The following is a 68,167-nucleotide window of genomic DNA, read 5'->3' on the forward strand; positions in this document are numbered from 1 at the left end:
CTGACTGTTTATTTATAGCATCTGAAAACCGCAGACCTTGATTTTGGTACCAACAAAAGTTGATAGAAACTACCTCCGCCTCCCAGGATCGAGCCTCCAAGGCCGTTGAACCTCTCGGCCTCCTCTACCGCCGTCATGGGCACCCGATTTGCATGCAGGGCATCGTCCGAAACTCTCGCTGGCAGCTCCAAGCCTTCTCCCCCGAGCTCCACTCCACCCGTCCTGTGTTGTGACTACTCGCGTTTGCCTTTGTGTCCGGCCCGCCCCACCTGCCCGCTGCTCTTCTATCCCAGCATCCTCCTCTCGGAGCGGCCACTCGATTCATAGCAGGGAGACGCCACGTTGATTCACATCACTTGAATTATATTGGCCATCGGATCTTCTATTTAACGGTTAAAATTTAATGAGAACGATATGTCGCTTGGGCTACGAACTGGTTATATACTAAAAACAATATGAGGGATACCGAGTGAGGCCCCACGTTGATCCATATCACCTCAATTATTCTGATAGTTGGATCTGAGAGTTATTGAAACACGACCGTGAGATCTACGTGACACATAAATTTTCTTTCAAATCGTGCGTTACATATACGTGACATGTATATTTGCTAATGTGAAGCAACCAGATGACGGACGGATCTTTTTAACCAAAACGAACTCTTACATGTCACATTTATTTTCCATAAAGTTCGCAACGCGTGTCTTCACTAGAGCCGCCACGCTCGCTACTGGAACATCCGCCGCATGCCTTTACCGGTGACGAGGTAGGCCAAGCTTTGGAAGGGAATCGTCGAGGCCACGTCCATGATGAAAAATGTCTACGGATACGCGTGAACAAGATTGTGTTGCAGCAATTATCGAGATCAAACAAATTAATACTACATCAAAGTCTTACGCATTTTTGGTGTCATGTCATTATTAACTGGATTTTTTACATTCGGTGGTAATTGACGATTTAACGAAGTGCCATCTAAGAGTTCGGTGGTAATTAGTGATCTAATCTTTATCTCTGCACGGACGGCCCATGCAAGTGTTGCAGCATCGCCGCACGGTGGCCTTGCATCTTGCACGCGCGCGCCTAGAGCACCGCGTGACCGCACCGCCGATGCTGTGATCAGCCGCCCCAGCGCCATCGGCCGCTGCTGTTATGATCCGTCATCATCGAGACGCCATCAGGTCCCTGCTACCGTGATCCACGGCCGCCACAACGCTCTATCAGCCACCGTCGGAAGCCACCTCTTGCTCGCTGCGTCGCGTGCCGCTTGCAAGGAATGCTTTGGTGCATCAACCGTCCAAAACAATAATTAAATATTAAAAATATATAAGTTTCTGGTCGATGTCTAAAAGAAAATTTTAAAATTATATAAAATAATATCGCGCAAAGTAAAATGTAGCAAACACATAAGTACCTTATTCAAGCTCAACAATTTTATATTGCAGATAATGTTAATAAAATACAAATATGTTGATAAAAATATATAATGACAACCTAATCTGCAATATAATATTCCATCTTATCATCTTAGAAGATTTGTCTTCACGAAAAACAAAAAAAAACCTATACATATTTTGGTTAAGTAAAATATATAAGAAATCAAATGTTTCGTTATACAAGTCTAGCCGTGCAATCTGCGCGGGTCACCCCAATTATTTCCAACTGTTAGGTATGAGATATATGAGTCCTACAGGCAATATGAGAGGTACCGGGGGAGCCTCCACGTTGATCCACATCACCCCAATTATTTCTATCTGTTAGTCATGAGATCTAGGAGTCCTACAAATTGTTCGTTTTATGTTACGTTTGGGTGAACCTCTAAAAAGAAACATTGAGCCCAATCTAACAACAGGAAGCAGTGGCGGGAGGCGCCAAGCAGAGCAACAATGGAGCGACATATAAGGGTGGGAGTGCTGTGGCAGGGCCTCCTAGGGGATTTAGGGAATGAGAGGCTCACGGGAGGAATTTCACAATTTAGGTACGGAACTATATCACTTAGAGCCTCCACCGTGGCGCGAGGCACAAGGGGAGGTAGTGCAGGGGTGCGCACGGAGGAGCGGAGGCGTTGTGGGGGCGAGCGCGGCGTAGGGGCACCAACGGAGGCGATGCAGGGTGTGCGCAGGAGGGGCGGAGGTGGTGCAGAGGGCGTACGGCGGAGGAGCGGAGGAGGTGTAGGGCCGCGAGCGGAGGTGATGCAGTAGGGCGATGGTGGAGGTGGGGTCCGAGGATTGATGAGAAAGTGAGGATGAGGAAGAAGAAGAGGTAAGAGAAATGAGTAATTAAGTCATTCTTTTGTGGGTCCCATCTATGTGCAAGTTTGGCATCATCTGCACTTAGGAAAACTAAAATTTAGCATCAATGTCAAATTGGACCTATGTGACAAATTTGGCTTTTGGCACGCCGTTGAAGCCCTTAGGTATACAAATCGCATGTCTTGGATTTCAGAATTAAAAATACGATGGCCAGATATGTATCGGAGAAAATCTAATATCAATGAATTATACTCCCTCCGTCCGGATTTATAAAACATGCATTGAATTTTGTGCCAAACTTTGATGAACAACTATAAAAAAAATGTAGGTATATAAACATTATATTATTGATTGAATTTTCCAATAGGAATACAACGATATCTCTTTTGTGTCGCAATATCGTCGTACTACCAAGTAATGTTTCGTCAAAGTCTCTTATAAAATCCCGTGCGGGCCTAATAAACCCGACAAGAAGGAGTATACCGGTATGACAGAAAATCAAAAGATATACAAAATGAAAAAGTTTTCAGCATACGTACAAAAATAATAATAAAAAACGATCATCATGGTGTAGCCCGCGCATTTCGCGCAGGCCACCATGCTAGTTTGTGTCAATAGTGAGAGATAACTTGGTGAAGAAGAGAAGCTACACAAAATTGCAGGGTTTTCAAGCCCTTTCAAGCCGGCAAGAATATATGAAACGAGTTTGCTAACTTTAAGTCGCTTGATTTTTAGTTAGGGATTAGTCGATTGCTTAACCGTGAGCTCTATCTTTTGCTTTAAAATTCAGAATGAACAGTGGGGAAGAGTGTACGGATGGTGTCCTCAGGTACTAATTCAACGGTTCTTATACTGTTGACTAAAATTTAAGCCCTTTGCTTGAACTACTGTATAAAAGGCGGCGTATTCGGTGAAAACGACCTCTATGGTGAAAGCTCCGTGAAAACCATCGTAAAAAGTTCAGAAAATTTTCAAAACATCACACATGTTAAAGAAGTGATGGTTTTTTTTATATGTGTAAAATTTCAAGTCCAAAGTACATTGTGTTTGGCAGCAGCGAAAAAAAAAACAAATTTATCATGAATAGTAGTTCATCACTGCTTAACACTTTTCATTTGCACATTTCTCATTTTTCTTCTTCCAAATGCAATTGAGTTCCAACTTGAAATTTTGCAGGTTTGTAGAACATCACAACTCCAACATAATGTAGCTTTGTACGAATTTTCTGAAACTTCTAAACATTGTTTATATGGAGTTTGTACAATTTGCGCAAAAAGTATGGTTTTATATATGTGCCTGCCTTTAACTGCTTCCTTGCTAAATAACTTTTGCCTATTTTATGTTTGGCAAAACTTTTGTTTTTCCTGCTTTCATGTGTAACCTTCCACAATAAAATACACAATAATTTTTTTTGAGAGTAAAGTACACAATAAATTAGCGCATCACAATCCGGCCACGACAGACTAAACGTTAGCCTCAAACAGGCCCATATAAAGGTTCAGACAAACCCTGCGAGGCTGCGATGGCCGACGCAGGGATTTCCGGACGTACTATTTTCTCATAAAATTCACTCACTACTTTGCCCAAACAAGCCCATACAGACAGAGGGTACAAAATTGACATTGCCAGGTATTCCCCGATGTAGAGAACATTCAGATTTCTTGTTTGCATACGCACAACCTTGGGAGCTTCAGATGAAACGAAAGAATAATGTACATAATTATCCTGACAGCATCCAACAATAAGGGTAATCTCCCACTGTACTGAGCCCTGACAGAACGCTCCCAAAAATGAGGGGGTAATCCGAAGATAAACCCCATAAAACATCCATAATCCAGGGTAATCCATAAACCCCTTGTGACATCTATATCAGTCAAACAGGGCATCATCCATGATGAGGAGACGAGGATCATTTCTCATAAGATAAAACTATACAGATAAAAGAAAATGGATCTGTAATTCTGGAATTTATTTCCTATTATTGGTATGTTTGCCCGCTTAATGCCCTTTAATGTGCTTTTAAGTGCAGCCATCATGTCTGTCCAAGACAAACAAAATCTTCCGACTCTGGAAAGGTGATCCGCTGTACATACATGATCCATCTATCACGAGATATCCCGCCCTTGATCAAATGGACTATCCCTTCTAATCACTTGGCCATAGCAAGCAGCCGTGCTCCGTCATCTTGTTCTTCACTGGAGCTGAAGAAATACTATAGTTAGTACCGAGTCTATAAAAAAGATTGTATTTGGGTAAAAAAACATAAGTTAGGCCATTGTGTGTGGTCGGGTGGGGTGGAGCCAACCTGATTTGCAGGTGGGAGGTGAAGTAGCCAGTCTGCCCAATCATTGCGTCTCCTGACATTATTTCCCTGTTAAAACACCAGGGCAGTAAAACATGCAAATGTGTCTTAATAGTCACAAGAGTGGAAAGATAAAATGTAAAGCCAGTGTTGCAGGTGGGTACTGCGAACCTGCACTTCCAACATCTCAGAGCCTCGGATAGAATCTAGTATATAGTTGGTATCTATCCCCAACACTGTGAACCTGGTCAACTACGAAATAAAACACAAGTTCAGGTGAATAGCGTTGTTACAAGAACACACCCAGATCCTTACATATAGTGATATTTATTGATCTAAATCATAATGGCAAAGTAAAATGAGATCAGAAATATAAGAATACAATAACAGTTGCAAGTCAAGGTAATCGTCCATTGTTTTATGAGTTTATTTTCAAAATAATGGAGGATTAAATACTAGTGCTGCATGGATCGCTGGATGTTTACATGCAACATGGCAACCTGGGAGAACACCTAAGTGCTGAATGCACTCTAAGTAATCCTATAATCTGCCAACATAACGCATCTTATAAAGGAAAACTGGAATTTGTACAAATGAATAAAAAATACAATACGATGTTTTGCAAAAATACTAAGAATAATTCAAGAGAACATTGCAAAGATAGTCTAGGGATATCACTATACTATCTGGTATTACCCCTCCACAGCTAAGTACTTACTATCAGGTATTACGCCCTTTTTAGCTTATAGTCTCAAAAATAATCTAAGCAGAGCTACTTAGGTTAACTTGTTATGCCCAGACTAATCTTAGACAAGAACAAGTTGGAAATCAAGAACAACACCACACCAACAGGAGATAATTTTTGAGGATTTTTGGCTTTTCTATTGTTTTTGGTATTTTGGGTTTTCTTTTAGCATCACTCGGTGGCGGCCAGGGTTTGCATACAGTGATGAAAAGTGAGGAGCATCCAGCTCTTACATGGCTTAAATAGCCAGGAGAAAGTAAAGCAACCCGCTAGGCGGTAAAAAAAAAGGTGATGGACACATAATTCCCTTTGCGGTAATTTGAATGACAGCCGTCCGATCGCAGATGGATGGTTAAGAAGCTCCGGTACCGGTTCGCTTGATGACTGAAGAATCAACAGCTGAACTGAAGAATGACAGAAGAACAGATGCAGGGCCTGACATAACTCTTAACCACAGAGGTCGCCACAGAAGTTTAACTGATTGCACTAATTTGCATCACCATGCCAATTTGGCTATTTGACCTCTTAACGACAGAGGTCGCCACTGCAGGACATACTGATTGTACTAATATGCATTACCATACCAATTTGGAGTATAAAGAAATCATTAGTCAAATGCAGCTGTAGCTGCTAACAATACTTCACAAAACTAGCTTAAATTAAAATCAAGAAAGAAGGTAACCACTAACGGCACACCAATCAACCTCACATTCTTAGTGTCTACATTTTTTCACAGATTCTCATGTCAAAGTTAAAAACTAGACATATTTAAATCCTACAATATTCCTTCCAGAAGCATTTAATTGACTTTAAGGCAATGCAGTAAACACATGCCACTCTACCAGAAAAGCAAAACAGACACAAAAGAGTATATTATTACACAAATTTCCTTGAAATTTCAAATGTTACAATACATGAAATTCCTACCATGCACCTTATACTAAGAATTATAACATACTAGCAATATTTGCAATTTGCAAGTACACATCTGCTAGTGCCTTGCCCCATAAAAATGTAACTATCCTCATTTAATAATTTTACCACACTTTTTGTGAACATTGAGAACCACCTCTCTAGTAGGTACGTCTTGAAATATTCAGAAATGCCGTCAGGTAACGGCAGTTTGAATGCAGCCATTTATGAAGCAAACTTCTGGTATACCAGAATATAGCAAAGCAAGTAAACTTTTCAAGTTCTGGTCATGCGACATAAGTTATCTATATCAAAATAAAGTCAGCAGAGATACCACACAAGCGTTCAGAGTTCCAAAGGAAACTAGAATAACAAAAACTCTACATCCTGGTTTTGAAATGAAAGAAGGAATAAAAAACGAACCATAGGGAATCCAGCGATTAGGTCAATAGGCACCCATCCTAGATCATCCATATGTCTCCTCAAGTATGTGTCGTGGCAAAGATTATTAGTGCTGACAACAGAAGATGTGAAACAAACAATTAGCAGAAAAAAAAATAGCTATAACACCCAAAGAAATATCAAGTAGATTCACTACCTAAAATAGTGCTCAATCTGATGGCGAATATCATTTTGGAGACTTAGCTGATCTTGCTGAAACCCTAAAGGTTGCATTGGCTGTCGGACAAGATGCATGTTCTGGAACTGCTGCTCAACTGGTGTGATATAGAAAGGATAGCCTTGCATATCTGCCGCACATTGCCACAATAACCACGTTATAATAAAGAGATGAGAGGTTATTCCAAAGAATGAGAGGATGAATTGGCTCACCAGGGTAAGCAAAAGGTGGAACATATGGCATAAAAGGTTGTGACACAATAAAATGTGCAGCAGATGGTGGCGGCGGTGGTCGGTGAAATGGACCAGGCTGGTAGCCTGGTTGCTGCTGTTGTGGCGGCACTGGCAGTGCTCGGGAATAATTCCTATGGGGAAAACTACCCCCTCTCTCGTGATCACGGCGATTCCGGCCACCACGACCGCCAAAGCCATTGCTAATGCCACTACCATTTCGGGCATTACTGTTCCAGGCGCTACTACCATTATTTCTGTTGCCTCCGTTACCAATGCCAGTGCCATTGTTGTTGCTGCTGCTGCCACCGCCGCCGCCACGACCATTCCCATTCCAGTTGTTATTGCCAACCATTCTTCTACTGCTGTCCATGCCACTGCCATTGATGCCGCCGCTACGGACACTAGAGTTCAGGTTGCTGCCACCACTAAGGACACTAGAGTTCAGGTTGCTGCCTCCACCAAGGCCTCCATCGTTCCAGTTACCATCACCACCACTACCACTGTTCAGATCACTGGTATTATTACCAGTCCTGAGGCCAGGACTGCTCCCATTTCCACCCCTACCAGCACCGTTGTTACCACCGTTGCCACCACCATGCCGAACTAGATTTGGCTGGTTTACACGGCCGCTCTGTCGTGAAGAGGCCATGGCAGTGGCATTGGGGGGAGGAGAGGTGGAGGCAGCGTTTGGGTTAGTTGAGATCGGATTAGAAACCGGCTGCGATGGCACTACTGGCACAATTAATTCCTCCTGATCACATCAACAGATTCATCACACACAAAAAAACGTCAGATGGTGCTGGAAAAACTAAACAACGGAGAATCACTTGTAGATGCATTAGCATAGCGATAAATGGACATGATCGCGAGATTTAGTACCGGTAGGGACGGGGCGGAGCCATCGGAGAGGGACTTGAGGGAGTCCGACGATGCCGACTTGGGCCACGCGCGCGCCGCCGAATCGGCTAGCGCCGGCCACGACTCGTCGCCGCCGATGATGCCGCCGGTGGCTGCGGGGGGCGGCGGCGGCGGCACGTTCCACGCCGTCTTCCTCACCGCCGCATTGCCTGGATCGGCGCCCTCTACCTGGGCGGCCGGATCCCGGAGATTCTCCTGCGTAGGCGGAGGCGCCGCGCGGTCGGCCTCCGGCACCGCGATCGCCGGTGGCGTCAGGGCGGCGGCGCTCGCCGCCGGTTGCGTGGGCGCGGCGCCTCCAGCAGCCGGCGACATGGAGAAGCGAGGGCGAGGCGAGACGAGCGGCGGGGCGCACGGCTCGTGTTCCAGGTGGGGTTTTGGATTGCGATTTAATCGGAAACGGAGGAGACGATGGGGCGAAATGAGGGGAGAGAGGACACGAGGGAGGAGGAGTAGGGATCGGCGGCGGTGGAGGTTAGGTGGGGAAATTACAGCAAGTCGCGGGGTATTTCCGGGAAATTTGTCCTGCCAAGAACGGTTTTGTTGTGTTTTGCTTGCTATAGTCTATAGCTAACACTATTAACACTCGTTGCTGCACTGCAAAGCAGGCGGCCTATTTATATATCTACAGACTATACAACACAGAAAAGAGGATTGGCGTACAGTGACAGTGCCTAGGCGTTTATCTATGCTTGAGGATATGCAGTCGATGTTTGATCGATCAACTATGTTTTCCAAAGAAATTTCGTTGACGGGCAGCCCGATGAACTCTGCCTCCGACCGACATGTCCATGCATTTTGCTAGTGTCACGCCTCGCGCGTCAGCGAGGTGTAGTCAAGTGGCAGGCGCCACCGTAAGTGAAACTGAAACCGGATTGCTAGGTTCCAAATCCGCGCGACCGCTAATTGACCCGACCCCTAGCTTGTTTCTTCAGGCATCGAGGCAATCGCTGCATGCAGTGCCCAGCAGCGCACGCGCAGCAGGTTCCTTGGTGGTGTTTCGTACATTTTCCGTCTCCTTCCAGTCCAGCCTGCCAGCCAATTCTTTTTTCTTTTCTTCGGGGATTTGGACGTCGAAAGGGCCAGGAATTGTAAATTTTAGAAATAGAGAACTGAGAACAAGGACTGGATTTGGGAACTGGGATGGGTTCGAATTCTGACTCGCTGGGTCGGTTCGTGCGTGCGTGCGTACGTGCTTGAGATCTGCTTTCGACGTGCGTGCCGAAAGAAATCAAGGAGAAACGGCCGGTCCTCGTGGAAGGAAAGTCGGGTCAAAAGTTGTTGGATTCGATCTGCTTCCGGCCGCTTTCGCTTAACGTGGACGCTCTTTAAGAAGGTGTCAATGGCGTGCCGGGTGCGCGCCATGGGGCCCTCTCGCGCCTTCTTCTTCTGTTCACGACAAAGTTGCTGAGTTTTCCTCTTCGCTTCTTCCTAGGCAACGGATGGGTATGGGTCACACGACTGGGAGCTGCTTGACCATGCTTTGCTAGGAACCAATTCACCTGGACGAATATCTGTGTTGCAGCCCACACTCCCGAAGTCTCGAATCCTAGGAGAGCCACATGATATTTGCTCAATTAGCCAAGAGCGGTGTACTGGTGTAGAGTCTCAGGTGTCGAGACTTGAGTCGCCGCCCTTGTATCGATGAGCTTCTCGCTTTAGATTGTAATTCTGAACTTTTTTTTATCAATAAAACACTCCTGATTCCTCGCAAAAAAAAAATCTTTCCATTTCGCAGGTTTTTTTTTTCGCTTTTACATTCGTTCAGCAACTCGGTTCTTCGCTGACCAGGCAAGGCAGTAGCGAAACAGAGTGAAGTGTAAACCGACTATTAGTAGTAGTAGTACTCCATAATTGCGTTTTCTTCTCCCTCTTCCAATTCCAATACTCCAACAAGCGCAACTCAATACGTTAGCTCTCACAATCATCATTCAAACAATCCAAGATCTTAATAAAAGTACGGTCTATTATACTGTAACAAATATTAGTCTATGTGACATAATGTATTGGGTGGCAGCACCTCATACATGATACTGAAACGACAAAAATAACCTTAAGACAAATTTTTTTAAATAATAATCTTTACGTGAAACTATTCCACAAATCTAACCATGTTTCATAACGTCTTCGAGTTTAGACCATGTACTAAGAGATGATGTATTGTGAATAACCTTTGTTCAGAGCGGATAAACCTGCCGGCACTCCGCCTGCACTAAAATATAAATACACAAATCTTTTTTATAAAGGAAATTTAAAAAGTCAAGATATTAACATCTATTATATCAAATCAGCACAACACGAAAATATTTTGTGATGAATTCAGGTCCTTGATTTGACAGTGTAGATGTCAGTTTTTTTTTCTATAAACTTGACCAAATTTCAAAAAGTTTGACTTATGATAAAATTATGCTACCTCTTAAAATTCAGAGACGGGTGGAGTATTATAATAATGCTTCATTGCGCGCGGTACAGCCATACTCGTACACATGCTCGTCCAAGTCAATGTCTCCCACCATCTCTGAGCTCCAACCAGATTTTCTGTCGATCAATGGTTCCCGCTGAGGCGCTGACTCGAAACTTTGTTAATGGTGCATACGTACTTGCCTCGAGAAGAAAAGGGTTGTTCGAGGAATCGATTCCGGTGCTTCTCCGTTTTGACCACGAAGACGGCTAGCAGCCGAGTGCGGGGGTGTTCCCACTTCCCAGTGGCCAGTGCCACGGCCGGAGAAGATTAAGTTTGCTGGGCCGTTTATCCAGAAAGGCAAGAATCTCTTCGGCCCGTTAGTCTTTTTTTTTTGGCCCTTTAGTCAGCGCGCCAGACAGAGGTCACGTTGGGCTAGGAAACACGGAGCCCGATCGCTCTAGACGAGGCCTCCTGTTACGCAGGCTGGGCTGAGAAAACTGACCCATGACTCATGCGGCGAAGCGCTGTCTCTAGAGTATAGAGTAGACTTCGCTAAAAAAAAAGAGTCTATCCACTAAAAAAAGAGAGTTTAGAGTAGACTCGTGCTCTCGGAAGGAACAGAGTTATTTGTGGCAAACTGGCAACCCGTCAAGAAAAAAAGTTATTTGTGGCAGTTCTGCGGTAACCGGTAAATACACGTATGATGAAAACGTGCTTCACCTGCGCAATCATGCCACACTGCGTGTAGAAGCCAGAAGACGAGTTTCATACTTCCATGCGAGAACCACCTCTCGTTGCTACATCATACGACCGGGTAAAATAATATCGGACGCCAAACAAATGGTCGCGCGCAACGCACAGAAAGAGGCCCGCTCTCGGCGTGAAAACGGCTGCCTTGGCGCTCGGTGCGTACATATTCCGTCACGAGATGCGGCGTATCTGAACCAGTCGCTGTGGTGTATTTGTACGCGTATACTAGCAGTGGGCGATAGCCGATAGCTATGCTCTCACGCGTGGCTCAGGTGGATAAGGATTCGATAGCACTGACATTTGTGGAGGGGAAAACAAAAGGAATCAACACAAACGAGTTACGAACGTACAGTAATGTGCAGAAACTGAATCTTGTTGCTCACTCCCTCCTAATTCTTGCCGTGATTTTAGTTCAAATTTGAAAACTAAATCTGCAAAGACGAATTACGAACTAAAACAATATCACAAATTATGTAACGGAAATAAACCTCGACTTCTCAATACCTAAAATCAGCACCCTATTCTTATTAATCCTATTCGGTCACAACCTTCGGGAATCAAATTATGTTTGGGAGAGCAGGATTGCCGGCAAAATAGACAAGTCTCAGGATTTTTAATTTTTTATCAAAAACCCATTGAACTAAACGATAATTTAGATTGTGGTAACTTTAGTAGAAAGATGTCAGAACAAAAACAAATCCCGCATGCATCGGCAAAATCCGCAAAATTGTAAAACCGATTTACAGGGCTTGGAGAAGTTACCTGAGGCTTACTAAGCTAAGCTAGTCTCGTCCGACCTTTAGCTCTATCTTAATTTAATCGATTGATGTCAAGATCGAACAATTGCTCCGACTACCATCACGAGATCGAGTCATTTTGTCGCATTTTCGAGTGCCCCATCCTCTTCTTATCACAAGATCAGGCGCCGGGGCCACTCGATTTTATTGATTGATTTTATTTAAAAGAAATAACGATCTAATGCAACAGCAACCTCCTATAAACCTCTCATCACTCGTCTATTTAAACCTCGCTTATCGCCTCGCTCTCTTCGCGCCAAGAACACACACCACTAGCCTTACCGGACGTCCTGAGCTAAGTTCTTCAGGTAACAGAAATGTCGAAGGAGGAGGTGGCCGCCGCTGACACCTCCGAGCAGCCCATCACGAAGGCGCCGTACTGGGACCCACCGCCGGCGCCGCTGCTGGACACGAGCGAGTTGTCCCGTTGGTCCCTGTACCGCGCCGCCATCGCCGAGTTCACTGCCACGTTCATCTTCCTCTATGTCAGCATCGCCACCGTCATCGGCTACAAGAGCCAGGCCGCCGCCGAAACGTGCACCGGCGTCGGCTACCTCGGCGTGGCCTGGTCCTTCGGCGCCACCATCTTCGTCCTCGTCTACTGCACCGGCGGCGTCTCAGGCACGTCGTCCAAGCATCTCTAAGTACAATAACATATTTTATACGGAGTACTAACGGAGATAGTTTTGCACATATTTACGTTACGATGTATGAACTCCGGTGCATGCATGGTACAGGCGGGCACATAAACCCGGCGGTGACGTTCGGGCTGCTGGTGGGGAGGAAGCTGTCGCTGGTGCGCGCCGTGCTGTACATCGTGGCGCAGTGCCTGGGGGCCATCTGCGGCGCGGGGCTCGTGAAGGGGATCACGGGCCGCAGCTACGAGACACTCGGCGGCGGCGCCAACTCCGTGTCCGACGGGTTCTCGGTGGGCGCAGCGTTCGGCGCAGAGATCGCCGGCACGTTCGTTCTCGTCTACACCGTGCTCTCCGCCACAGACCCCAAGCGCACCGCCCGCGACTCCTTCATCCCCGTACGCGTGTTGATTTCATCTTCTTGCATGCTTGCATGCCGTATACCCGTGGTTTCCGAGTGGTTGACTTGAGCGTGCTCTGTTTTCCTCTGCTCTGTGTGTGTGTTTGTTCAGGTGTTGGTGCCGCTACCGATTGGGTTCGCGGTGTTCGTGGTGCACCTGGCGACAATACCGATCTCGGGGACGGGGATCAACCCGGCCAGGAGCCTCGGCGCCGCCGTCATGTACAACCAGCACAAAGCCTGGAAAGACCACGTGAGCAAACCACTAAGATTGCATCCACGCACGTAATTAACCTTGGCAACAACCATGCATATATACCGATTTTTGATTGGTTGATTATTCTTGCAGTGGATATTCTGGGTGGGGCCGCTCCTCGGCGCGACCGTGGCGGCGTTCTACCACCGGTTCGTGCTGCGCGGCGAGGCCGCCAAGGCGCTGGGCTCGTTCAGGAGCACCGGCGCTGCGACCGCACGAACCTAACCAAGGAGCGAGCACACACGTACGCATGCATCCGTGTAATCGAAGCTGCTTAATTTGGTCGGCCCGGGCGTCCCTGTTTGATTCTTGGTTCTACTACTTTGCTTGGTTCATGCTGTCTTGTGTAACTTTGGACTGTTGCTTGCATGTGCATGCACGGGTGGTCCCTTCTGTTGTCTGTTGTCTCTTCGATTAATCTATGCAATTACACTTCGGTGATTACATCGCTACATATGTCTGTGTATGGACGAAAGTTCCTACATGTACTCTCCGTGGGATGCAACAAAAACAAATTTATGTCAGAATCGTTTGAACAACCATTTGGACTTGGCACGGTTGCAGTAGCTGACTGTGTTGTTTCAAATTTAGTTATCGGTTTTGCTATAAAAAAACTGTATGTTTTTAGTGTGACCAGTCCGCGTGTTTGCATTGGCCGCCGGATCTTAATCCAAGGATGTCACATGGTAGAGGTGTGAGTAATCGTGATTCTCAGATCTTAATTCAACGGTTCTGATACATTCATACCCGATCAAATATATGTTTTTTTTTGCTTCAAAAACAGGGGATTGAGAAATAGCCACACCCTTATTTTATACAATCCGTATCGGTTTACCAATTTTTCAACCGGAGAACGTTTTGTACCTCGCGGTCCAGCCGAACGAGCCGGATAGCGATGCAAAACAGAGAAAATTAAATAACACCTACCAACATCCGGCACTCAACCAAGAGGTGGAGCCGGAAAAAAGAGCACCCAAACGCTCCTCGGATTGGCGGAAGGACTGACGCAAAACACGAAGAAGAATTGTTGATGCGTGTTTAATACTTTTCCCCGAGCAAAAGAAATGCCTAACGAAAGTTTTCATAGTAAAATTTTATTTGGGAAAGCTTCGTGTACACCCGGGCGCACCACGCCAATATTCTAACACAAACGCATGCGCTTTGAGATTCGTGCGGGAGAGAGAGAGAGAGAGAGTGCTTCCCAAACCGACGCGTCACCCCGCTGCGGCGCTGCGAAGCTGGAGAGGCGCGATAATGCAGTACACCGGCAGGAGATGGAGTGCGAGTGCAGAACCGCCGGCAGGAGATAGATGGTGCAAGTGCTGAACCACCGATGCAGTGTGCTTTGGGCGTTGATCTCAAAGTTCTGCGGATGGCCCGGGATTGTGAGTGCAACACCTTTGGGTTCTAAAAATCCACTCTCTTTATTTTTGTTTATGTGCAACAACAGTGATCACAGTTGTATGCCTTTCTGTTTTCCCATGTTGGTAGATCAGAGATACCACTAGCAAGTGAGTTAGGTGAAATACACTAATTAACATAACTAGGGAAAAACCCACCTACCAGTCGGCGCTGAATCGTCAGGATACACTAATATTTCAAATGATGTGTGTCAAAAACATTACGAAAAATACATTATCCGTGTTTGATGTGAATTACAGCTATATCTAAGTCACTTAGGTTGAGATAAGTCGATTTCTCAAACACTGGATATGGTTTGTGCTTTAAGATTTAGAGCGGACAATGGAAAGTGGAGGGTAGAATAACGTTCAAATACTGATCCAACAATTTTGATGCATCAACTGGAATTTAAAACTTTTGGTTGAAAATTAGACGCTTGAGACATAACCACTGGATTACGATTATATCTTGTTCTTAAATGCACAAACACTCTAACACTAGTGTTTCCTGACATTTGTGGAGGCGCAAACAAAAGGAATCTATACACAAAGTCAGAAACGAATTAAAAACGTCATGTAACACGTAGAATCTCTGTACATGCTAGTTAATCATTTCGAGGTCACATACGGGCGTCGCCGAAACTGGGCTAGGATCGACCGTGCCCCTTTTTCCAGTTGATTAAAGCAAAGCAAAACTGATTTACATGTTCTAGAGAAGACGCCTAAGGTTTGCTAGGCTAGCTAGTCTTGTTCGATCTTTAGCTCTGTCTTTTTTTTAGGAATCTTTAGCTGATCTGTCGAGCCGTCTTGTCGCATTTTGGAGTGCCTCTCTCATCCCTTCTTCATCACAAGATCAAGCGTCGACGGCCACTCGCTTTTGTTGATTTTCGTTAAAACGAAACAAAAGGTATTATATTCCAATGCAACGGCGAGAGCAACCTCCTGCCTCAAAATATCTAGTACCTACCTGGCTACCTCTAGCTCATCGGCTCGTGTATTTAAACATCGCCTACCACCTCGCTCTGTTCGCGCCAAGAACACACCAGCACTAGCTAGCCTGCGCGTACCTACTGACCTAATTAAGTTCTTCAGGTTGCATAATGCCGAACACGAAGGAGGAGGTGGCCGCCGCCAAACTCGCCAAGCAGGCCACCCTGACGGCGCCGTACTGGGACCCTCCGGCGGAGCTGCTGGACAGGAGCGAGCTGTCCCGTTGGTCCCTGTACCGCGCCGTCATCGCCGAGTTCATGGCCACGCTCATCTTCCTCTACATCAGCATCGCCACGGTCATCGGCTACAAGAGCCAGGCCGCCGCCCAAGCGTGCACCGGCGTCGGCTACCTCGGCGTGGCCTGGTCCTTCGGCGCCACCATCTTCGTCCTCGTCCACTGCACCGGCGGCCTCTCAGGCGGGCACATGAACCCGGCGGTGACGTTCGGGATGCTGGTGGGGAGGAAGCTGTCGCTGGTGCGCGCCTCGATGTACATCGCGGCGCAGTGCCTGGGAGCCATCTGCGGGGCGGCCATCGTGAAGGCCATCACGCGCCACGCCCACAGCTACGAGGCCTTCGGCGGCGGCGCCAACACCGTGGCCGACGGGTTCACGGTGGGCGGAGCGATCGGCGCCGAGATCGTCGGCACCTTCGTGCTCGTCTACACCGTCTTCTCCTCCACCGACCCCAAGCGCACCGCGCGCGACTCCTTCGTCCCCGTAACCTACCTAGCTCTAGCTCTAGCTGCGTGTTTGATTTCCTCTTCTTGCTTGCATGCATGCATGCATTGCCGTGGAAATGACGGACGCACCGTGTGATTGACTCGATGCCGTGCTCTGTTCTGTTCTGCGTGTTTCTGTTCAGGTGTTGCAGCCGCTGCCGATTGGGTTTGCGGTGTTCGTGGTGCACCTGGCGACCATACCGGTCACCGGCACGGGGATTAACCCGGCCAGGAGCCTCGGCGCCGCCGTCATGTACAACCAGCACATAGCCTGGAAACACCACGTGAGTAAACCACCAAGACTGCATCCCCATATACGCACGTAATTAGCCTTTGCAATTAACTACATCGATCTTCTCTTGATTATTTGTTGATGGACTTCTGCAGTGGATCTTCTGGGTCGGGCCGTTCGTGGGCGCGACCGTGGCGGCGTTATACCACCAGTGCGTGCTGCGCGGCAAAGCAGCCAAGGCGCTGGACTCGTTCAGGGGCACCGGCGCTGCGACCGCACCGCAGGACGCAGGAACCTAACTATGGAGCGAAATGCTACATGCATACGTGTAATCGAAGCAGCTGGTTAATTTGGTCGACCCCGCCCCTGCGTGATTTTTTTTTCTGCGGATATATACCGCCCGCGTGATTCTGTTTCTTCTTTGGTTTGTTCGTGATGTGACGTCTCGGTCGTGTAACTTTGGACACATGCATATGCATGGATGTGGCCCCGTGTGTCCTCTCTTTGTTTAATTTGTGGTGAGTAGTACAACTGAGGTTGTCTATGAATAAATCGACCGGCTGGTACTTTTCGCTGATTACATCGCTGCATATGTTTGGACGAAATTTAGATCTATGCACACACTTTGGGCTTAATTAGCACAGTCTGCGGTTGCTTAATCGTATGCACAATGCGTTGTAAAAACATTCTGTGACTATACTTTACAGCCGAACACACTGGATAGCGACGCAAAACAGGCCGCGGGGAATAAAACCTACCAACCGTTGGATACTCGACCGCCAGACAAAACCGAAACACTCTTGTATAATACTTTTCCCTTGGCGAAAGAAAAGTGTAGATCCATCAAGCATCCTTTTCTTTGCCTAAAGAAAGTTGCATGCTTGCTTTTATTTTTGTACGTTAAGGTGCGCCAACGGTAAGCACTGTTGTATGGCCTTCTATATTCTACTATGTTCGCAGGTGAGTCAGGTGAAAAGACATTGAGGTAATCAGGGGAAAAAAACGTCTATCAGCGTTGGACGCTTGATCGTCAGGATCATTCGAACGTCCCCGCAAGTGACAAAAAACCAACAGAATAAGTAATAATAATATATTTAATACTTCTCTCGAGCTAAGGGCCTTCACATTGTGTCAAGCCAAATACGGCTGAGATTGTGCAGTTTGGCACCGATGCCATAAGCAAATTTTTTCCACGACGTGTGCGATGCTAAAATTTTTACTTGTGTGGGTTCCATACAGAAACTAAACAATAGTACTGCTACTTGCTTTATCTCCGGTCATGTTCGTTCCACACCATGGATTTTTTTAATGTTTTGTCTCAATTTGGCACCGGATCATGTAGCTGCTTCAGTTCCAAAATTCTAAGATTTGACACTGGTCACATAATGTTGAAATGAGGTGCCAAATGTCAAACAACAATTTGACACCTCTATTTGACATACACCGTGGAGGCCCTAAAAGAAATAATAAACCTTTCTTTCGAGGAGTGACAATTTTATTTGTCTAAAAAACGTCTGCATGTTTTGCTGTGTCAAGGTGCGCCAACAGTGAGATGTTGTTTGGCCTTCGGTTCTACCATGTTGCCAGGTCTCGGAGGACAGGGGCAAGTGAGTTAGGTGAAAGAGTACACTAAGGTAACCAGGAAAAAAAGGAAGCTTGATCGCCCAGTAAAACCGAGAAAACAATCGTTCGAACGTCCCTACCAAGTGACACAAATTCAAGACAACGTACTAATGCTCCATAAATTAATACTTCGCCCCGAGCGAAAGGAAAGAAGAAACCTATCAAGGAGGGACCATTTTCTTTGGCTAAAGAAAGTTTGCATGGTGTCTTTTGTTTTTGTTGAGTTACACCAATTGTGGACAGTTTGTATGACATTTTGTTCTACCATGATGGCAGGTCTTAGAGGCCACGAGCAAGTGAGTTAGACGAAAGACGTTAATATAACCAAGAAAAAATAAATCACCTCCTAGTGTTGGGCGCTCTATTGCTAGGTAAAAAAAAACGAGCGTTGCTCCCCGCAGTGAGCGACGCAAAGGGCCAGTTCTTTTTGGCTTCTAAAACAGTTTCTAGCTCCACAACAGCTGAAGCCGAAAAAAACTACATTCCACAAGTTTCTAGGAGCAGCCCAACGCCCAAAATCCTTCATATGAAAAAAAAACTAGTCTAGGGTAGCTTTTTGGACTTTTGATAAATCCCACCTTGTTTTGCCCTAAAAGGGCACTCCAATTACAAGAAAAATGCCACCGCGGGTACGTAACGATTCACCTGCTCCTTTCCTCCCATTTCATACCCTCGCGATCTTCTCCTACCTCCTCTCTTCCCCAACCCAGTGGCGATTAGGGTTCCCGTTGAAGTCCGCTGCGCCGCCGCTGCGCGAAGCTTTGCTCCTCCTCCGCCACCGCGTGGGTCGCCGCCTCTGTGTGGGCCGCCGGAAGCAACCGCCGTTGGCCGCCTCCCTCTTCTCCTCTGCACCGCGCGCCTCCCTCAAATTCATCGTCGGCGCCGCCCCTTCGTTGGCCGCGGCAACCCTCCTCAACTCCGTCGTCGCCCGTTGTTGGCCGCAGCGCAGTTCCCCTCCTCTTCTGCTACGCGCCACTCCGTCTCCTTCTGTATTCCTCCGCCCCTACTAGTTCGTGGCCCAGCCTTCCTTGGCACAACGACGGCCACCTCCTCCAGTACCGCTCCAGTGCCACTAGGCCGGCCATACGTCTAATCCTACCGAATGGATTCCTTGTGTGTGCTGCTGATTGATTAGCATAGAAAACTGTAGTGTGCTCAGAATGAATCTCCTTTGATTACGTTTCTTTGAACTGCTCGATCTGGTAAATAATTGTTCTTTTTGTGTGTGTAAGATTTTGGTCTCAAGAAACCTTGATAGTGTTGGATAATTACTGTGATGGTCTAATACGTAGCACTTTATGGATATATGATATATTCTTATAGGCATATGTGTTGCAAATCAGTATAAAATAACTCATACAAGACAGTCAAAACAGAATTTTAGATTAGGAGTATTACAGACTTTCCAATAGACAACTTAGATAATAAGCTGAGATGCCACTAGTCGAAAAGAACTAGACTGCAGTTTCTTAGTAGTTTCTCCCCACCACAGTTTCTGTGGGTAGAGAAGGTAAAGCCGTTTCTGGAGAAGCTGAAGCCGAAAAGAACTGGCCCAAAATCGGGAGGATAAGTACAAGTGCTCTATACAATACTTCTTCCCGAGAGAAAGAAAAGTACAACCACGTCTAGGAGAGCCATTTTCTTTGCCTAAAGAAAATTTGTATCGTGTCTTTTATTCTTGTTTAGTTGCGCCATAGGGTCCAGGGAGACAGCTCCTCTGACGTACGTTACTTGCCGTGAGGGGGGCTGACATGTGGCCCCGGACTCACAGGTCAGCCACAGCAGCCGGGATCCTACTCCCCTCTCCAGACTTGGCATCGGGTTTTTTTTTTTTGACGAAAAGCAACACGGTTGCGATTCATTGATAAGCAAGGAGGATATACAAGAGTCTCGGTAGCCCCTAAACGGCAAACAACAAAGAGGTATATATAGAGATCGACAAAGACCGGCAACAAAAGGAATTACTCGGGATGTCTAACTCGGTGGAACCAGAACTGCTCAATCATGGGATAATGCTAGCTCCCTTGTGCCTGGCGAATCGCCATGCCGCAATCTCCTCAACGGCAAAGCCGATGATCAACGAGTTGGTGGAACGCTTCGCATTGAACGTCATGTCATTTCTTTCCTTCCAAACCATCCACCAGAAGATCAATACGAGGTAGCGCCCTCTGCACAGATAGTCCAGTGCTCCACCATCGAACTGTCCCGGGGACCATGCCATTCTGGCAGCAGGTTCCAGAGCCGCAACAGCTCATCACATAGGTTCGCCACGGACGGGCAACCGATGAACAGGTGCTGCGCATCCTCCGGCGAGCTTCTACAGAACTTGCAAACCGGATTATGGTCAATTCCTTTGCGGGCAAGGCGGTCAGCGGTGAGACAACGATTTTGAAGCGCCGTCCAAGCAAAGAAGCGAACTTTCAGGGGGATCCTCACCGGCCAAATTAGAGCAGCCATACTAGGGGTGGAACGGCCATGGAATTGCATACCATAAGTAGAGGAAGCGGTGTAGGTGCCGGACATATTGAATTTCCAGAGGATCATGTCCGTCTCATCTGACAGATGGACGTCTCTCAAACGAATCCAGAGGTCGACGAACTCAGCAAGAACCCTTGGGCCCGGCTCCCGCCTGGTTGCCGCGACCCAACGTTGCTCCACTAAGGCCTCCCTGAGAGATGTCTTCGTGCAAGAGGAGAAAGCGTAGAGCTGCGAGAACTGACTTTTGAGAGTGCAGCTACTAAGCCAAGGATCGTGCCAGAAAGAACATCTAGCCCCATTGCCAATAACAAATCTGGTCCCAACATGAAAAAGAGCCAAGGTGGTGGGATCATTGCTGAACATATTGAACCGCTCAGGATCGGCGCGGCCCCAGCACTTCCATAGCCATCTCACACGAAGAGCTCTGCCATGCATCGCGAGATTCGGGATACCGAGCCCCCCTAGCGACTTGGGAACACAGACCTTAGACCAGGCGACAAGGCACCTAGCTCCCGAACAGCTATCTGAGACCGTCCATAGGAAAGCCTGACGGAGTTTATCAATCTGCTTCAAGGCCCAGACCGGCTGAGCCATCGCCACCATCTGGAAGTTAGGGAGCGCCGACAAAACCGAGTTGAGAACGAGTTTACCGGCGGTGGATAGGAGGCGGCCCTGCCATCCAGCAAGGCGCTTGGCCACCTTGTCGATGATCGACTGAAAATCAGAGCGTCTCAGGCGCGAAATCGAGAGAGGCATGCCCACATAAGTGCAAGGGAAGGTCGCCGCCGAGCATGGGAGCACATCAGCGAATTGGGCCGCTGGCACCTCCAAACTGCAATTAATACTGAACATAGAGCTCTTCCTGAGGTTTATTTGAAGCCCCGTAGCGTCGCCAAATAGCTTGAGAATATCACTGACATGAGACGCTTCCATAGCCGTAGCATTAAAAAATAGGATGACATCGTCTGCATAAATGGAGATCCTTCGGGTCAACGGGCGTCTACCAATCGGAAGCAAAAGAGCAGCCCTCTCCGCAGCATTGATCAAAGCTCTGGGACAGTCCATCGCAATTATGAATAGCAAGGGAGAGAGAGGATCACCCTGCCGGAGGCCGCGTCGATGAAGGATGGCCTCCGACAGCTGCTGGTCCACAAGGATGCGTGTCGACGAAGTACGGAGCAGCAGCGCGACCAATTCGCGCCATCTAGCCGGAAAGCCACGGTGGTGCAGAATCTTCCAGATAGAACTTTCATGAGACAGAGTCAAATGCCTTGGAAATATCAAGCTTGAGCATAATCGACAGCTTGGCGCCGGTTTTGTAACCGCAGAAGAAACGAAGTAAACTGAAACAAAAGTCAGTGTCGATAATAGACAGGTGCTGACATCGGTGCGACCACCACGTCCACGGGATCCATCCGCGGCGGCCTCCGCTGCGGCGCTAGGTCTTCGTTCCCACGGCAACACCTGACTTCCAAAGTTCCAGAACACAGCCAGCCGATCTCAATCTTCCAACGGTCTGCGCCTTTACGCAAGCCTCCAAGCGGGTGATTTGTTCACATCCTATCAGTGAGTCACTACTTGCATCTAGCTGTTCGTTCGTATATTTTTCTGTTTTTGTGTGTGTAATCTCTGTATTACTTGTTCAGTTTAGTACTACCATCAACTTTTCGGGTCAAAATAAAATGTTGGGGCACGCGGATTATTTTCCGATCAACCTTTTGAAGTGAAAATTTCTGATCAATCTTTCTCTTTCTTTAGATAAAAGCCAGAAAGGCCAGCTCTTTGTTAGAAGTGTAGTACTACCATCACAAAGATTGCGGCAAGAGACTGCATATAGAAGTAAAATGAAACGGATTGAGTTAATGATTTACATAAATCGTATGCATGCATTATTTTGCTGGGAGTTTGATTACATATCTCACTGCCACTTTAGGCCTTGTTTGGTACTAGAGTTTTTGAGGTGTTTTTTAGGGTATTATCCAATCCAAATTGAAAAACACTACAAACTCCAAATGGTTGTTTGATAGGAAGGGTTTGGAGTGGATTATCCATAGTTTCCCAACAAAACACTTTTTGAGGTGTTTTCTAGGGTATTATCTACTCCAAATTGAAAAACACTACAAACTCCAAATGGTTGTTTGATTGGAAGGATTTGGAGTGGATTATCCATAGTTTCCCAACAAAACACTCAATTTTTTAACAGTACCAAATTAAAACACTTCTCAAACTAGTGTTTTTTAGAAAAACACTAGTGTTTTGCATTGGGTTTTTGAGTGTTTTGGGTGAACATTCAAAACTCTCAAATACCCAAAACACTAGGAACTAAAAAAATACACTAACACCGAACAAGTCCTTACATGTTTGTCGGCATTTTCTTTCTCCTCTTTTCTGAAGGAAGTGTTTATCACAGCCTGTTTCTGACGAACGTAGCTTGATATGTTCTTAAATCTTAACGGATTTAAAGTCGTTAATTCTTGTCAGGTACCTGGGCGTGGCGACGAGTACAGCTCCTTTTACCTGTTCCTCGATGGCCCGGCCGGACGAGACGACGATCTCCTTCAACAGCCTGGAGTTGCAGTTGAACTGAACCTGTCCATCGCGGACAAAAGCATGGGAACCACTTCAGCAAAAGCACAGGTCGATTCAGCTAGCTGTCTCCTTAGCAGCTGTCATTGCTATCTCGTGTTTGTTTCGCGGCCTGATCTTGAATTCTTGACATATGAACAGTCAGGTCAGTATACATGGTGGCAAAGCTACCTCCAACAGTAAACCTTGAGTTTCCGAGTTTCTGAACAATCAAGATCAAACCCAGAAAAAACAGAAAAAATAGCGATCCGCAACTTGTTTCCAGACGAGTGGAACACAATTATCAAAGTCAACGCTCGCTCTGATGATCTGATCCACATCATCAACATCACGACGACAACAAGGAGGCAATCCACATCCCGATCGCGAGGCCGGAGACTCCCCCCACGTCCGGCCACGCGCCGGCGGAGCTCGAGGACGGCGGCGGCGGCGCGGGTGTAGGGAAGGCCCGCGGCGGCGGAGGAGGGGGAGGCGACGGCGCCGCCACGGCGACGGAGAACTTCATGCCGCCGAGGCAGTGGCCGGTGACGTTGCAGACGAAGTAGTAGTCCCCCGGCGCCGCGAGGTCGACGAGGTCGCGGCCCGAAGCCCACGCGCGCACCGTCTGGTTCGCCGCCGGCTCGCACGTCCGGTACGCGTCCTGCGTCACCTCGCGCACGTCGTGCTGCCGCGGCACGTAGTTGAACACTGGCACCACGCACACGCGCGCGCATATATATCGATCGAATCAATTACACGGTGATCTTTCTCAAAATTACACGGTGATCCTGCTTATGGACGGAAATTGCACACCGACGATATACCTTACCTAGCGTGTCGCCGGCGGTGAAGTTGTACTTCTGCGACCAGGCGAGGTAGCTCGGGCCGATGGTCCACCCGTCGGAGTCGCCCACCGTGTACTCCGTCGCGCCGGAGAGCCGTGGAGCCGCCGCCGCGAAGAGAAGAAGCAGGATGGCAGTGGCGGCCATGATCGATCGCCCAGCTGATTGGGACTCGGGGGGATTGGCTAAGCTCTGATGAAAGTATGAAGGGGACGTAGGGGACGACGACGACTTTGGACTTTACAGCTCGAGTTGTTCTTGCATCCGTATAGCCTCAAATGCTTACCCGGAGTAATTGCAACTTGCAAGGTTGGCTTGGTCTTGGTATCGATCGCTCATCGCTCACATGTCTGCCATAACAAAAAAAACACTTTTTTTTTCCTTTCAGGAGGAGGAAAAGACAGTACTCAACCATTGCTCAATTTCACGTTTGGTCCTAATCCTCTATGGCAAACGTTTGGATCCTAAATTTTTACACGTTAATCTAGTTTCGGTGCATTGTTAAAGAAAGTACAATAGACCACAAAAATTGGAACGAGTATCAACAATAAAGTCCTTACTAAAACTAAATGTTAAATCAAACTTCAAAGTCACATCTCTCCGCTACCTCCTTATATTTGGTGAAAAACTTATAATATCACGCATATAAAAGTTAGACTAACGTTATAGGTTCTGAAAAGTTATATAAGCCACCCGCCTCCAATGAAACTGATGCTTTGTTGGCGAATTGATAAGGAAATACCAAAAGCACAAAAGAGGACGAGCCTCGAGAACAAGAAAGACCTCAATCGAAATAACATTCACGACAAGGTTTCACATGTAGAAGAAAGAATAGTACATAAACTTAGAAACAAAAAGGAAGAAAAACTATCCATTCAAAATACCAATAAAACTATATTAAGAATTAATGGAAACCATACATATTTGAAAAAAATGAAAGCTATGAAATTCTAAAAATAAATATTATTAGGGCTCCAATAATATTTTAGACAAAAATATTGAAAAAAAATATTTTTAGATAAAAATGGGAATTCAAGAAACCATGAGATACTCCGATTTAAGAACAAGAACAATGAATTTAGGGCTCAGTTTTACAGTGCAATTTAGGGATCAAATGAGCCCGTTTTAGAAGAAGAAAAAAACAAGATGCACGTGGTAATGCTACGAGGCAGGCTACAATGCTAGATGGGCTGCTACTTTTCGGCAAGAAAATGCGTAGCGCAGTTGGGCCGCAGGCTAGATGGCCCCCGGCCGCTGCGGCCGCTGCGGATGCGTCTGTCTGGTCTGGTCTTGATTCTAGGCACGCACACAGGAGCAGCAGGCATCTTTCCAACCGGGCTAGCCCCCTTGCAGGAGCAACCTGCGCGCCCACGCACACAAATTAGCACGGCGTCGGTAGCTTTGCAGTTCCTCGCGGGAAATATCTCTGAATTTGTGCAGACGGCGACGGTTTCGCATGGACTATCAACTTTTCCTCTCCCCGCCGCACTGATGCCATTCCCCTTGGGCTACTCGGTTTGTGGCCTCCCGTGTTGCCAGCAACACATCGCGCTGTTGTATATTTATCATTTTTGTTTTGGGACAGTAGTAGCATGCGTATCACAATACACGTGTACTTGGAGCCTCTTTGATTCATAGAAAGAAAAAACTGTGACACAATATATTCGTTAGATCCAAAGGAAAGGGATAAATGAAATCATAAAAATCTCATTTCATATCATTTCCAAAATAGAAAGCAGAGTTCTTACAATCCATCCGGACTTTAGTGGAATATTTTTTGAGTTTTTTTTTACTTTAGGGGAATATAAAAATCCCATCTCTGCTTTTGCTCATGACTTGACCTTAATGGATCAAAATTATTATGATTTCTATGTTTTCTCTATTCATATGTGAATCAACCACAAATAATTCTTGTGACTTTCAAATTCCTAGTTCTACACATGCATATATCTCATTCATGTGTTTATCCTATTTGTACAATTTCAAAATAAAAGAATAAAAAGGCACTTACATATTGTCTTTTAAGATTGGAGTTATCAATATTGACAATTGATGGAATCCTCACGAGCGCTTCGTTATCAATTGTTATCAATTATCACGGGTACTTAGGGTACGTTTGGATTTGAGGCTAGAACCGTTTTTGCCTTGCTAGGCTAGGCTAGACGTTTGGAAACTCAAAATAAATCTAGCTCACGCGGGCCAGCTTGTCAGGACGGGCCAGAAAATCCTCGCTCGAGAGGGAGAGCCGGATCGGCTCGCCTTCGACGGCAAGACCGTTTCAAACGGAAAAAAACATCCAACTCCTCGGTAATCCACGACCTCAACCTTCAGCGGCTCACCCTGATTTCCTCGATCCAAATAGCTAGCAGCTGCACAAGAGCAATCAACCAAACATACAGCCAAGCAAGGCTAGCAAAGCTTAGACGAGCTAGCTGGGCTAGCTCAGCTACGGGCGAGCTGAGCAACGGAACCAAATGCACCCTTAGTGTATGAATATTGATTTGTGTTATATACATTCTTACTGCAATCTCAATTTGCTCATATATATTCTTGATTTTTAAAAGAACTTTTTTACACATGCATATCATTTATTATTGGTACACTTCAATAGAGCCAGAGTTCTTTTATTTGATTATAGAGGAAGAAGAGTTATCAGAAAAACCAAGCAGAAACCACGTAAAAAAGGTACAAATCCCCACTAGTCAACAAGACGACATAAACACGAAATGACATAGGTGGCGGTGAAAGAACACCTCCACCTAATGTGCAACGTTGGTCAAAATCAGGTGCTAAGATGAATTAGATTTAGGACTACCCACTGGAACATCGAGTGCCAAGTTTATTTTAGAGCCAGCTCTTGTACAACCATCTGGTTCTAAGAATTTTTGAAGTTCGGGGTTGACACTAGCACTCCTTTTGTCTCTTTGTCATGTCTTTAGTAAAAATAGAAAATGCCCAGTAATATGTTGTTTTCATTTGAAATGAACAAACATATGTTAAACATTGTGTGGGCATCCTTCCTAGGTTAAAAAGACGTGCGTGACTAAAACCAGGAGGAGAAATCCACTCTAAAATAGAAGCAGCGGATTTAGATCGGGTTCTAGCATTTCCTCTGGCTCATGGCCTGACCGGGGCACATACTTGGGATCAACGTGCCAGCCTGACCGCCTGTACAAATTTCTTCTGATCCGCGTGACCCCACCACCCCCCACAGGCCCACACGTCTCAAGCAGGGCCCGGCCCAACCCAAAGCCCACCCCGGTCTCGCGCGAGACGCGACACCACCACCGTTACCAGGCCACGCGTCCCGCTCCCGTTGGCCGTTGGGCTCCACCTCTACCCAACGTTCTGGGCGACGCGCGACCCGGTCCGGCCGGGCACCACAAGCAAGGGGGGCCCCCACGGCAGCGTCGCGCTCGACACCGACCGAGCCGGTTCCCCGCTATAAAGCCGCGCGTGCATCCTACGCCTCAGTCCCGTTTCGATCTTCCACATCGACCGGCCGTCCCAGCCGGGCTGTCCGCGAGTATTTGGGATTCCCTCAGTCCCCCTCAAGCCTCAACCGTCCGCTGCCTGCCTGCGGGCGCAAGCCATGACGTCGCTCGCCGTGGGCTGCGGGCTGGCGGAGCTCTGGATGTTGGGGGGCGGCCTCTTCACGGCGGCGGAGCTAGCGGCGGCCGAACTGCTCCTGCAGCTCAGCGTGGGAGAGGCGGAGGCGTCGCCGGCGACTACCACGACGTGCTCTTGGCGGTCGGAAAGCTCGTGCTCCGAGGACCTCGCCGCGGAGGAGGAGGAGGAGCGGGTCGTCGAGGAGAGCGGGTCGCCGCTGGGTTCGACGACGACGACGGTGGAGATGGATACGAGGGCGACCAAGAGGTACCGGCTGCTCTCCGAGCTCTACGCCGCCACGAGCCCGGTGAACCCCGCCGCCGCGAAGAAGAAGAGGAAGAGGCGGCAAGACGAGTCGCCGCCGCCGCCGCCGTCGTCGTGGAAGGCGACGAGGTACGACGGAGATTACAGAGATTAGTATTCGCAGAGGAGAAGGAGCTTTTGTGTAATTACGGGGCTGTCGTAGGGTTGTTTCCGCTAAGTCCGCCTCCCTTCTTAGCTGGCACGCCATCTTAATTTTCAGAGAGAAGAGAAACGCAAGACGACAAGAGGAAACCACAGCTCGTACAGCAAGAAGAAGGAGAAGTTGGTCACTTGGCGCTTCTCCGTTTTGAATTTGAATCTGAATTATCGGAGCACTACTCAACTAGTAGTACTTCCCACGTTCCCAACTGCCCGCATCATTACAAGTATTTTTTGGCGTTGCCTCAAGTGCGATTTGAATTTCGAATTTGGTCTTTACTCTTTAGTTACGCACAAGGTATGGAGCAGCTTTGTCCAAGCGGGTAGGCTAATTGACGCGAGGTAGTAATCAGTTGATTTTGAAAAGATGGGAGTTGATCAATCGATCCATGTGTGGGTAGTGCGTACGGAGTACTCCACTCTGCGTAGTTTGCTTGCAAGCACCCGCCAGCGATTTTGGATGTCCTGAAAATTAGAGCTGCAAAATTGTGACCCTCAGGGTACCCTTTGATCCTCCTTAGTTCAACCAAATGAACTAAAATTTTAAAATGACACAACATTTTGGAAAACTAGCTCATTTGTTTGAAATAAGTTTGGTCGGTTAATTAGGCTACTTTTGTCCTCAGGATTAGAGTCTCGTGGTGCTCACGCACATGTCTTGGGTCAAAGGAGGCGCAACTTCACTTGAGGTCGGCGATTGCTAGTAGATGCTAGGCCCTAGGTACAGAGTCCAAACTGGCGAACTGATCTGGTGCTTGATAGAACGACAACAACCCTTGATCAGTGACCAATCCTCTGTGCATGGTCCATGTGGGGGGTGGTGCAATGACGATGCAAAGGCGTGCTTGGTGCAGGCAATTACCCCTCATCTTGTGGAGGTCCGCCAATTTTGTAATTTTCGATGCTAGTAGGATGTCGAGATCCCTAACTAGCCGAGCCAATCTATGTGTGGGAGGAGTTTCGGTCGTGATCCACCCGCCCTAGAGGATACCATCATGGTTGTTGCAATAATATAGCTCGCGTACGGAAGCTGGCGATTTTGGTGATTCAAACATTGTTCTATGCTTTTCCAGGGTGAAAACCTGGCCTTCACTTGTTGAATTCTAACAATGACGTACGTGTGTCGTCTCCTTGATGAAGGTGTTGTCTCGGTGGTCAATGTATGGCATTCATTGGTTGGACTCAGCTAACCTTGGGATGAAAATCCTTGATACGGGGCCATTCGTTGGTTTGATACAACAATGTCGGGGTGCATGCATAATCTCCAATACGTTGCTTTGGAAGATGAAGGAGACGTTGTGTCGCATGTTTTTGGGTCATTTCTTTTTCTTGTAATCATGTTTTCATTATTCTTAGCCAATCTTTGTTTATAATAATCTGTGGTTGTGTGCATCCTCTATATAAAGGCCAGGTAGCAATAAATCTTTCATTTCTGAATAAGAAATAAAAATAATTAGTGGGGACAATTGTCAGTAAATCACACCTTTGTAGATTGTGCATGGCAGCGCGTTTGATGGTGTTATATAAAGTTGAATGACGGCGTATCCGGTGAAAACCACTCTTACGGTGCAAATTCCATGGTAATCATGTTTAAAAGTTTCAAAAAAATCGTACAAAATGCCATATGTTGGAGGTGTGATGATTTACAAACGTGATTTTTTTAAAGTTAAACATCAAATGCATTTAGAAGAAATGATATGTTGAAGTCGTATTGTATGCGGAATGTCTTTGAGTCATTTGCCACACTCGTTGTGACCGGCCACTACACCAGGGTTACTAAATGTAGCACGCTAAATGTAAATGGGTCAGCTCACACACTTTGGGGATTACAATATTCAGGAACTGATGTAACATGTTAGTATCAATCCTGAAATGATCTGACTTCGATATGTTGCTTGTCACACAGTTTTGCAAAGTATGTGCAAACTGTATATCCCATTGAAGTGAATTGTTTTTTTGAAACCGATGCAAAAGATTTGCCTATTTTTCATTAATTAAATAGGGAGTTGCGCAGTCACTAAACCAGAATGGAGCTCCAGTGAATGACCTCTGGTGCCGGTTCTAGAGGGGCAAACAAATCACGGCCACTGGAGACCATTGGGGGAATCCCCGACGAACACAAGCAGAACCAAGCACAGGCCCAAACACCACTCTGCTTCCCACCAAAATCGAAGAAAAGAAACCGTGACTGCTATGGGAGGAGCCGACACGGGACGCTCCGACGTAGACGAAGAAGCTGACCCTCCACGAAAGTTGCGGCAACACAACACTGATACCAAGATCAAGGGCAACCTCGTCCCTGCACGACACGAGAACTACACACTCAGCACTGTCGTAGTTGATGTGAATTGTCACGCTTACACATCAGTCATGCTATCTCGAACCACGTACCAAGACAGAATCATGGTTCTGTGTTGGCATAGAAAAGATATATTTTGTTGTTGCTGCTGAGAAATCCAAATACACATGACCATGACTAGGAAGATATCAACTGGATAACCACCCAAGAGCTCTGGATATTATTTTTTGACTGAAAACTCTGGCTATTCATTACCACCCAAAACTTTCCTCCAGGGGACAGGGCATGCTCATCTGATTTGGCACCGGAAACTCCTCTAAAAATTATGATATTGACTGGAAACGCGTGTCAAACTAATTAGTGTATTAGCTACTAGGAACGTGCATACAAAGATACAAAATTGCTCTGTTTCCACAAAGTAGACCCAAGTCATGAGTTTTTCGTGCATGCATACACACAATTAATTGCAAGGAATGCCAAATCATGCATTGCTTCTCAGCACAATCTCCATTATTACTTAGTAACTGCCAACACGCCGAACAAAAAGTACATGTGTTTCTTGTATATCTGTTAAATCTATCTAACACGTAGTTTACACCACCTAATATGACATTTTTATCAAGAAACTGTAAGCTAGTGGTCTCCTTCACATCGGACACCTGTGCGATTTACCAACCATGCAATTAGGGAGGAAATGGAGGTTATGGAGTGAACTAATCATGGATCCATTTATCCCCTTTTGGCTTTTGCTATGGAGTTCCTACGACGTAGGTGTGCTGTTGCAAAGAATGGCATTGCTTCCCGAGCTCGACATCCCATTGGCTTCCACCAAGCTCCCCCGTATTAGTAAGCAAGAAAGCATTTCCTTTGCACAAAATCAACAAATGAAGCTAGCTAGGTACGCGCCGGCTTCGGTCGATCCGTGTCTGAACATCATCAATCTGCGCATGAATGATTATTTGTGAACTATCAGTGGCCATTATGGTAGTGTTACCTCTTATGTTGGTCTGTAGTGCCATTGATCCGATTAATCACTGAGCGGAATGCTTAACTAGCTTGTGATTGTGTGTCGACTAAAAAGAAAATGATAATTCATGATCTCTAAATATTTGCAAATATCATGATCTCTAACGTTTCCAGCTTAGCCTTCTCTGATGCGTCTGAGCAGTGGCATCACAACTCTGACAGGCCAAACCAGAAGAGCGTCACTAAATACGTTGCCCATGGTCTCTGAAGTTCCGCACGGGCAAAGCATCAGAGGAGTTCTTCACATTTTTGACCTTTCATAATTAACAAAGCGTTAGTAGAACTATGAATCAGAAGTGTCAGCACTTCTTTGACGCTACTTTAGGGCAAACTAGGGTTAGAGAAAGTTTGTGATCTCTAACCCGCCTACGTTTGACATGTCAGCCGTGTTTGACTGTACTGATGCTTTCCTTCGTTGCGTCAAGTGATGAAACTTGCAGGGTTAAAGTGTTTTGTAGTAGTGAGTGGATAAGCCAAATGGTCCACCGTGGACCATTTCCCTCACCCGCTTGGTCCGGCATAAAGTATGGATCGAGTTTTCACTCTTGCCTCACTTTCTCTCTCCTCCAAGGGTAGACTTGGTCCTTTGTCATGGATGCTCTAACATATATATCTAGCTAACTACCCACCAGGGGGATGTGATTCATTCTCACTTGGAATATCAATAAACTGACCTGGAGAGAGCCGTTCTCGTTAATTCGATCCCAAACTCGACATAAGAGAAAAGGTTTAGGACTCTGAAGGTATCCTTGCCTCATAGCTCGAGAAGCCATGTTTTACTTGAGCTTGAGTGGCCCCCAATGAATTCATAACCTCGTAGCTTAGATATCCCCGTTCGACCCAAGCTTGAGGATAACTTTTTCCCTCGACGCCTCTCACTGCATAGGACTAACTAGGTCGCACGCTAGACCAAACCTATTCAAAAAGCTTCGGTGTCTCAATCTTGTCGAGTGTACAATGACCTTGGCTCATAAGGTCGCTGTATACGCTAAAATAAGTTGCTTAAATCTGCAAGGTTGTTCGCCCTGAAACTGTTATTTGTAGTTATCGTCACATAGTCTGACTTGTATGTAGCTGCAATTAACAATGAGTGTTGTTGTGGTAAAATAAAACCCTTGTATGGGTCGGGCATAAATCGTACGTGGCGAAGACTAAGTTAACATTTTCCAAGACCGGTCAACATGCCAACGAGGCACATGCATGCGGACAAGGCGCTAGTCGAAGGGAGTCAACAAGTCAAACCTCCAAACCATATCAAAGTTGTGCAAGGGCTTGTGTGGGAGGCAAGAAAATAAATGAACCAAGCCTCCAAACCATCCCCTCTTTTTCCCACTTGGTGCACACCAAAATTATGGACCAATGACTTTTCTCTCTCCCTTGAGGATAGCCATGATCTTTTGTCATGAACCGCTGGGCTATAAATACCCACCATGAGGGCCTATGTATCATTCACTCTCAACTTAAATAAACTCAAGAGGAGAGGGCTAGAGCCTCTAAGGAGCTCTAGTTTTGAGATTCTGGAAAGACCATCTCGGTCCGGACTCGAACGAAGAGGGCTCGGGTTTGATCCCGAAGGGTATCCGACCCTCGTAACTTGGAAACACTAGCTCGGTCCACGTTAGAGATGGCTTCTTCGGGACTCGTGCTAAGCGGCTTGGGCAGATCAATTCGCCCTAACCACTTCGGCTAACGACCCCCCCCCTCGAAGCCTCTCCTAACAATGGACTAAGTCGTACCCACAGGGTCGACCGAACCTATTAAAAAAATATCGACGTGTCAACTTGTCCAAATATACGGCGACCTTCGCTATAAGACCATCGTATACGCCCTATTTTACGCACTTGTGACATCGAGCATTAGCACCCTTACTCTTGTTGTTGTCGAGAACAACATCATGTGCGATGACCAGCTCAAATGCTATCGCAGTAATTGATCTAGTAAGTTGCATGAATATGTAGCGGTAACAACCAAGTGTGAAAACTCACGCAAAACAATTGGCATACGAGGTATATATTACGATCTGGGCATAGTGGTAACTATGGGTGTGAAAAGTCATCTGAATCATAGTGTACACAACAAGTAAGTGTGAATACGTAACGGTAACAACAATTATAGGTGTGAAAAACTTGCCAAAACGCAATTGCCGCACTGCATATTTTCGACACCCAACGGTAACAATGGTTTTAAATACTTTCTCTAGTCATATTGGACTCCAGGCTGGATGATATTTATGAGGGACACGAATCCTCTGACTTACTGGACTCCAGGCTGGATGATATTTATGCGGGACACGAATCCTCTCACGTGCATGCCGCATTTTCTTTCTTTTGAAACAGTGGCTCTCCCACCGATTTCCATTAGAGAAACCGCCGGTTACACATATATATATGCACCTAATGTGCGTTCACTGACATGTGGAGCCTTCGTATATGGGTCTAATATGTCAGTGTCCCCAAGGTAAGGTGTAGTACGTATGATATTCACGCGAGCCACCTAGGAAAACAATTAAACCTAGCCTAAAAAAACAAGAAGAAGAAATACAAACATTATATAAACCAGGCCCCTCGAAAGCCAGAGGAAAAACAAGGGACAGAGAAGGGAAACCCCACAGAAGCCGGCGCCGGAGGTAAGAGAGGGCGAAATTAGCCGACGCGTGTCCCCGGCAACCCACCCACACCAATCGCCGCCATGAAAACCCCACAGAAGCCGGCGCCGGCGCCGGTGGAGCAGGAGGCCTTCACGGCGCAAGAGCTCGAAGCGGCGGTGCAGCTCATCCACCTGAGCGAGAGCAGCGCGTCGTCGGGCAGCACGAGGGCCGCCCGCGTCGGGCTCGCCGCGGGGTCCTCCTCCTCGCCTCGCTCCGTGAACGCCCCGCCGCCGGTGGTCTTCCTTGCAGGCGGCGAGGACGACTGGGAGGAAGAGGAGGAGAACGAGGTGGCCGGGAGCCAGCGGAGGGTGAAGCGCTACCGCCTGATCGCCGAGATCTACGACGCGACGGAGGAAATTGGAGGGCGCAGCAGCGGGAAGAACAAGAAGAAGAAGGAATAGACGAGGTAGGGAGAGAGAGGGAGAGAGGAGAGGGACCTTCTTGTAATTAACAGGATTGCTGGGGGGTAGCTCGTAGTTCGAGTTTGCGCTCGATCTTTGCAGTCCTCTCGATCCTCTCGCTGGACTAGACGTGGAGGAGTTGTGATCGATCTCGCTGTAAAAGCTTAATATTTCGCAATAAGACTTGGGGCTTGCTTGCTTGTGTTCGTCTCATCCATGGCGGCTTCTGAATTTCTGATCTGATTGAACTCGATCGTGCGGTAGCTCTAGTATTTTCTAGACTTCTAGGTAGCTGGATCTCTCGGTCGATCGCCTTCTGCTGATGATCTCTGGGGCGAAGAGGATTAGAGAAGGGGCGGCCGATCGATCTCCATGGGGATCGGCCATGGATGGATTGGATTCGGCTTGGTAGCTCGCGCCGTCGACGCTTGCGACTCTGTAGTCTGTACTGTGCGGCCGGCGCCCTGCCGCAGCCGATCGATGCGCAAGCGTGTTTGCATGCAATTTTTGCAATTAACTATTCCGAGGAGCGTGCCAGTGGGATTCAAGCCGATCGATCTTGAATTTTGGAGCTGTGTTCATTTGATTTGGGCGGCGGCGAGGCGCACTGATCTGGGAGCCCAATTTCCAGTATTCACCTGGTCGTGGTGGCAGGAAAAATGTTTGCCTGCTGTGTACAAGAGAGCAGAAATGGTGGAGGAGATAGCCGGTGCCGCGCCGGCCGGCAGGGCGATCACCGCCGTTTCATACTCCAGCGAGCTTTGTTCCGTACTAACGCCGCCGGCCATATTGGTTAATTTGGTCGATTTAGGCAAGTCCAATCAATTTCTTGCATGCGAGATAGCTGATGCGGAGCAGAAGCAATGGTGCGGGGTAACGGAATGTTCTAGAAGCTTCCACACGCATCCAGGAGGAGATGGGCGTGAAAGAGCTTCATTCTTGCATCCAGCCGTTCGATGCATCACAGTCAGGTACCTGAGCATAAGATGCATAGTTAGCCTGCCATCTGATCTCAACTTAAGCTATGATGTTGCAGATAGAGAGATTGATTATTTCTTTCTTCAGGTTTATCTGAACTCGATCAATGATATCCACTGACAAGAACGATGCGAAGGATTCAAGATAATGGCTTTGTGAAACTGCTCATTGTTGTTGGATTCGTCTAGTGACTCTAGTGTTAACAACGTAGCTATTAGCTTAAGTTTCTAGCTTGAGGTTTGGAGCACCAGTACGTATATGTCTAGCAAGCAGGAAAAAAAGAAAGATATGTGGAATAGCTTTCTATGTGCTTGGTGACATGAGCCTGCGAGCAAATTATCTTTGGGATATAACCATGGGGGTTTCCTTAGATGCCATGCTGCAGAAAACAAATATTGTAAGGATTAAGAGTTCCTAAAATCAAAAAGTTGTATATGTTTCTGGCTTATAGATATGTATACTGTTGTGATAGATATATATTTTTTAGGTGATGGTAGGAATTGGAAAAAATATATAATCTGTATTACAAATATGAGACTGAGAACGCAACAATTGTAAAAGAAATATCTGGCAATCCGTATATGGTAATGGGTTGGGAAAGGTAGAGTTGCTAAGATGGAGTATAGATGGAAGGTTGGTAAGGGAAGATGTGTGTTTTTGGCATTTCAAGCCATTTTATTCAGTATTGGGCCAGATTTTTAGATGGTTTTTATACTTAATTTAACCTTTCTCATTGTGCAAATGATATTGCTACGAGAATATATATGTGGTGTACGATATCGATAATACTATTCAGTCTACTTCATCTAGTGATAAACAATGTGGTATGATTTGGAGTCTACATTATGAATTTTTGTGTCGTGATTAATTTTAATTAGAAGCATTTCTATGAGTCTGGTTCATGTTATCTTGAAGATTTCTATATATTCTTCCAAGCCATATATGTGTTTGAACGAATTGAACACTAGAGAATGTTGGACTCCAAGATGTAACAGGTGGCCAAGAAAAATAGACACATGCACGCACAAATCATCTCGGCCTCAACTTAAACTTCAACAGAGTTCTCTAAACGAAAAACTGGGAGATGGGAGAGAGAGAGAGATTTGACTTCTCCTTATTTTTGGGTAAGCTAGAACCTTGGAGTTATTTGTGTTATCATTAGGCTAAATCTGTAAACATTCAGCACCTCATTACAACATTTGTAAGCATGAAAACTTGTCGGAGCTATGCTTATGTGCATGAAAATGCAGGAAAAGGATGGCACCCAGAGACAACGAAGGGCATAGCAAGCGACTAAATGCTTTGGAGTTCAAAATAATTATAAATCTGAAGATTCCCAAATAGATCGACCTTTTGAACTGCCTACTGAATCCATGCATGAGCAGACAAGGGACTTGACGAACTGAAACATCTTACTAGTAGCCAGAGGAAAAAACAGGATAATGTTGCTCCTCTGAAAACGTGTATGTGTTACAAGGCAACTAGCATTTTGTCATGAAAGTTCGTGAAAGAAAGCATTGCAGTGTCATATTGCCAAAGTTTGTCAGGATAGAAATTTCCGATATGTTGGCATTCCTATTGGTGTTAATTTTAAATCACCCCCAAAAGGATATTTATGTGATACTAACAGTAACATGTAAATTAATATTTGTTGTTGTTCTTCGATATTGTAAAAACTAAGAAATGAGCTATTATCCCAAATGGCAAAGTGGATCAGAATGCATGCGTTATTTACAGGAATGCCCCTTTCAAAATTGTCGTTCATGGATCCTTGTATTCGAAGATTTGAGATACAAGAATAAAGATCCAGAGAATCAGCTAGCATACATGGAAAGGTGCACGTAAGATGGTAGAGTTAGCGGCCCCTAAGAGAATAACGCCAACAACAATTTCTGAAGTGAAGAATGTAAGCTTATGATGAAACCTGTGGACGTAGAGAAGGCTTCATGATATACTATCTAATTATCTATCGAACGGACCAGAAAGTTTTTCCCAACACTTCACAATCAACCAGCCCACCAAAAAAACAGTTCACCAAATTGGGAGTAGCCTCTAGCTAGGATCAATTGGGATCAAGAGCGTCCAGGACAGGTCCCAGGATCGAGCCAGACGACACCTTCTCCCTAGCAAACTGGGCAAGAGAGTGCAAGACTGTGTGCCAGCACATTCCCAGACCGGGCGACCCAACTCATTCTGAAGTTACAGAACCCTGGCAAGCTCGCGAAGACGGAAGCACAAAGGTGAGCGGTCAGAGTCTGCAGCGCGCACACCTTCTAGACGGAAGCGCAAAGTGCTTGGAAAATGCTCAAAACAATGGACGCATACAAGCCTTCACATAAATAACCAAGTCCTGTATAATCTTGATCCGTGAATGGTCTCCCCCGTACGTCCGATAAAACAGATCATGTGGCCGAGACCGCACTGTCCAGTTCCACATGCATGGATCCCGTCAGGCCGTCATCCCACACGAAGCTAACCGGTTTCAGAAGTTCAATCAACAAACAAACGGTTTCAGAAGAAGCAGCATTGTCTGTCTGATCGGCGGTTACTACAGCTACGCGCCGTGTCGGCAGAGCGTGTATCCACAGTGGTGTTTGATAGACTAAAATCACAGCAAGAGTTCCTCCCAGGCCTCGAAGCATCGTGCGTGTGGGCGTGGCCACACAGGTCTCGCCGGTTGCGCTTAAAAGTTTACGGATGAACGCCCTGCTGGGAACTCTTGCTGTGATTTTAGTCTATCAAACACCTGCTGTGGATACACGCATGATATCCATCCGATGATGAAAGCAAAAGAGCTAATAGCATCTTCGTCAGAATTTACTTGGTGATGCAAGCAGGGAAACTCTGCAGTGCAGCTGCTGGCATGCCATTGATTGACATGCACTGGAACTCATCCCCGCTGCTTCGGAAAAGAGTCATTGCTGTCTGCAGCCAAGTAAAGGAAACACGAGCGGGCAGCAGCCGAACACACCAGCACTGGCAGAAAATGGAAGTAACAGCACTGAATGGAGAATAGGTGCAATACACCGAAGAAGAAGAGAAATGCACAATCTTTGATCAATAACAGCCATATATGATATATCCTTCCTCGAGTATCAAACTAGAGTCTTGTTCAACATATACGCGGTACACAGTGGAGGTTTAGATCGCAAGTTAAGGGGAAAAGTGCACGATGATTGATTCCAGGGAGCTCGGAAGAAGTGGTGTTTAAACGGTTGTCCCCGAACCGAAGGATTTCACTATGGTGCTTACTCTTGCGCCAAAGCTTCTTGAGGCGATCTTCTTTCCTGGAACGTGGAAGGGGTTTGAAACAGCATCTACGTATGCGGCATGGAACTTCCTGAAAAACTGAGAAAATAGGGATGAACATATTAGGAATTCCTATTTTAACACAGCAAAGCAAGCGTGAGACGCAAATCATATATATAGACAGAAATTATGGCACGATTATTCCAGTGTTTAGGATATGTGTTACAGAGGATATTATATTCTTCGAAAAATTAACACACATCATCTCAAACTTGAGGCTCTGGCCTATACAGAAGATGGATGGACAGAAGGTATGAATCAGCATGAAAAGCAAACCCTTCAGAGCAACAGTTGTACTCCAAACCAAATACTCCCTCCGATCCTAAATTGTTGTCGAAATATTACATGTATCTAGATGCTTTTTAAGAATAGATACATCCATATTTGGACAAATTTGAGTCAAGAATTTAGGATCAGAGGGAGTATCTCAATACTTGCACTTTACTATGCCATGAAAGAAGAATATACACATGAAATTCTTATTTTTGACAAGTTTTATTTCAAAACGGTGCAATTTAACAGTTTAAGAGCTTACATTTCGGGCATCTGCATCTTTGACATCGAGATCAGTTGTGACCATTAGAAATTTGACCTTTGTGTTTGTCAAATAGCCATACCTGCATATTTAATAAATTTTCATAGTTTATGAATTCGGTTGCGGCCGAAAGCGGCAAGTGCTTCCAGCAATAACAATAACTTTGGCAATATTAGAAATGAACTACGGAGTAACACATTTCAGAATCTATATGTACATATAACTATTTGATTCTTTCTCACTTGAAAAACAATATACTGCTGCAGGGTAAAATATCTCCTTACTGCAGACAGGTAGTAGTAAAACTAGGTAATAACCAAAAACTGGGAAGGAACTTACACTTTGTAGTTCTCAGTCGGATATAGAAGACCCAAAAATGTCTCATTCAGTGTAGGTGCGTTCCTTTTAGGATTGTTGACTGCCAACATAATTAACGTGAAGACAAGTAAGATAGCTGATACAAGGGACCGCAACCGCAAACTTTGATGGCTGCATTCTAAATAATTTAAGAAAGAACAATGTGAATTGGTTCTAATGAAATGGATGCAACCACTACACTGATAGGCTCTATTTTTAAACTTCCATGGCTCTATGCACCATGCACATCGAAAGCCTTGTAAAAAAGAAAGGAAAGTCGATTGCAATTTTTGTACTTATAGAGCATGGATTTGAAACTGTTCCTATTACTCAAGGTAGATCACTTGTCTAATCTGGCATATAATCGACATGTGTTGACCATTCGAAACTAGATTTCAATGCCTTAAGCAAGGATTTGACAGGGGATGGGTCGGAGATGAACTATCTCCAGCGCACCTGACAGGAAGAAATACATAGATCTGGATCACGATGGGTGGTAAAGGCGCCTACCTCGCTCATCGATGACGTCGAGGGAGCAGTGGACGACGTGGTGGAGCTTGAGGGCGTCGTCCGCCTCCGTGAAGCTCTGCAGATACAGCGGGTTGTTCTGCAGCAAAAGCAGCATACGAGACGGGGACATCAGGGCTTCAGAACTCTCGTAGTCTCGCATAATTGGGGGGATCTGAAGCGAGAGAGTAGGGGGGTAGGAGAGAGAGAGAGAGAGAGAGAGAGAGAGAGAGAGAGGGAGGGGTCCTGACCTGGTGGCCGACGACGGCGACGCAGACGATCATGTTTCCGCCGGTCGAGTTGGTCGGATGCAGCGGCGGCTCCGGGCAGGCCGGACGTTGGCGCCGTTCACGCGGCGGCGACCCTGAGAGGGAAGGCAGCCAGGCAGGGCGTGGATGGACAAGGGCAGGAGCAGGACGAGGAGACCTGTACTAGTGGATCGGAGGATCCATATGAACCTGTGTCGGGTAGGCACCAATCTTGATGCAATGCGTGTGCGTTTCTGAACAAAGGCACACGACCATAGTTCACAGGTTTAACCTCTGGCTCGTGTGCAAATAACAATTACCAGATCATATCACAGCTGTTACAAAGCACAGATCTTGAGAAAAAGAAGAGCTGTAAATGATTTCAGTTCATGTCATGACAAACCAAACATAACAGTTAACAGATCATATCGCAGCTGTTACAAAGCACATCTCTTAAACAAAAGAAGAGCTGTACGTGATTTCAGTTCATGTCGTGACAAACCAAACATTGATAAACAGCAAGAGATCACCATTTCCGCAAAGCCTACCAGTAAATTGTTGTTCGTGCATTAGTCATAGTGCTTATTTTGTTCTACAGGTATTTGTAGATGTTACAAGGTCAGAGAATGAGGTGCTGCCTTCAGTTCAAAGAAAAACACAAGAGTTCCCAGATGTGAAACTTTGCTGCAAGTGCACCAAAAAGCAGCATGGAGTAATTTACAATGTCGCTCCATAGCAGGAGGTAGACCATGGATCCTTGATGCAGCAACCTACCACAGCACTTGCAACGAAACACCTGTAAGATTAAGAACAAGTAATGTCATGCCTAAAAAAAAAGAACAAGTAATGTCATGAGTACAAGCGCCGAGCAGACTTTTATGTATTCTGCGGAAGCATAGATCCAGTATAATCTTTTCACATGAAAAGCTGAATTTGATAATTAAACATGATGACAGCAAGTAAAGCTAAAATTTTCAGGTTTATCCTACTGCATTAAACAAGCAACCACACTGGTAAACAACATATGGAGGCCAGTGTGGAATAGCTGTTGAAATATAGAGAACATATATGTCCATGAAATTATAGGTTTATTCACTACAATTGTAAGAGCTTTATGACAATTTCTTTAATGGAAATTGATGGGGGAGGTCCATTGTTTATTTTTATTTTCCACTAAAATAGGTGTAAAACAACTAAGTGTTCATTTAACGCCACGGTTGGGCTCTGATTGTCAGGACTCAGATGTCTGAGTCTGGACAATTGTTGACTCTGAGGGTGTCTAAACCTGGCTTGCAAACATAATTACGTTTGCATTGAACTTCTTTGCCGTACTTATAGATCTACTTTGACCGAACAGAAATAGATTTTTACTCACATAACATTTACTCCCTCCGTTCCTAAATATAAGATGTTCCAGCCTTGTCCCAATTCAAACTTCTTAATATTTGACCAAGTTTAAAGAACAATCTATCAACATATATAACTCTAAATTAGTTTTGTTAAATCCGTCATGATATATATCTTTGATATTGTAGATATTAGTACATTTTTCTATAAACCTAGTCAAACTCTTCAAGGACAAAGCTAGAAGATCTTAAATTTAGGAATGGAAGTAGTACATGCTAAGTTACTAACTGCACTATGCCTAATGAGAAAAAACAAGGTTGCTGCATGACAAGAAGTAAGCCCGAGAACACTACAATTATAAATAAAATATGTTCAGCAGCCTGTTTGGTTTGAAGCCTGGACACCATGCCTGAGAAAAGTTAAGCCTGGACAGGATCTGAGATGTTGGTGTTTTTTGTCTGGACAGAGTCTTGAGATGTTGGTGCTTTTTGCTCGGCCAGGTTAATCGAGGTTAAATGTGTTTGTTTGGTGAACTGGCCTGGTAGTGTGTCAAGTATTAGTAATACAAACATGTTGAGCTGCTAGAATCTGGACTTGGCTGTAATCAGTCGATCAAAATTCTGTTATAATTTCTGATTCATTGGCAATGGTGCACATAATTCAAATCAATTACAACAGAGTACTTTAGCCTGTACAGAAATGAGACAACTACAATGTGGATGCTGTTGTATCTGAACTGAATTTTAATTACAAAAAACTGCCTAAAAAGAGGAATTGACATCAAGATCCAAAACAGTGTAATGCTGCAATTTGTTCAGCGCCATACAAGATAATTAGATAAGGATTCTACAAATGAAAAAACAGATTCTTCAAATTGATACTTCGTACCCAATTCCATTGCAAAGTTATCAATGGCATTATTATAAATCACAGACACTCTCACAACTAAATTAAGTAGTCAACAGCTAAGCCAACATAAGCAAGGCAAAAGCTGCATCGATTTCTGACTCCAATTAGGTGATGATGAACTCGTAAAGGGGAATGCGAAGTCAATGGCTCACAGCTCAGGTCTTGACGAGCTTCCAACGGGCGAGGATCCTGTAGATGGGAGGGGTGAGCGCGATGGTGATGGGTACTCTGACGGGGAACAGGGCCTTGTTACACAAGACGGCGAGGGCGAGCGTGCCGCCGCTGGACGCCACGAGCTCCGCCGTCCGGTTGCGCGGCCGCTCCGGCGGCTCCTGGCCGATGACGACGTCGGCGGTGGCGGGAGCGGGGGCCGTGGTGGCCTCACCGGATACGCCGGTGGACATGCCGAACTTGTTGAAGAGGGCGTCGACGTCGACGTTGTTGTTGATGGCGACGTAGAGGCCGGAGACGGAGGCGACGGAGACGGACACGTGGACGCCGAGGGCCACCTTCCCGTACTTCTTCATGAGGTCTTTCATGCGGGCGGTGAACGCCATGGCAGCCGCCAGCGAGGTTGGTCCGGCGCACGCTGGGGGTTTAAGATTTGCGGCGGCGGTGAGACGGCTAGGGTTTTGGTCGGCCCGTCGGATCGGTGGCGGCTAAAACATGGACCCGAGTGGGCGTGGCGAACTGGCGACCCGCAAGCCTCCGTTTCTTTCTTGGAGAGAGAGCGGAACGGGGGACGTCATCGTCAGTACCGGTACGTGTTACCTCACGAAGTACGTTTTCCAAGTTAGCTAACGTAATTCTCGAACTGTTCTATGATTTTGTTGTCAGTCAAATTTTGTCACTTAATATGAGACTGAGGGAGTAGAAAAATTTATAATATCTACAGATCAAAATTAGTGCTATTGAAACTGTCAGGATATATATTTCATAGTATTTGATATAGTACCTCTTTGTATTATAATTTTAAATTTTAAAGAGTTTGATTTTAGGATAAAGGTATAATACGTCAGGCCCAATTTGCCTTGTTTACTCTCAAATGTCCTAATAAGCCGGGTTTGGGTAAAGTGAAAAGATTACACCAAGAGTAGTAGTTTTTGAATCGGCCCCGACCTCAAATTCCTCTTGCGGTGAAATATGGCTCGCCCTCGCTCTCGGCGTTCCAAGAGGCCGTTCGCGCCGATAGGATCGCGTCGCCGGTTAGGGCGGCTCCGCCGCTTATTCGAAGATTGTTCGCTTCTCTGGTTAGGAGGGACAAGACCCCCGCCACGAGGACTCTCTCGAGTCAGGCGCGGTACATGGTTATCCCCACGCCCCGGTCGGTGCGCGCGGGGAATATTCCTTGCCCGATCGCTCGATCGTCGACACCTGGCAACATCCCGGCTGCCATTGTTGCGGGGCCGAGCTCTGGGGCTGACCGACGGGTCCCATGGAGAGAGGAGGATGAGGATCTGGAAGAGTATTATGGCCAACTCTGGGTCGTCCCTTCTCGCCCTCCCCTCCAGTCTAGGGTTCTAGCCCTAGGAGTCGCCGCCGGCCCCGTGTGGATCCGCCGTGATCTATTCGAGGCCGGTTGCTTCTCCATCCACGATTGCCACAGATTTTGCCTCACGGATCGATTCCCTCCCATTCCGAAGCAGTTTAGCTTCTCTCGTGATTTCTGCAGTCGTGAGCACGGGAAGGAGACCTTCGCCGTGGTTGCGAAGAGACAGGAGATGGAGGGTGCACGCGCTAGCGCTCTCGCGGCGGAGGGCTACCTCAACAACGCCGCCCCAACAACCCGTACCAGTACAATCGCCCTATTGGGCAGCGGCCGATGGCGGCCCCGGGAGGAGCTGCGCTCGGAAAGGGCGGCCCATCCGTGGCGGCCAATCTCGGCGTTGTGGTGCAGGGGGCTCAGGGGGCGCCTGCCCCTCCTCCACCAACTTAGCACCACCAACAACAACCACGACAGATCCAGGCGCCCCCGCCACCGAAACCACGCCCCCAAGCTGTGGTGGACCAAGTTCAATCGATGGACCTGAAGTACCATGATGTGGTCTGTTTCGATTGTGGAGATCCGGGACACTACTCTGGTAATTGCATCAAACCTAAAATCTGCTTCATGTGCTTAGCGAGTGGTCACCATATGAACAATTGCACGCTTTGGGGGGAGGGAATTCCGATGGCTCAGTATGTTGGTAGTGCGAGTAGTGGTCTTGGTTTCTTCAATATCAATGTCGCTGATCAAGGAGCTAACAAATGGCTGAACATGTCAAACTGTGGGGTGGTTTCTGTGATACATGGTAAACTGTCCTGCAAGTATTTGGAATTGAAATTGGCCGAAACCTGGGATCAACAATGGTCATGGCTAATCAGACAGCTGGAGGGGAATCTATTTCTGGTGTGTTTTCCCCCACAAAAGAAGGTGTGCGATTTGGCTGAGTTCCCCTCCTTCAACCTCAGAGAAGGTAATGATGCAGATAGGATAACTATTAAAATCTCTATCTGGGATGGTGAAGTGCCTGCTTTGGCAAATCTTAAGGAGCTCTGGCTGCAGATTCGTGGGATTCCCCCAAAGCACATTTCCTGGAGTGTTATGCTCAGATATCCAAGTTCTTTGGTCTTCTCTTAGATGATGACCGGGGTGAAAATTTTCAAATCCCTGTATGCAGTGGTGAGAGTTAAAATTGCTGTGAAGAATACCAAAAAAATTCGAAGTGAGAGAGCTATGGCTATTCAAAAAAAGTTCTATCCAATGTCCTTCACTGTTGAGTGGGACACCTCAGCACTGATATTGGGATTGATGATCTTGATGAACCAGGGGATGACTACTATGATGAGGATGATGCCTTACTTGATGACACTGAGGATCATAACAATGCTGACAAACCTTCAGGTGGAGGCAGTGCTCCAGCCCCAACCACTTCTTTTACTCTGGCACCCCCCTTTGATGGGAAGAAGACTGGTGCTAAAACCACACAAAGAGATGTTGCCCCTGCTTGGTCCAACAGCTTCCAGGTGCTTGCTGATACTGAAATGGCAGCAGAGGAAGACATACAGCTACCTAGTGAGGCATTATCCCAGCTCCCTGACTCTGTTGGGCCTGCAAACACTACCTCTGAAGAGGTCCAGGTCCCTCAAACCAGTCCTGTGATGAGCAGATTAATTGAAGACATGCAAGAAGTGGTGATTACCAATGCTGTTTCTGTTACTAATTCCAATGACAGGGAATTTCCCACTCCTGTTGAGGCTGTCAAGCTCAAGAAAGAAAGACAGAAAAAATGGGACCCTGTTCAACCTGTCAAACAGACTGCCAGAATCCAACAGGATGGGAGAACTGTGATGGACAAGGCTCAGGAACTACTACAAATGAAGAATCTGGAAAAGAAGAAAGGTAAATCCACTGCCCTAAAGCATTCTTTTGCTTCTGTCTGCAGTACTTCTTTGATTGCTAAAGCTGAATTAATTAATGTGAGCTTAGGACCTAATATGACTGATATTCACTACAATGTTGCTAAAATAAAACAACTGGAAACTCTTAGAATGGAAAAACTTGCTGAAGAACAACCTGAAATTTTCCTCCCTGTTGATATTGAACTTACTATGGAAGATATCTTAGAGGAACATGATACTACTTTTAGTGAGGAGTATAACCAGGATTCTGAACCTGAGTTAGAAGAACTGGATGAGGCTAGAGAATTATCCGGTAGGATAAGGAAAACTAGTGGCAGGAAAAACTCCAAAATCCCAATTAATATTCATGATGACACATCTGTTTTGGAATGTTAGGGGACTCAATGACCCTAATAAAGTGACTCATGTGATTAATACTCTCAGGGCCATTAGGCCAGACATAATTGCTCTTTCTGAGACAAAAAAGGTGGACTTTAGTCCTGCCTTCCTGGCCACTTTAGTGGGAAATGCCAATTTTGTTTGGAATTATTTACATGCTGTTACTACTGCTGGGGGGATTCTCCTGGGTATTAATGAGGACAAGTTTAGTATCTTATCTTGTGTTGTTCTGTCCTTTTCTGTCTCTTGTTCTATTAGGAACAAATGTGATAACTTTGAATGGCAAGTAGTGTCTATATATGGGTCGGCTCATGAAGAACATAAACAAGAGTTCATTTATGAACTTCATTCTGTGAGCTCTAGCTCAACTCTTCCTATTCTTTTTGGTGGTGATTTTAATCTCATTAGAGAGGCTGCTGACATAAATTCTGGTTACATCAATCTATCTTGGGCCAATAAATTTAATGGCTGGATCGACTCTTCTGCTTTGATGGAACTTAAGTTGGCCAATAGGCAATATACCTGGTCTAATAACTAGTCCAATAGGATTATGGCATCAATTGATAGGGTTTTCATGTCCACTTGTTGGAAGTCCCATCACCCCTTGGCTATGTTCACTGCTCTACCTAGAATTGGCAGTGACCACACTCCACTTGTGTTGCACTGTGGCATGCCTGTTGTTCCACCGAAGAAAACTTTTCGTTTTGAAAAATGGTGGCTCTCCATTGAGGGTTTTGCAACTTTAGTCTCACAAAATTGGAACTTGCCCTGCCCCTGTACTAAAGCCATTGATATATGGCAGTTTAAAATTGGAAGATTGAGAAAATTCCTAAGAGCCTGGGGTATTAATGTGGAAGCTGACCAAAAGAAACACAAAAGGCAGCTTGCTGCTGAGTATGATTGTCTTGACATAATGTCTGAGTCCACTCCCCTGCTTCCTGAGGAACACACTGGGATGCAGGCTATTAGAGCCTAGCTCTCAGCAATTTGGAGACATGAGGAGATTAAAGCTAGACAGAGATCAAGGGAGAGGGATGTGCTTGAGGGAGATAAAAACACTGCATATTTCTATGCATTGGCAAATCATAGAAGGAGGAGGAAAAGGATTCTGGACCTAGAAGGACCCACTGGAATTGTACAAGATAATGATGAAATGCTTCAGGTTGCTGTGGATTTCTACAATAAGCTTTTTGGCAAGAAAGATTGATTAAATATTAACCTTTCTGAGACCTTTTGGTCTGATGATGAAATAGTTACTGAGGAAGAAAATGAGTGCCTGGACCAGGAATTCATTGAGGAGGAGATAAAATCTGTAGTTTTTCAATCCTATGCTGAGGGGGCGCCTGGCCCTGATGGTTTCCCTTTCTCTTCTACCAATGTCGCACCGGTGGCACCCCGGGTACCACCGTTGCACGACGCGTGGGTCGCATCACTGAGTTTCCGGGAGGGTCTCACCCCAGGCGGCAACGTATAGGCTGCCCGGCAAGCTACCAGCCCGGAAGGGCTAGCGGGGCATCGGGGAATATGCCCGCCTGGGCACCTCTCGGGAAGACACTTGACGGGAGGAGGTGTTCTCGGGCGTAGGTTCCCGCCGTGAGGGCGGGGCCAAGCGAGTAGAGCAGCGACGCCACGTGGGCGCGTGCCAGGCGCCCAGTGCGCAGTTCCGCCAGGGCAAGGAGTGAGGCGCACGGCGCATTTAATGAGCCGACATGAGGAGCGTTACCCGTCTAGTCAGGCGAATAGTGGCTGTCCAGTCCTATTTGTTAGGCTCTAGATCCCTAGCAGCGGGGTTGGCGCTCATGCATGCATGCCAACGCACCGAGGAGGAGCTGCATAAGCTCCTTGCTCACCACTTGTAAACCATGCACCGTGGCACCTGTGATATCCCCTTGGCTATAAAAGGAGGACTTCCGTCAACGGTCAAAGGGTTGGTTTTTTGGATTAGGGTTCAGGTTCGCTTTTCACAGGGGTTCCTGGTTGGGTTTTTCTTCATTAGCTCGTTGGTTTGTTTACAGAGCCAACTCGTAGTGCAACACGGGCAGTAGCCTGAAGTAGACAGGAACACTTAGCCAAAAAGAGACCACCCGGGGGCTCCCCCTGGCAACCTGTAAGCAGCTGATTTTACAGTAATACAAGCTCAGACAAGCAGGACATAGGGTTTTACACCGCAAGGTGGCCCGAACCCGGGTAAAAAGTGTGTGCATGCGTTCTTGGTAGGCTCTTGCCCCTCGCATTGGTCCCGCCGGCGACCGCCGGAGCGATCCCCATAGCCCGCTGCCGAACCTAAAAAGGGGGTGCCCGCGCATCTCCGGTGTCGGAGCCCCGTGCGACGACATCTGGCGCGCCAGGACGGGGTCACACCCCACGCACCCAGGTGCGTCCGGGGATGGAGCGGACGGCAGCCGCTCTGGAAACCGGCTGCCTCCCACGCAAACTCCGGCGGAGGCCATCATCGCCGCGCGCGTCATGGTGCGGTACGAACCGCAGCAGGGCACGCCGACACAGGAGACATAGGGCGAGGAGTTGGACACGCTCCTCGCGCTCGTCGCCCTGCTTGCCGCCAGACCCGCCACCGGGCAAGGCCTTTGCAGGTGCGCCAGGGCGTACAGATCCTGCATCGTCCGGATCCAATGCGTGCTCAGCTTCTCGCGCATCTTGGGGTCGCGGACGTTGATGGCTAAGGTGTTGACGATGGCGGCAGCCTCCGCCTCAGGGATGGAGTAGGAGAGGTTGGAGAAATGGTTGACGAAGCTCAGCAACGTCTCTCCCGGCTTCTGCACCATGGTTCCCGGGCGCTTATAGCCACCCTGGAACGCGCTCACGAACTGCTCACGCAGGTCCGCCCAAGTGGTGATGCACTCGGCGGGCAGATTGAGCAGCCAGGTTCTCGCTGATCCTTTCAGGATCATCGGGAACCAGTTGGCTCTGACCTTGTCGTCGGCGCTGATGGCATGCATCCCCAACGTGTAGGTCAGGAGGAAATCCTTGGGATTCACGGTTCCATCGTACGTACCGAGCGCGGGCGCTCGGAACTTGCGGGGCCATCTCACCCGCCGCAGCTCGCGCGTGAACGCGGTGCAGCCGTCCTCAAGGCCCATAGGAACATCTTCCTGCTCCTGCGGGCGTGGGCGCTCTACCTCGCGCCGACGCTGGCGCTGCAGGCGTTGGCGCAGATCCTCGTGCTGGCGGGCATTCAAAATGCCACGCGGGTCACCTCGCGCGATGATGGGTGACGAGTCCGAGGACCCCTCCGGGTCTCCGTCTCCCTGGCCTCGCCTCGAGGGAGGGTTTTCCCCTTGTTGCGAGGCGCGGGGTGTGTTTCCGCGCTCCGGGTTCTGCCCGTGGCCGGAGCTCGCCGGGGCGCCCTCGCCATGCGGCTGCTGGGTGGCGGCCCGGCAACGAAGAAAGCCCGCGCTGGCCCGTAAGAGCTTGCCGGGGGAAGCGCAGGCTCGAGCTCGTGCCCCGGCAAGGGCCAGAAGCTCCGGGAGGAGGCCGCCAAGGTGAAGAGGCTGCCCCTCCAAGCCGGCAACAAGGAACGCACCATCACCGTCGGTGCGAACCTTCCTGCCGAATAGGAAAGCGCCCTCATCACTTTCCTCCAGGAGAATGCCGACGTGTTCGCTTGGGAGCCGTCGGATCTTCCCGGAGTCCCTAGGGAGGTGATTGAGCATCGACTCGCGGTGCGCCCGGACGCTCGCCCCGTCAAGAAGAAGATTCGACGGCAAGCGCAGGAGCACAAAGATTTCATCAAGCAAGAGGTGGACAAGCTCAAGGCTGCCGGGGCTATCAGGGAAGTTCTGTGCCCCACTTGGTTGGCTAACCCTGTAGTAGTGCCCAAGGCGGGGAATAAGCTTCGCATGTGTGTAGATTTTACTGATCTTAACCGCGCATGTCCCAAGGATCCTTTCCCTGTACCCCGTATCGATCAAATAGTTGATTCCACCGATGGTTGTGACTTTCTGAGCTTTCTTGATGCTTTTTCCGGCTACCATCAAATTAAGATGGCGGTCAAAGACGAGGAGAAAACGGCGTTCATCACCCCGGTTGGCTGCTAGTGTTACACGTGCATGCCTTTCGGGTTGAATAACACGGGCTCAACATTCCAACGCGCGTTGCGCGAGTGTTTGGGACCCCAGCCAGGCCGAAACGTGGAGGCCTACATGGCCGATATCGTCATCAAATCGAAGCGCGGGGACTCGCTGATTGATGACCTGCGGAAGACGTTTGATAACCTCCGCAGGATCAAACTCAAGTTGAACACTAAGAAGTGCACCTTTGGTGTAGACTCGGGCCAACTTCTGGGTTTCTTGGTTTCGCACAGGGGGATACAAGCCAACCCACGGAAAATAGAAGCTATCGAGAAGATGGAGGCTCCCCGCAAGGTGAAGGATGTCCAGCGCCTCAACGGTTGCGTTGCCGCGCTGGGCCGTTTCATCTCAAGGCTGGGCGAACGTGCCCTGCCTTTCTTCAAGGTGATGAAGAAGAAGGGCCTGATAGAGTGGACCCCCGAGGCCGAGGCGGCGTTCCAGGATCTGAAACAGTACCTGAAGTCGCCACCCGTCCTCGTCGCCCCCAAGTCGGGCAAGCCGCTGCTACTCTATCTAGCAGCGACTGACCAGGTGGTCAGCTCGGTGCTGGTTGCCGAGAGGGAGGAAGACGTTCCGGGTACTGAGGCTGTGGGGCAGGGGGTTGAGCGGCCCCCGGCAACCGCCTCGGACCCTGAGACCACCCCCGAGCCGGCAACCCCAACACCGCGCAAGCGGCTCGTGCAGCACCCAGTGTACTTCGTCAGCACGGTGCTGTGCGATGCCCGAATGAGATACCCGAAGGTGCAGAAGCTCCTCCTAGGGATCCTGCTTGCGTCCCGCAAGCTGCGTCACAGTGGTGTCGGGGTTTTGCCTTGAGCGAGCCCTCACCAACCGTGAAGCCACCAGAAGGGTGGCTGAGTGGAGAATGGAGCTGTTAGAGTTCGATCTGCACTTCACCAACTCCAAGAGCATCAAGAGTGCGGCCTTGGCGGACTTCGTCGCCGAGTGGACGTCGACGAGTGTAGAAGAGGAGGAGCCGTAGACCAGCCTGTCAGGCAGGCTGGACGAAGGCCACTGGGTCCTCTACTTCGACGACGCGTTCAGTCTCCAAGGAGCCGGCGCCGGGGTCGTCATCGAGTCACCGACGGAGGACCAGTTGAGGTTCTCTATCCAACTCGATTTCCCGAACTCTACCAACAACACGGCAGAGTACGAGGGTTTGCTCGCCAGGTTGCGGGCAGTGATCGCCCTCGACATCAAGCGCCTGGTTGTTCGCGGGGACTCCCAGCTCATGATCAACCAGGTTAACAAGGACTACGACTGCCCGCAGATGGCACCGTACGTGGAGGAAGTCCGCAAGCTAGAACGCAAGTTCAAGGGTTTGCGATTCGAGCACGTCAAGCGGAAGGACATCTTCGCGGCTGACGAGCTGTCCAAGATGGCAATAGAGCGCTGGATGCCCTTGGCAGGGGTGTTCTGCCACAAGCAGGAGGCTCCTTCAGTCGCCCCCAGGCCGGTTGCCGGGGAAGCCCCTCCGGCAACCGAAGGAAACCCCGCAACAGCAGGGGTCCATGCCGCTGACATAGCAGCATGCGTTGGCAGGGAGACCCGTCCCTGGGCGGTGGAAATCGCCCGCTACCTGAAGGGAGAGGCCCTCCCGGAAGACGACGTCGCCGCAGAGCGAGTGGCCCGGCAAGCCAAAATGTACGCCGTGGTGGACGGGAACCTCTACCGCAGGCGTGCAAATGGAGTCAAACTCATCTGCGTGCCACAAGACGAAGGGCGCGCGCTGTTGGAACAGATACATCGAGGTACATGTTCCCACCTTGTGGCCTCCCGGGCACTGGCCGGCAAGGCATTTCGGCGCGGTTTTTACTGGCCCACGGCCTTGGCCGACGCGGAGCAGCTGGTGAAGACGTGCGAGGCGTGCCAGTTCCACTCCAAGAAGAGCAACCAGCCGGCGCAGGCCCTGCATGTCATCCCGTCCTCTTGGCCGTTCGCGGTCTGGGGGCTGGACATCGTCGGCAAGCTGCCGAGAGCAGTCGGCGGCTACGAGTACTTGCTCGTGGCCATCGACAAGTTCTCCAAGTGGGTAGAAGTAGAGCCAGTGTGGAAGGTGACTGCCCAGGCGGCCATCAAGTTCTTCAAGAACATTGTGTGCCGGTTTGGTGTGCCTAACAGCATTATCACCGGTAACGGCACGTATTTCACGAGCGCGGTGTGCCAAGCCTACTGTGAGGGCATGGGCACCAAGATACACTTCGCGTCCGTTGCTCACCCAAGGAGTAACGGGCAGGCAGAGCGAGCCAACGCAGAAGTGCTGCGGGGGCTCAAGACGAAAACCTTTGACAAACTCAAAGGCCGCGGGAAAAACTGGGTCGAATAACTCCAGCCCGTGCTGTGGTCAATCAGGACCACACCTAGTCGGGCAACGGGCGAAACCCCTTTCGCCCTTGTCTACGGGGCAGAAGCGGTGCTACCCCTCGAGCTCAAGCACGGATCTCCCCGGGTATGCGCATATAGCAACTCCAGCCAACACGAGCAAAGGGTCGACGATCCGAACTTCATCAAAGAGCTTCGATGCCGGGCTGCTGTGCAAGCCGCGCGCTACCAGCAGGGACTCCGTCGTTATCACGATAGACGAGTCCGTCCCCGGGGGCTCGAGAACGGAGACCTTGTCCTGCACCGGATACAAGTAATGAAGGCCAGGAACAAGTTGACTCCGAAATGAGAGGGCCCCTATCAGGTGGTGCAGGTGATCAGACCGGGGGCTGTCCGGCTGGAAACCGAAGATGGCTTGCCGGTGCAAAATTGCTGGAATATTGAGCACTTGCGCAAGTTCTACCCGTGAAGCGGCGGAGCCCGACCCTCAGGTGATGCCGCCGATGCATACCTCTCCAACTAGTGTAGCCGGGCAACCCCCGAGTGTAAACCACTGGTTATTGTGAATAAAGATAAGTGCTTTTTCCTGAATTTTAAGATTGTCTCGTTTCTTTGCATGTTCCTCCTTCTTCTGTCTCCTGCTTTGGATGCACAGAAGTGTCTTTCCATACTTGGTTGTGAGCAGGGGGCTGTCGGAGCCTCGAAAACATAAACCCGTTGCCGGATCGCTCCAGCACGGGACATGCAGTTGCCGGGCTTCCCGCAACGTGCATCGCAGGATGTGCAGTTGGCGAGCTCCCCGCAACGTGCACCACGCAGTCGCTGCGTCTGGGAAATGACATGCTCACATCCAAGTTTGGCATCGACCCTTCCGTGCCCGGGGGCTGGGAGGCAGGAGATTATCCGTACTGCTCTGTGTTTTTGTGAATTTCGAATTTTTTTGCAGCAGCTTGGGTTTGGTAAGAATCTAACGTGCAGGGCCAAGGCGGAATCTTGCGCACTGTAATGCTCGTGGACCGTCCATGGGCCGTGGCGCGTAGCGGTGCCTTGTGTGTGGAGTGACCGCACCACGAGAGACTCGCCGCACTCCGAGGCTTTTGAACCAGGAGGGAGCCGCCACGGGTGCCACAGCAACTTGGCATGCGGAGTGGCGAAGACCGTACCACACTTCAAGAGGCGGGGTGCCACAGGTGCCGCACTAGGCCGTCGCGCGCGGTGGCAAGCCCTTCCCCCGCGCCTATAAGAAGCGCGCCCCAGCCATGGAACGGCTCAGAGCGAAGCCAGGGAAGAGGCTGTTAAGGCGGGCGGTGCCGCAGAGACGCGATGGGAGTGCATTCCATCGGCGCCCAGCGCCGACGGGTGCACTGCCATTGCACCCTTGCCGCATCGCCCCACCGAGCCCACTCCGAGGGGCGTCGCAGAGACACGGTGGTGGTGCATCCCACCAGCGCTCGGTGCCGGCGGGTGCACTGCCGCCGTGTCCTTACCACGTCTCCTCTAGTGAGCGGCTCTGGGGTGAGGGCTGCCGCAGTGCTCCTGCCGCATCCCTCCAGAGGGTATCTCCGCAAGGAGCGAGGGTTGCCGCGGAGACACTATGGGAGTGCATGCCATCCGCGCTCAGCGCCGACGGGTGCACTGCCGTAGTGTCCCTGCCGCACCCCTCCAGAGGGCGCTTCCAGAGGCGAGGGCCCTCGCGAGGACGCTGTGATGGCGCCGGTGCCGGCGTTTGCCGTTCGCTCTGGCCCACCACGGCGTTTCTGCTGCGTCTCTCACGCAGATTTTCCCCAAGCAGCGAAGGCTACTGTGGGGACGTCGTGATGTCCTCGCCACCCGGGTGCCAGTGGCGGCGAGGAAGTCACGACGTCCCTGCCGCATCCTTCGGGACAGGTTCCTCCGAAACCAAGGGCTCCTCCAAAGGCGAGGGTTGCTGCGGCGACGCGGCGGGAGCATCGTCGTCGGCGCTTGACATCGGCGGCGATCCTGCCGCGGCGCTCCCGCCGCCTCCCTCAAACGGGCTTTCTCAAGGGCAACGTACCAGGCGTACAAGCAAACGTTCCAAGCACGAGACCGAACGAGAAGCTAAGTGCTTGAACCTGAACGATAAACTCTTTAAGAACTGAATGTAACTGAACGCTGCCTTGCTAAGGGTGCCCCCAGAACCTGCGTGTGGCCAGAGTGTTAGAAGGACGCTTGCGGGGGGAGTGCGCTCCCCGTGCAGCTTCCGGGTCCGTCCCGGGAGGGCATGGCTTGTAGTAGTTACCCCGCAGGTGGAGTGGCTCGCCGCTACTGCTTGACCCCAGGTCGGCACTGTGGGTCCGTCCCGGGTCCCTGGTCAGGTCAAGAGTGATGCGTGCGAGTCCCCGGCAACACAAAGCACAGCACACAAAGCCAAAGGGGTCCACCCCGCGAGGCAGCAAGGATTAAGCAGAACTAAAAGCTTGATTAACTAAGTAGCGAATGATTACATGAGCTAATGTAACTGTAATTGTTCAAACGACGCAAAGCGCCACACTTGCAGGGTGAAAACAAAAGAAGATAAACAAGAAAGCAGCAAGAGCCGGCAAGAGGCTGCGGCAACTAGCGGCCGGCGTCTTCCGCCGGGGGCTCCGGGGACGGCTCGGGGCCCGGCTTCCTCTGCATCCGCTCGACCACCTCGTCGACGAACCCACGCACTGCCTGAGTGTGGGCAGGCTCATCCTCGCTGTCCGACCAGGCGTCCAGCAGCGTCTCGAAGGGAAATTCCGGGTCCCGGAGGTGTATCCTCGGAAGGATAGTCCCGGCAACCTCCCGAGCGCAGTTGGCAACCTCGTTGGCACCGAACTAGGCGATCCAGACGTCGAGCGCCCCGAGCTTCCCCACCAGGTGGGAGAAGAACGGGATCAGCGTCGAGACGTCCGTACCGTCCACCTCCGCGGCCTGCAGCTCGAACCAGGGCAGCAAGTCGCGCAGCGCCTGGGCGATCTTGAGCAGCTTCTCGGTCTCCAGGTGCCGCTGCCCGATTAGCGTGCCGTGGTGGAGCTGGGCGTCGTGCGCAGCCGTTTTGGCCTTGCGGAGGTGGCTCTCCAGCGTCGCGAGCTCCGCGGCCTTGACCGCGTTATCCTTGCCGGCCTTGGCGAGCTCCTCCCGGACAGTGGCCGGCTCGGTCTCGAGCCGGGCCGCTCTGTCCTTGGCGGAGCCGAGCTGGATCTCGTGCTAGGCCACCATGCCTACCGCGCTTTCGGTCACCTTGACCCGCACCTCCAGCTTGACGCGCAAGCCCTGGATCTCCCCGAGGTAGTTGGCGATCTGATCGCTCTTCTCGTCGATCCGGGCCTGGGCTGCAGCGATCACCTCGGCGTGCTCCTTCTTGGTTGCCGCTTGAGTCGCCACCATCGAGTCCAGGGCTCCCTGGAGCTCGGCGCGCCGAGCCTCCAGCCGCCGGTAAAGCTCCTCCTCGGGGACGACCGGTGTGTCGGCATTCTCCAGAGCTTCCTGGGCAAGGTGCGCCTCCTCCCGCAGCCGGGAGAGCTCTTGTCGCTCCTTCTCCACGACTTTCCGCAGCTCGCCAAGCTGGCTCTTGGCGATTGCGTGATGCTCCCTCACCTTGTTGAAGGAGGTGACGAAGGCTAGTTGCTGGTCCTTGACGGCGTCCAGGAACCGGTGCCCTCGCTCAAAGACGCTCGGATCCTAGGTGATGGCATTCCAAGCCATCCCGGCAAGGGTGCCGAGGTCGGTGTTGAAGGAGGCAGCGGATGATGACGAAGCCCCCGCCACTACCGTGTAGCTGGGCGGGGGGTCGTCCGCTTGCGGCGGAGCGTCCGGTCGCTCCTCCCCGGCAACCTCCCCCTCACCCGTGCCCGGGGACTGCGGGGCTGGTGAGGTTGCCGCGCCGCCGGCAGGGGCCGCCCCCTGTTGAGCGGAAGATGGATCCGCGCCAGCAGCGTCCTCGGCCGCTGGCGTGTCGCCAGATGCCGTCCCGGTGGAGGCGGTGACCACCGCAGCCGCCGTGGCCGGCGCGGCAGGGCTTGGCGCGGGAGCCGCTTCCGGCTCCTCCGCCATCCCCGTGACCTCGACGTCAGAGTCGAGGTCAAGCACAGTAGCACCCGCTCCCGGTGCAGGTGCGCTCGGGCCTGCAGCAGCGAGAAGTGTGAGAAGTGGGAAGCTAAAGAGGTTGCCCGGAGACGGACAAGGGGACTCAGAATGGTTACCTTGCAGCACCGTTGGGCTTGCGGGGGGGGGGGGGGGCTCCACCTCCTCCTCCGTCCCGGCATGGGTCTCCAAGAGGCTTGCCGCGGGCGAAGTACCACCTACGGAAAGAGAAGTTACAGTTGTGTGATTAACTGGCAATCGAAAGTGCAGCAAAGAAGACAAGAAGGAGCCGTACCTGTTGCCGGCGCCACCTCCGTTGGGGTTGGGCCGCCGGCAGGTGCGATGGCGGCGCTACGGGCCCCAGTGACGGCGGGGTCGGTAGCGCTGCCGGCGTCCGCGCGCGCCTTCTTGCTCGGCGCGGCAGGTGGGGAGTCGTCCCTCCCCCTCTTGCTGGCGCTCGCCGGTGGATCGACCCTCGGGGGGTTGCGCCGGAGCACAAAGCCCCGGAAGACCCCCCGAGCGGGCAGGGCCGTGGGTGCCCGTGGGGTTGCCGTTGCCCGGGGCGGCGCGGGAACCGGCGACGAGGCCGCCGCGACGTCGGGGGCTGCCCCCGGTGTGGCTGCCGCAGCGGCCCCGGCACCTGCTGCTGAGGTAGTTGCCGCCGGGTCGCGGGCGGTCGCTGCCGGGGTGGTCAACGTCGGGGCTCCGGCAACTGCCACGGGTATGGTCACCGCCGAAGTACTGGCAGACGCCCCTAATGCGGCTGCTGCCGCAGAGCTGGGAGCCGCCGTTGGGGCAGATGCTGCCGCAGCCTCCGTGACAGTAGCGGCGGCCGCTGCGTACGCCCTTGATCTTCGCACGATCAGAGGCGCGTCGTCGCTGTCCTCCTCATTGTCGTCCATAGGAACGACTGCCTGGGACGCAGCAGGCTAGCCCGCCTCGTCGTCCAAAGACTGAAGGGAGGGCCAGCTAATCTCCGACTCGCCCCCGCTCTCCTCAAGCACCTGCTTCCCGCGAGGTACCGGCATGGGAGCGCGCGGGGTCCGAGTGGGGGTATCATCCATTAACCCCCACTCGTTGTAGGGTGGGAAGGAGGCGACGATGTTGTTGAGCCCCGCAGCGCCGGCATGGAGGGAGATGACCCCCGGCGGGAACCCCGTAGCGGGAAGGTCCTCGCCGGAGATCCCCTTCACCCACACCTGGAGGGATTCTAGATCCACGCTTTCGCGATGGAGGCGCGTCCTGTCCCCGGCACCGTGTACATCCACGCGGGCCGGGAGCGCAGTTGGAGCGGCGCGACGCGTCGGGTGATGAAGGTGCGCGCCACGTCGACGTCGGTGAGCCCCGCCAGCCGCAAAGCCTTGATCTTCTCCACGATGGGGAGGAGATCGGCGTCGCGGTGGTACCGGTCCCGCCAGCCAGTGTGGGGTTGCGGCAACTCAGTGGGCGGGAGGATGAACTCCTCAGGGTCTTCTACACGGACCCAGCACCAATCACCCCGCCACTCCTTCTCGATCTTCTTCTCGACCAGACGATGAACTCGGACTTCATCCGGTCACGGGCGCGGAACACCACCCCTAACGACATCGTGTTTCGCGTTGTCGATCCGGGGGTAGAAGTAATGCCGAAACAGCGCCACCGACGGCATCACCCCGACGAATGCTTCGCAGAGGAATTGGAAGATGGCAAGAAGGTAGAGTGACGTGGGGTGAAGCTGCGCCACCCACAGCTGGTACGACTCTATTAGCGCGTGGAGGAACAGCGAGAACGGCGGCACCAGTCCGGTGAGGATGAAGCGCCCGAACACCCGGAAGTCGTTTTCCTGGTGGTCGGCGTCCGCGGGGAGGATCCGGGTCTCCCCGTGCTCGTTGAATCCGGAGGTAATAGCGTGCCGGATCTTGGCCAGCACCTCGCTGTTGTAGCCAGGCCGTTAGAAGGCGAGCGAGGCCCGCATCGCCCGCTTCTTCTGGTCTTTGTCGGCGGCGGCCTTGGCGGCCGCCTCGCTTTTGCTGGCCGCCACTTTCCTTGGGGCCTTCCCCTCTTTTCCCTTCCTGGTGGTGGGGGGCGCCATGGGGAACGGAGGCAGAAGTTAGCAAGAGCTCTTGGGCGCAAGATGCGAAGAAAGATGGCAGACGAAGGCTGGGGAGCAAAGTGTTTTCCCCTCGATGCAGCAGTAAAAACTTTATAACACTTTGCCGTTTGGTAATGGCCGGTTCCGCACCCTACGGGTGCGCTGGGATAATTGCTAATCAAGGGGATAATGGGAAGAGTGGCCTTAACTTCCCTATTTAAGGGGGAGGTTACGGCGGAAATCACGCACCCACTACTCCGTTCGTAACGGCGGGGTATGGGGGACGGCGAAGAGACGCGGGCCCAAGGCAAGTTGGGACCCACGCATCGGTTGGGGCGTAGCCCGGCAACCGACCAGGGAAGGATTCGCCCGGGAACGGGTGTTGCCGGCCCACGCCCGGGGGCTACTGTCGCACCAGTGGCACCCGGGGTACCACCTTTGCACGACGCGTGGGTCGCATCGTTAAGTTCCCGGGAGGGTCTTGTTGGGAATATGCCCTAGAGGCAATCATGTATGATGTAATTCCCAATGTATTCATAAATATTATTAAGTTGTCCTTGTTTGAACATCTGATATGTATCATTGAATATGTGATTTGATTGTGGAACTATGTATTCATGTTGTTCATACTAAATTGTCCTTAGTCATTGAGGTTGTGCTGGACACATAACCTAGACTAATGTGAAAGTTGGCTGATGACTCGGTTCCACTTGTCATGGGCATGGTGATGTCATTCCAGCTTACACGGACTCGGCTAAAGAGTTTAGCGAGTCGGACTGACCCATATTGAGATGCAACGAGTAGGTCGTCATTTGCATGTCTCAATCAATGTAATCCTTAGACCTGAGGTTATCGCACAATCCGAGTTGTGGATCACCAACTTAGGTTCTGTCAAACGTTGTTCCGTAACAGGGCAGTTATAAAGGCAGAGTTTAGGTTGACTGAGAATCAAGCTGTGTGATGTGGATAACCAAGATGGGATTTTGCCCCTCCGACTGGAGAGATATTCTCTGGGCCCTCTCGAGTGATATGATTCGGGAAGCATGGCCATGCGCGACTTGGTTAACTGTTAACCGGGTCGATCGACTAAGAGTTAGTCGGATGAATCATATATCACAGATCGAGAAGAGAGTTGAACTATTAAAGGGATGACGATTAATCGCCTATAGTTTGACAAGGTATATCGTGAGGCAAAAGGGACTAAGACGTATGTCACATTGGAAGGTACGTCGTCATGACTCGATGGTACTTGGGAGTCGGCACGTTCTGCTAGGAGCCGCTACCGATTGATCGATTGTGAGTCGGACTCCAATCGTGTCCAAGTCGCCATGAGCCTGTGGGGTCACACACTTAAGAGCGGGAGCAAGTATTTGGTCGGGTTGGACCCGAACTGGAATTGGGCTGACAATGCGAGTTGGACTCGCAGGGTGGATGGGCCACAAGGCTTGGAGCCCACTTCCACTCGATATATAAGCAGGGGCGTGGGATGCCTAAGGGGCACGGTTTTTCCACTCTCATGCGTTGAGAACCCTAGCCCGATTCAGTTCAACCGTCGCACCGGACCTAGCAGTCCGCCGCCGGAGCTCCTCCTCGCACGTGTGGATACCGGCAGAGGTGCTGTACGTTCAGCACTTCGACGATCGCGGGATTGGATCGGCTGGATCGGATCGAGGGACTGCACTGCATCAAGGCGCCGCATCGATAATCCGCAACTGCGCGTCTAGTGGTAATCCTCGTGGCCTTCTACCTCGGCTAGATCTTGTGAGTTCACGTAGGAAAAGTTTTTGTTTATCTCTACGCGCCCCTTCAGGTCTCACCCCGGGCGGCAACGTATAGGCTGCCCGGCAAGCTACCAGCCCGGAAGGGCTAGCGGGGCATCGGGGAATATGCCCGCCTGGGCACCTCTCGGGAAGACACTTGACGGGAGGAGGTGTTCCCGGGCGCAGGTTCCCGCCGTGAGGGCGGGGCCGAGCGAGCAGAGCAGCGACGCCACGTGGGCGCGTGCCAGGCGCCCAGTGCGCAGTTCCGCCAGGGCAAGGAGTGAGGCGCACGGCGCATTTAATGAGCCGACATGAGGAGCGTTACCCGTCTAGTCAGGCGAACAGTGGCTGTCCAGTCCTATTTGTTAGGCTCTAGATCCCTAGCAGCGGGGTTGGCGCTCATGCATGCATGCCAACGCACCGAGGAGGAGCTGCATAAGCTCCTTGCTCACCACTTGTAAACCATGCACCGTGGCACCTGTGATATCCCCTTGGCTATAAAAGGAGGACCTCCGTCAACGGTCAAAGGGTTGGTTTTTTGGATTAGGGTTCAGGTTCGCTTTTCACAGGGGTTCCTGGTTGGGTTTTTCTTCATTAGCTCGTTGGTTCGTTTACAGAGCCAACTCATGGCAGTAGCCTGAAGTAGAAAGGAACACTTAGCCAAAAAGAGACCACCCGAGGGCTCCCCTTGGCAACCTGTAAGCAGCTGATTTTACAATAATACAAGCTCAGACAATCAGGACGTAGGGTTTTACACCGCAAGGTGGCCCGAACCTGGGTAAAAAGTGTGTGCATGCGTTCTTGGTAGGCTCTTGCGCCTCGCATTGGTCCTGCCGGCGACCGCCGGAGCGATCCCCGTAGCCCGCTGCCGAACCTAAAAAGGGGGTGCCCGCGCATCCCCGGTGTCGGAGCCCCATGCGACGACAACCAACAATTTTGGAAAGTCGTAAAACTTGATTTAATCCATCTCTTTGGAGATTTTTATAAAGGACAGGCAGATCTGTTTAGACTTAATTTTGCTGTACTAACTCTAATTCTTAAGGAGGCTGATGCTACTTCTCTTAAAAAATTCAGACCCATTGCACTCACTAATTGCAGTTTTAAAATCTTTGCAAAAGCTTGTACCAATAGACTAAGAACATGTGCTGACAGACTGATTTCAACAAACCAAACTGCCTTCATTCGAGGGAGATTCATTCTTGAAAGTGTTGTTTCTGCCCATGAAATTATTCATGAGCTGCACAAGAAAAAGGAGTCAGGGGTTATTTTAAAACTAGACTATGAAAAAGCATATGATAGAGTTGACTGGACGTTTCTGGAGACCATGCTTGAACAAAGAGGCTTTAGCCTGAAGTGGAGAAACAAGATTAAGAGTTTAATCCATAAAGGATCCATTGGGGTCAGGATAAATGATGTTGAGAGTCATTACTTTGAAACTGGGAAAGGATTAAGGCAGGGAGACCCTCTATCTCCCCTTCTCTTTAACCTAGTGGTTGATGTCTTCACTAGAATGCTCAGTAGAGAAGCTAAACAAAATCTTATCTCTAGCCTATGGATGGCTTCAGGCCTGGGGAGGAGGGGTGATCAGTCTGCAGTATGCAGATGGTACCTTGCTCTTTCTGGATAACAATATTGAACAAGCTCAGAACCTAAAGTGGATCCTTTCTGTTTTTGAACAGCTCTCTGGGATGAGAATCAACTTCAACAAAAGTGATCTTATTCCCATTGGGCTGGAGGAAAATGAGCCAGGTAGAATGGCCCAAATCTTTGGCTGCAAGTTGGGCCAGCTTCCCATTAAGTATTTGGGTGTGCTTCTACACCATAGTAAACTGAAAAAAAGAGGATCTACAACCTGTAATTGATAAAGTAATTAAGAGAATTGCTGGATGAAGAGGTAGACTTTTGTCATATGGAGGGATACTTGTGCTCATTCGAGCTTGCCTTGCTAGTATCCCAATTTATCTGCTCTCTGTTATCAAATTCCCTTCTTGGGTTTTACAAGCAATTAATTCACAAATGGCCCATTGTTTATGGGATAATTATGAAGGACATAAAAAATACCACCTAGCCAATTGGGAACTAGTGTCACTTCACAAAGATTATGGTGGTTTGGGGATTCCCAATCTTAGAGACTTGAACTTGGCTTTGATGGCTTCCTGGATTAAGAGGTACCAATTAGATGGGCATAAGCTCTCGAAATAAATACTACCTCCATTTCATAAAGAATGGCACGCACGCATTTCAAGATTTTACTTTGACCAATAATTAGACTAATGATTTGAGATTTATGTGTTGCAAAAATTATATCATTGGATTCGTATTTCAAAAACCTTTCTAACGATATAAATTTGTAACATATTATCTACATACAATTGGTCTAATCGTTGGTCAAAGTTCGACCTCGAAAAGCGTGGACGCCATTCTTTGTGAAAAGGAGGGAGTAATAGATTTTAAATATGATAATGTTCAGCCCAATATTTTGGCTTCCTCCCCCAACAACCCTTCTCCTTTCTGGAAGGGTGTGTTGAGAGCTTGTCAGGCTGCAAAACTAGGGTACTACTGGGTTGTGGGGGATGGCAGATCTGTCAAGTTTTGGTAGGACCAATGGTTTGGTAACTCCAACCTTGCCTCCAAATTCTGGGATCTGTACTTCATTTGTAATGAACAACATGTAACCATTGCTGAGGTTTGGGATGGGGTTGAATTGAAACTTCCGTTTAGAAGAGGTTTCAATGATAGGCTGATGCAGAGATGGTCTGAGCTGGTCTCTGTTGTGCAAGCAACTGTCCTAAATACTGAGCATGATCAATTGATCTGGGGCTTGCATAGGGATCTATCAGGTGCAATCCTTGTATTATGTCATTAATTTTCGAGGGGTTTCCCCTGTCTATATTCCTGCTCTTTGGAAACTGGATATCATCCCTAGAGTCTATTTCTTTTTGTGGTTACTATCTCATAATAAGCTGCTCACTAGAGACAATCTTAGCAAACGACAACATTTAAATGACACTTCATGTCTGCTCTGCTGTGAACCTGAATCTATGAACCACCTCTTTTTTTCTTGTGACATAATTAAACTGATGTGGCAAGATACCTCTGTTATGCTCAATATACCTGCGGCTCTCTGTTATGAGGACATTGCCAAAATGTGGGTCAACAATAATAAACTTGTTGTTGCAAACATGGTCACTTCTGCTTTCATGTGGACGGTTTGGAAATTTCGGAATGACATTCATTTTGATCGAATCTTGTGGTCTGGTCTACAGGTTTTGTGGCACAGGCTGTTCAGGCTGCTTGTGAGATGGAAGCTGCTCTGTCCCAAAACTTGGTCCCTCTCCTGGAGATTTTCTTGACACTTCTGGACTGCAAGGTGAGGGAAGCTCCCCAGATCCGGGTGTGCTGAAGAAGAGGAAAACTGATGTGGCAGGGCCATCGACGCCAATCCCTGCAGGCCCTCGAAGGATGTTGATTTCTTGGTCATCTTTGTACTCTTTCTTTCATGGGTTGTGGCGCGAGTTGATCTGGTGGCGTGATAAGGAACAGTGTTCATTTGCTTGCCTGTTTCGGGCAGTTTACTTTTCTGTGCTTACATCGTATCAGACACTATTTCGTTTTCAATGAAAATGGAACTGGGCGGCGGCCTTTGCCTCTAAAAAAGAGTAGGAGTTTTGTGCTACAAGCCTTACGAGTTGTGCCTAACTGAAACCCTAGCCCTAATAGTATTAGTTTTGTGAAAACTACTCAAAGATGTTAAATATGTTTGAGACTCAAGCTTAATCATTCACTGATAGATACAACTTATACAAATTACAACCTTGATAGAGATGCAATCCAGATGGCACGCGATGGTTGAATAAGCCAACATCTAACCCCACGCACACCGACATCAAACTTGGGGTTTAATCCATGGAGATAGTACGTGCAACTACATCCATTGACCATCCAAGCTATACTTTATTCTTTTACAAAAAAAAAAAGCTATACTTTATTCTCGGGCTAGGTTTATTCACTATTGTGTGCTTCCCACACCCGCATCACAAATTCACGTAGTACAACATCACATGCCATTTTCTGGCCCATCCAGCTGCAGTCTCCTCACGACGAGAGGGAGCCCGTGCCTAGGCACCAGCGTGATGAAGTTCTTCGGCATGTGCACATAGCGGGGAGAGAGGGAGAAGGAGAACCTTGTGAGGATCTTCGCCATCACGGTCTGCACCTGCACCATTGCGTAGTTCTTTCCAACGCAAGCCCGTGGGCCGTGTGAGAAGGCCAGCATCGCATAAGGGTACTTGGCGGCCCTCGAGGCACCTCTTTCGAATCTCATGGGGTTGAACTCGTCGGCGTCGAGGCCCCATACCTCCTTGCTCCGGTGCAGCGTCGCTACCGGAAACGTTATCATGGTTCCTCTTGGCACTTTGATGTTTGCCACCGTTGTGTCGGAGGCGGTCTTCCTCAGCAAGAACGGCACGGGGCTGTAGAGTCTTAGCGTCTCCAGGAGGAACATGTTAAGCTGCATGTTAATACGCGCACAAATTAAGAGAGCCGAGAACTTTCTTGAGTACATTTTATACTATATGAAAAATAAAAATAAAAATATCCCGGACAACTTTTTAGCGTTCAATCTAGCTAGATTCAAACACTATGTATGCATGCATGATCATCTCCTTAATTCAAGTCTTTAAACAAAAAAGAGAGAAAGTTATGCACATACTAGCTTCAGTTTGCCGAGGTCAATGACCTCGTCGTCGTCCCGGCATTCTCTGAGAACCTCTTCCCTGATTTTATCTTGCCATTCTGGGTATCTGCTGAGCAGGAACATCCCCCAAGTGAGGAGATTGGCACTCGTGTCTTGCCCTGCGGCGAAGAACGTCTTGCACTCACCGATTATCTCCTCGGTGCTCAGTGTCTCGGCTTCCGGCCCGCGGCTCTGCAACATCAGCCCGAGCAGGTCGTCTCTATGGACGGCCACCTTGTGCCGTGCCTTTATGAGCTGCGTGAAATTCGTCGTAATCAACTTGTCCAATTTCCATGACCGTATGTTACGGGGAGTCGGCACATATCTATATATACAAGCAAAAATTTAGATTGGTCTAGCCGTACGTGGGTTTTGTATGTCCAAGAACTAACGATGTATTAGGACAGACAATGCGATGTGTAATAACGTAGTACTCACTCCGTCCAATAAAAAATGTCTCGAATTTGTCAAAATTTGAATGTATCTAGACATGACTTAGTGTACTGTCTTGCACTTGTTTAGGTTTCTGTAGGGACAGGTTTTCGTCCCATAGTTAGCATCCGATTGCGGATGCTAGTCAGTGGGTTTCCTGCCCGTAAGTAGGTTAGTGTGCTTACTTTCTATCTTGTTTGTGCTGTATGGTACTATGTATTTCCTTTGCTTGAAGCAAGGGAAAAGGGCGAGGCTCGGGTTAGATCTAGACATGATTTAGTGTATAGATGCATTTAAATTTAGTTAAAATTGAGACATCTTTTGTTGGACTGAGGAAGTACCTAAATCCAGGTATTGGAGGATCTGATAATGCATAAAACGCGAGCTTTTGGAGCTCTTTACCAGCGACAAACGCCTCCCTGACTTCCCTGTAAGTCTTGCCGAATATCACCCGTTCAATGACTTCTACAGTCAACTCTTCGGAGCAACGTGCCATGTCTATCTCGGCTTGGTGTCCGTCGCCCTGCTTTTCTATTTGGGCGCACCATTGTTCAATCTTTTTTTGTGCGCCTTCCGATGCTATAGCCTGCACAGACTATGCAAACACCAAAACGTTTTCACAATTGGAGTCCAACAAAATGAAAGGAAACCAATTAAAGGTACCTTGAGGTTGTCCAGATGGAAAATCGGGTTCACTACTTTGCGATGCCGCTTCCAGTCATCTCCGTTTGCGAATACAACTCCCTTGCCGAATATGATTTCCAAACTTGGATTCAGGTAGTCCTTTGGGAACAAGTCTGTCCTGTCTTCAAGCATTTGCTTGACTAGCTCTATGTCACTAGAACATATTGCCGGTATTGGACCCAACCAGTACAGAAATGTTTTTCCTTGAGTAAGTGCAACCGGTCGGCGGTTTCAGTTGATTTGATTATCAAGAACTTTATGAATCTTAATTTCAGGACGAGCACAAAGACAACATTTATTCATCTTTACCGTAGTCAGAGAACCATTTGTGGAAGAAGGGAATGGCGAGGGGGGTATAGTCGTGGCAGCCAGTGTCCAAAGGCGCCTTTGCTCTGCCAGCGACCATCATGCGTTTGATCTCCAACAAGGATCCGACGACGAGTCTATAAGGTGGGCCTCGTATCCCCTGGCGTTCAAACCAACGGGTGACGGTGTACGGCCTCCACACCAGATGCCATATGGCCCTCGGGATCAGGAAAATAGTGAGGATGGCTGCCACGGTGTTTACCACATTGGCCTCCATTGATGTAATGGCCGATTGTGGGTTATTTCTGCAAGTTCAATGATACGGGGATCATTATATAGGCTAGCTGGGTAGTTGGGTATGTGTCACCGTCTCGGAGGTTACCACAATCGCGATTTATAGCTGGGTAGTTGGGTATGTGTCACCGTCTTTGGAGGTTGCCACAGTATAGCTGATTACATGTTAAATATGTAGGAATCCATGCTTAAGAGACATGTCCTTTCACTCTCTCTCTCTCAAATATGTAACTGTCATTTTTTGGTGTCATCTCTTCCAATAGACACCTTTTGGTGGCATCTCTTGTAATTCTTTATATACAATGATCATCAATAAAGAACACACACTTGAATCATTTGTTTTGTCTGGATCTCCTTTACTCCCAATTCTTAACACGTTATCACACAAGTTGCTCTCCATAGAGATGAATTCGCCTAACAAGAAATAGTAGGATCACGGAAGGCCTATGGACATGGCAGGCGGCGCAGAAGAAATCGATCTGAGATCGATCATGCGTAGATCATGCGCAAACATGCTTTTACAGAGAAGATGGATCATAAGCAACCGATCTCTGAATCAATCAGGCGAAGAAGATATCGAAAGAGATCGATCCGCACACATGATTTTAAAAGAAACGGAAATCGATCCACACGATCGATTCATCTAATCCTTCTGTCAAATTTTTTTCTATGCTATTGATAAATTTCGACGAACTGATTCATCACAGTTTGATTTTATGCATTCCTCATCAAATTCAGAGAAGATAGATCAGGAGCAATCCATCAAACATCACATAGAAGAAAAACGAAGAAATCGATCTGGAATAATCAATCATAGCATGCGGATACATATGTTGTACAGGAAAACAAAATCGATCTACACACTTGGATCGATTCCCCTAATCAGGCCTACCCTTCTGATTGTCTTTCCATACTAGTCCGTAAT

At 48.9% G+C, this 68,167-nt stretch overlaps 9 protein-coding genes across 11 annotated transcripts; 4 read left to right on the forward strand and 5 right to left on the reverse strand.

The window, feature by feature from the left end:
- Positions 1-3,881: 3,881 nt before the first annotated feature.
- On the reverse strand, positions 3,882-8,461 carry LOC100842479 (la-related protein 1B). 2 transcript variants are annotated; one of them, XM_024455039.1, is made up of 8 exons: positions 8,287-8,459; positions 7,940-8,190; positions 7,040-7,811; positions 6,807-6,957; positions 6,632-6,722; positions 4,723-4,803; positions 4,555-4,620; positions 3,882-4,450 (listed from the first exon to the last, which is right to left on the reverse strand). In XM_024455039.1, exons 1-8 carry the CDS (start codon positions 8,288-8,290, stop codon positions 4,442-4,444), a joined length of 1,425 nt encoding a protein of 474 aa, XP_024310807.1. In that variant the 5' UTR covers positions 8,291-8,459; the 3' UTR covers positions 3,882-4,441. The 2 variants fall into 2 exon arrangements, with proteins under 2 accessions (XP_024310807.1, XP_010238437.2); XM_010240135.3 differs by having other exon boundaries at positions 7,940-8,461.
- A 3,698-nt stretch (positions 8,462-12,159) lies between these two features.
- LOC100836595 (probable aquaporin PIP2-7) lies at positions 12,160-13,756 on the forward strand. Its single transcript, XM_003578490.4, has 4 exons — positions 12,160-12,547; positions 12,664-12,959; positions 13,074-13,214; positions 13,311-13,756. Exons 1-4 carry the CDS (start codon positions 12,244-12,246, stop codon positions 13,440-13,442), a joined length of 873 nt encoding a protein of 290 aa, XP_003578538.1. The 5' UTR covers positions 12,160-12,243; the 3' UTR covers positions 13,443-13,756.
- A 1,863-nt stretch (positions 13,757-15,619) lies between these two features.
- LOC100842787 (probable aquaporin PIP2-7) lies at positions 15,620-17,140 on the forward strand. Its single transcript, XM_003576732.4, has 3 exons — positions 15,620-16,326; positions 16,472-16,612; positions 16,716-17,140. Exons 1-3 carry the CDS (start codon positions 15,718-15,720, stop codon positions 16,857-16,859), a joined length of 894 nt encoding a protein of 297 aa, XP_003576780.1. The 5' UTR covers positions 15,620-15,717; the 3' UTR covers positions 16,860-17,140.
- A 6,206-nt stretch (positions 17,141-23,346) lies between these two features.
- Positions 23,347-24,394, reverse strand: LOC100843091 (basic blue protein). The gene is made up of 2 exons (XM_003576733.4): positions 24,056-24,394; positions 23,347-23,934 (listed from the first exon to the last, which is right to left on the reverse strand). The coding sequence occupies exons 1-2, from the start codon at positions 24,213-24,215 to the stop codon at positions 23,576-23,578; spliced, it is 519 nt and encodes a 172-aa protein (XP_003576781.1). The 5' UTR covers positions 24,216-24,394; the 3' UTR covers positions 23,347-23,575.
- A 3,159-nt stretch (positions 24,395-27,553) lies between these two features.
- Positions 27,554-28,418, forward strand: LOC104585133. Its single transcript, XM_014902552.2, has one exon. The coding sequence runs from the start codon at positions 27,661-27,663 to the stop codon at positions 28,093-28,095; it is 435 nt and encodes a 144-aa protein (XP_014758038.1). The 5' UTR covers positions 27,554-27,660; the 3' UTR covers positions 28,096-28,418.
- Positions 28,419-33,921: 5,503 nt separating this feature from the next.
- On the forward strand, positions 33,922-34,734 carry LOC100843700. Its single transcript, XM_003576735.4, has one exon. The coding sequence runs from the start codon at positions 34,153-34,155 to the stop codon at positions 34,510-34,512; it is 360 nt and encodes a 119-aa protein (XP_003576783.1). The 5' UTR covers positions 33,922-34,152; the 3' UTR covers positions 34,513-34,734.
- A 3,788-nt stretch (positions 34,735-38,522) lies between these two features.
- Positions 38,523-40,626, reverse strand: LOC100836908 (trafficking protein particle complex subunit 2-like protein). The gene is made up of 5 exons (XM_003578491.4): positions 40,450-40,626; positions 40,202-40,298; positions 39,674-39,752; positions 39,335-39,416; positions 38,523-38,838 (listed from the first exon to the last, which is right to left on the reverse strand). The coding sequence occupies exons 1-5, from the start codon at positions 40,480-40,482 to the stop codon at positions 38,698-38,700; spliced, it is 432 nt and encodes a 143-aa protein (XP_003578539.1). The 5' UTR covers positions 40,483-40,626; the 3' UTR covers positions 38,523-38,697.
- A 188-nt stretch (positions 40,627-40,814) lies between these two features.
- LOC100837433 lies at positions 40,815-43,413 on the reverse strand. Its single transcript, XM_003578493.4, has 2 exons — positions 42,855-43,413; positions 40,815-41,242 (listed from the first exon to the last, which is right to left on the reverse strand). The coding sequence occupies exon 1, from the start codon at positions 43,257-43,259 to the stop codon at positions 42,858-42,860; it is 402 nt and encodes a 133-aa protein (XP_003578541.1). The 5' UTR covers positions 43,260-43,413; the 3' UTR covers positions 40,815-41,242; positions 42,855-42,857.
- Positions 43,414-64,546: 21,133 nt separating this feature from the next.
- Positions 64,547-67,250, reverse strand: LOC100837734 (cytochrome P450 709B2). 2 transcript variants are annotated; one of them, XM_024462794.1, is made up of 5 exons: positions 66,952-67,250; positions 66,622-66,845; positions 66,300-66,544; positions 65,503-65,851; positions 64,547-65,301 (listed from the first exon to the last, which is right to left on the reverse strand). In XM_024462794.1, exons 1-5 carry the CDS (start codon positions 67,223-67,225, stop codon positions 64,849-64,851), a joined length of 1,545 nt encoding a protein of 514 aa, XP_024318562.1. In that variant the 5' UTR covers positions 67,226-67,250; the 3' UTR covers positions 64,547-64,848. The 2 variants fall into 2 exon arrangements, with proteins under 2 accessions (XP_024318562.1, XP_003578542.1); XM_003578494.4 differs by having other exon boundaries at positions 66,300-66,553.
- Positions 67,251-68,167: the final 917 nt, after the last annotated feature.

The sequence above is a fragment of the Brachypodium distachyon genome, chromosome 4 (genome assembly GCF_000005505.3).
Source record: "Brachypodium distachyon strain Bd21 chromosome 4, Brachypodium_distachyon_v3.0, whole genome shotgun sequence".
NCBI lineage: Eukaryota > Viridiplantae > Streptophyta > Magnoliopsida > Poales > Poaceae > Brachypodium > Brachypodium distachyon.

Bases quoted from the DNA above. Each gene is read 5' to 3' on its own strand.
- LOC100842479 (XM_010240135.3), bottom strand. From the start codon at position 8,290: ATGTCGCCGGCTGCTGGAGGCGCCGCGCCCACGCAACCGGCGGCGAGC. The intron at 7,812-7,939 runs GTACTAAATCTC...TGATGTGATCAG, and splicing joins GCTCCGCCCCGTCCCTACCG to GAGGAATTAATTGTGCCAGT. The intron at 6,958-7,039 runs GTGAGCCAATTC...AATGTGCGGCAG, and splicing joins TCCACCTTTTGCTTACCCTG to ATATGCAAGGCTATCCTTTC.
- LOC100836595 (XM_003578490.4), top strand. From the start codon at position 12,244: ATGTCGAAGGAGGAGGTGGCCGCCGCTGACACCTCCGAGCAGCCCATC. The intron at 12,960-13,073 runs GTACGCGTGTTG...GTGTTTGTTCAG, and splicing joins CCCGCGACTCCTTCATCCCC to GTGTTGGTGCCGCTACCGAT. The intron at 13,215-13,310 runs GTGAGCAAACCA...TTATTCTTGCAG, and splicing joins ACAAAGCCTGGAAAGACCAC to TGGATATTCTGGGTGGGGCC.
- LOC100842787 (XM_003576732.4), top strand. From the start codon at position 15,718: ATGCCGAACACGAAGGAGGAGGTGGCCGCCGCCAAACTCGCCAAGCAG. The intron at 16,327-16,471 runs GTAACCTACCTA...GTTTCTGTTCAG, and splicing joins CGCGCGACTCCTTCGTCCCC to GTGTTGCAGCCGCTGCCGAT. The intron at 16,613-16,715 runs GTGAGTAAACCA...GGACTTCTGCAG, and splicing joins ACATAGCCTGGAAACACCAC to TGGATCTTCTGGGTCGGGCC.
- LOC100843091 (XM_003576733.4), bottom strand. From the start codon at position 24,215: ATGGCCGCCACTGCCATCCTGCTTCTTCTCTTCGCGGCGGCGGCTCCA. The intron at 23,935-24,055 runs GTAAGGTATATC...GCGTGGTGCCAG, and splicing joins CACCGCCGGCGACACGCTAG to TGTTCAACTACGTGCCGCGG.
- LOC104585133 (XM_014902552.2), top strand. From the start codon at position 27,661: ATGACGTCGCTCGCCGTGGGCTGCGGGCTGGCGGAGCTCTGGATGTTG.
- LOC100843700 (XM_003576735.4), top strand. From the start codon at position 34,153: ATGAAAACCCCACAGAAGCCGGCGCCGGCGCCGGTGGAGCAGGAGGCC.
- LOC100836908 (XM_003578491.4), bottom strand. From the start codon at position 40,482: ATGATCGTCTGCGTCGCCGTCGTCGGCCACCAG. The intron at 39,417-39,673 runs GTAAGTTCCTTC...TTAAATATGCAG, and splicing joins CCGACTGAGAACTACAAAGT to GTATGGCTATTTGACAAACA. The intron at 38,839-39,334 runs GTAAGCTCTTAA...CTATTTTCTCAG, and splicing joins AAGATGCAGATGCCCGAAAT to TTTTTCAGGAAGTTCCATGC.
- LOC100837433 (XM_003578493.4), bottom strand. From the start codon at position 43,259: ATGGCGTTCACCGCCCGCATGAAAGACCTCATGAAGAAGTACGGGAAG.
- LOC100837734 (XM_003578494.4), bottom strand. From the start codon at position 67,225: ATGGAGGCCAATGTGGTAAACACCGTGGCAGCCATCCTCACTATTTTC. The intron at 66,554-66,621 runs GTACCTTTAATT...GTGTTTGCATAG, and splicing joins TCCATCTGGACAACCTCAAG to TCTGTGCAGGCTATAGCATC. The intron at 65,852-66,299 runs GTACTTCCTCAG...TTGTATATATAG, and splicing joins CCTCCAATACCTGGATTTAG to ATATGTGCCGACTCCCCGTA.